We start from the raw sequence: 72,089 nt of genomic DNA on the forward strand, positions 1-72,089 counted from the left end.
TTTGTTACAAAATTATAGACATGGCCGGGCCCGATGGCTCACGCCTGCAATCCCAGCACTTTGGGAGGCTGAGGTGCGCAGATCATCTGAGGTCAGGAGTTCGAGACCAGCCTGACCAATATGGAGAAACCCCGTCTCTACTAAAAATACAAAATTAGCTGGGCATGGTGGTGCACGCCTGTAATCCCAGCTACTTGGGAGGCTGAGGCAGGAGAATAGCTTGAACCTGGGAGGGGGAGGTTGCAGTGAGCCGAGATCGTGCGATTGCACTCCAGCCTGGGCAACAAGAGTGGAACTCCGTCTCAAAAAAAAAAAAAAAAAAAATATATATATATATATATATGCACACACACACACACAACACAGACATATGTAATTTTATTTTGAGCTATTTTTTGGTTATTTCTAACTTTATTGTGCTGTGGTCAAAGCAAGACTAGATTATCCCTCACCATCCATTGAAACAATCTGAATAAAGGTAATGAATACACAAAGACCTTTACCTTAGCAAGAAATGAGATCTAAATTAGCCTGAAATTCTTAAATATAGTATTCAGTGGTTAGGGCTTACATCTGCACAACAGAAATGCCCACTGAGTTTTATACATCTTCTGACTCTGGGGCAATTTTGCCTCTGCCTTGGTTTTCTGATTTTACTCAGCTTCCCTGAGGATATTGAATCTCTCTTCAAACTCAGACTTTCCTAAAAAAGGCCCTGATGACATACTGACTCCTACAAGTCCCCATTCCCCACATTGGTAACCTCTGGTTGTATCTTGTCCAAACCTGAACAAACTACCTAGTACCATCAGGAGGATACCTGGAGACTCCAGCTTCTCTGTCTCATTCACCAGATACACCCTCTTTCATTCCTACTACATTTATATTTACCAGTAATTCTCATACTTTATTGTGCGTAATAGTTACAGGATTAGTGTGTTGGAGGAGAAGGTGGTTTGTTGTAAATGCATCTTCTTCCTCTCCGTCCATATGCTGATATGTAGCATGTCTCAGTTGAGAACATTTTGAATAAGCAGACTGAATTACTGAAAATGACTGTCCAAGGAACCCACACTGGGGAGCATGAATATATTCAGGCATGAATAGCTAGTTTCTGAAAGTCATCTCTGCAGTGATGGTGTCTTATTCCCCCACTGACCCTCAGTGTCAGAGAATCACCGGTCAAGCAGCTTCATCAATATTTCTTCAAAGACTGATACCTGTAGGGTCAGAGTGCTAATTTGGACTGCTGGCCATACTGGTTGAAGAGCTGACCAAAAGTGAGATAGCCATTCATTTCCAGAGTTTTTCCTTGCCTACTGTTTTGTTTGTTTTGTTTATTTGTTTTTGCTGAGAATTCAACTAAAATGCCTAAGACTAGATAGATCCTTATAGTGAATTGATTTCTTTTACTGCCAGGATGACAGTTGGTGTCCAGCAAATACTTAATGTTTGATTAATAGATATCAATGGCATATATTTTCTAAAGCTCTGTTATCTCCAATTTATAGGAGAAAATATGGAAACAGTGCGTGTGACTAAGAGTTTTGTTGAAATTGTAGCCTAGTTAACCCAATTTCAGGGTGTGATTATTTCCAGGCTTCCAGGGAACTTTTTGCATGCCTGGCACATATGATGAGTTGTGGTTTGTTTTCCCAGGAGGGAAGAACAGAAGATTTGAATGTAGATGGGTCAGTTGGATGGAGAGTGCTGCCCCAGTGAACTCTCCTTTGCCTGCAGTGTTCCTCAGCTGCAATCAGGAGGTCCTCAACAGTGTGTGGTGTTCTTCTGTTTCAGAAACAAAGACCATCAAATAACCTACCTATTATCCATCCCTTTATATTAGTGGCTCTTTGTTTCGTTGTGATTTGCTTATTTTTGATGATGGATCTGTACGAGACTGCTTGGGCTGCCATAACAAAGTACCACAGATTGAGTGGCTTAAACAAGGGATATTTCTTTTCTTTTCTTTTTTTTTGTTTTTTTTTATTTTTTGAGATGGAGTCTCCCTGTCACCCATGCTGGAGTGCAGTGGCGGACCGTGGCTCACTGCAACCTCCACCTCCTGGGTTCAAGTGATTCCCCTGCCTCAGCCTCCCTGAGTAGCAGGGACTACAGGTGCATGCCACCATGCCTGGCTAATTTTTTTTGTATTTTTAGCAAGACAAGGTTTAACCATGTTGGCCAGGCTGGTCCTGACCTCAGGTGATCTGCCTGCCTCGGCCTCCCAAAGTGCTGGGATTATAAGCATGAGCCACTGTGCCAGGCCACAAGGGACATTTGTTTTCTTGCAGATCCAGAGGCGGGAAGTCCAAGATCAGGGAGTAGGCAGGGTTGGTTTCTGATAAGGCCTCCCTCATCGGCTTCCAGGCAACCTCCTTCCTGCTTTGTCCTCACATGGTATTTCCTCCATCTGCTTATGGACAGACAGCCATTTGGTGTCTCTTCCTTTTCCTGTAAAGACACCAGTCCTTTCAGATTAGAGCCACACCCTTATGATCTCAGTTAACTTTACTTCTCCAAAGGCTCTATGTCCAGATATAGTCACACGGGGGGTTAAGGCTTTATCATATTAATTGGGGAGTGGGGAGAGCACAGTTTAGTCCCTAACAGGGCCTTTTGGACAATCTTTGTGACATGAACTGCTGTTTATTATTTGGGGGCCTAGAAAACTGGTTAAAATTATAGCTGCTGAAGCAAAACTGCTGGAATATCTCCCAGGTCCTCTGTTTGATATTTCTGAGACTTTAGGCAAGTGACTCAATCATTCTGTGTTCATTTTCTTATTTGTAACATAGGAATAATGACATTAATGTAATATTTGTGGCAACTATGAGAATGTGTCTTATAGATATCCAACTACAGGGAGCATAATTGATCAAGGGTCCCAGAAACTGTGCTCTGAAATACTTTACTCAGGTGCCTCCTCCCCTCATTTCTGTCACAGGTATTTCTCTGAATAAAATCATTACATATTTAATTCCGACATGGAGGGGGGCTACTTTCAGAGCATCCAGACTAACACAAGTGGTACTGGACCCAGGAGTGGTCTGATAAGATATGCAGTAAGATGATAATGCTGAACTTGGTCACTCACCACCCAGCAATAAAGAAGACACCATCTTGGTTCATTGGTGGGACAGATAGTACATGGCACAAGGTAATGCCTCCATTTCTAAGGATTTCCCTGGGAGTATCCTGGGAAAATGTTCCCATGGAGGAGAATGCTGTGGCTGATGTGCTCATTCAGGCATTTGAAAACATGTGGGAAAGCAATGTCTACAAAAACAGCATAGTGGTATTGATGCTAGGTTGTACTGATGCCCTTCAAAAGATTAAAGAAGACTGAGGACTGTTAGCAGTTTATGGCTAAGTGTGAGAACCAAAGACCTCTGTGATGGCTTATGAAAAGGGCGTTCTCTCTTGCAGTAAAAGAATAGATATAGTGGAATGACAAGCTTACAACTCAATCAGTGGAATTGCAAATCTCCCAAGACTTTTGGACACTCAATGAAGGCAGGCAGGTCTATTGTGCAAAGGTCAGGGTCCTGGTGGGAAAGCCTGGAATTCTGAAACATTGAACCAAGACATTTGATGCCCATGAGGATGTTGACTGTGTGACCTGCCCCTCCTCCCCCAGACTCCTGGACTTTTAGAGATGACCTACCCTTCCCTGATAAGAGCTAGTACTTCTGTTGTGCTAAAAGATGCAGCAACAGCATCTTCCAAACTAGGTAACAGGTGCCCTCTAAGATGTTCCTCTACCTTCTGTTCTGACTGCCAGGCTGATAATGCTAATATAACATAATACTAGCTAACCTAGCTAGGGAGATTTTGGAGATGATACAAGAAGAAAGAAATGTTAAGGAAAGAAAGAGATCTGAAGAATGCAAGCATAAGCTGGATGTACCAGCATGAGCCTTGATCAGATTGGGCTGGAATTTAAGGTTGGATAAGCAAGAATGCAGTGGTTGGGGGGCACTTTCTGGGTGATCAGGTAATCTCATTGCCAGAAGAATCCTGCATAAATTGATGGCCAACTCGCAGTGAAATGGAATGCCTGAGTTGCCCTGACAGAAGATGAAGCAACCCAGAAAAAGAAGGAAGTGGGCATGATAGAATAGATATATTATATCAGACCAGAATACTCACCAGAGAATTATGTTCCATGAGTGGGCTCAGAGGACATGCCATTCACCAAGACTGCCAGCAATGTCCTGGTGAGAGAGCTACAAACATCACAAAGAAATTAAGTGGTGGTTTTCTTCTGGAGATTCAAGGCAAACTATAGAGAGATTGTCACAGGTCTAAGTTTCTTTTTCTTTTTCTTTTTTTAATGTCACCATTCTTTTATTTTTTATTATTATACTTTAGGTTTTAGGGTACATGTGCACAATGTGCAGGTTTGTTACATATGTATCCATGTGCCATGTTGTTTTGCTGCACCCATTAACTCGTCATTTAGCATTAGGTATATCTCCTAATGCTGTCCCTCCCCCCTCCCCCCACCTCACAACAGTCCCTGGAATGTGATGTTCCCCTTCCTGTGTCCATGAGTTCTCATTGTTCAATTCCCACCTATGAGTGAGAACATGCGGTGTTTGGTTTTTTGTCCTTGTGATAGTTTACTGAGAATGATGTTTTTCAGTTTCATCCATGACCCTACAAGGTCTAAGTTTCTTAATAGCCATGGGAGTAATGGAGCCCCAAATTAATAGAAGCCAGGTGGTGGCATTTAAACAACAGAAGGCAGAAGGTTTCACTTGTCATAACAATCTTTAAGGATCAGCTTAAGGGGGCTTGAATTGGAGAGTAGTGGCTTGAATTGGAAATTCATGGAAATGATTAATAGAGTACAGTGTCCATAGGGGAAAATTAACAGGCAGCCAGCAGAAGTGCTGCTTAATATCTATAAGGGAATAGAAGGACAAGAATGGAGGCACAAAAGGCTGAAGGTGATCATTTCAATTAAAACTGACAATACATTGCTTAGTGGTCAGATCTGAACCAGCATTCAGAGGCAGAACCCATAGACTTGAGAATAATAAACCCCTACCAGAAGAACCATATAACATCATGGCAAAAATATACCCTGACAATTCTCCTAGTCCTTTCCCAAAGGACTTATAGACATTTAATCAGGTGGGTATATATTGAGGAAAGGGGGATCACCACTGCCCTAGTCTGTTTTATGGTGCTATAACAGAATACCATAGGGTGGATTATTTATTATAAACAGAAATTTAGTTGGCTCATGATTCTGGAGGCTGGGAAGTCCAAGAGTATGGTGCTGGCATCTTGCAAGGAACTTCCTGCTGCCTCATCCCATGATGGAAGATGGAAGAGCAACAGAGAGTGAGAACAATAGAGCAAGAGAGGGGTGAGCTCAATTTTATAGCTGACCTACTCTCTTCATAATGACATTAATCTATTCATGGTAGCAGACTCTTCATGACCGAATTACCTATTATGAAGCCCCATATTTCAGCACTATTGCATTGGGAAATAAGTGTTCAACACACGGCCCATGGGAGACACATTTGCAATATAGCAATCATCAAGAAGTTTCAAAGACTATTGCACATGAGGTCTATGTTGATGTTAATACCTAAAGAACAAAAGAGTAATCACAGGCTCTCTTTTAGAATGGAGGCTCAAGAAAACTATGTGATAATTGAAGTCCTGACTAAAATTCACCTCACAGTAGAGCTACTAGATCTATGAACACATCCAGTAACTTTTTCTATACTTGGCAATTAGAGCAATCACCATATTGAGCATCTGGTTTATTCAGTAAGTGATATTGCAATGGGAAAGGAAAAATGGAAACCTCTAAAACTGTCTCTCTTTGGCCAAGAGGTAACTAAAAAATCAATATTGTATCCTAGGAAAAAGGGCAGAGATGCCACCATTAAAGACCAAAAGGATGAAGCGTTGCTGGTTGTTATCAGGTTTCCATTCAATTCACTATTTGATTAGTATTGGAGAATGAACAAAGATTATGTACAAATAGTAGCACTGATGGCTTCTGCTGTCCCAGATGTGCTGCTATGGCTTGAGCAGATTAATAAGGCCTCAGGTACATGGTATATGGCCATTGATTTGGTGACTGTATTCTAATTAGAAAAGAAAATAAGAACAGTTCACATGAATGTGACCGTGTGCTTGGAATTGCTAAGTATGAGATACATTCTGTTAGACCTTCCAAGTCATAACACTGGAAATGCACAGCAGAAATCCACTGAAGATGGAGATGGTGCATCTGAGTTCAAGCTTAAGCAGGGACAGAGGACATGAATATTTAGCCCAGAATCCCTCATCACTGACTACAGTTGCATCAGTGCTTCTCCTCTGGCTTACGTTTATGGTCATACGGGAGGGAGGTCCTGTGTGGCCAGCTGAAAAAGGAGGTAAAAATTAAGCTTATGTTATGGATGGGCCAGCTTGAAGCACTGATATAAGCCAAAAATGGACAGCACTGTATTCCAGCTATATTCGGGAGTGGCCTTGAAAAGCCATGAAAAGGACAGAGATGTGAGCAGTGCACCTGGTCATCCCCTTTTATGAAAAGTAAATGTCCTAAGATGAGAATATCTACAGATTCTTGAGCAGTGGTCAATGACCTGGCCATGTGGTCAGTGGCCTGAAAGAAAAAAGACACTAATATCAGAAACAAAGAGATATGGGGTAGAGGCACTTAGATGAACATGTGACAGTGTACGCAAAGTGTAAAGAGTTTTCTATCACATGTTATCACAGACCAGCATTCCCCCACAGAAAAACATGGAACAATCAAAGGAAGAAACAATTTAGCCAATGACATTAGCAAGGCTTTATCATTGACCACCTCATTACTGACAATATAATCACATAACTAGAGTAACCATGCGAGAGGAAGACTATGTATGGACCTAACACGAGGGACTCTCATTTGCCAAAGCTGGTTTAGATATTGCATTAGTCTGTTCTTGCATTGCTATATAAAACTAGCTGAGACAGGGTAATTTATAAAGAAAAGAAGTATAATTGACTCACAATTCTGCAGGCTGTACAGGAAGCATAGCTGGGGAGGCCTCAGGAAACTTACAATCATGGCAGAAGGGGAAGGAGGAGCAGGCATATCTTACATGGCTGGAGAAGGAGGAAGAGAGAGAAGGGGGAGGTGCTACATACTTTTAAACAACCAGATTTCATGCGAATTCACTCACTATCACAAGAACAGCAAGGTGGAAGTCCACCCCCATGATCCAATCACCTCCCACCAGGCCCCTCCTCCAACACTGGGGATTACAGTTTGGCATGAGATTTGGACAGGGCCAAAAATTCAAACCATATCAGATATTGTTGCTTGTGAGTGTCCAATTCATCAGGAGCAAAACAAACCCTGATCCCCTGATAAGGCCATTCTTCAAGAAGACCACCCAACTACTTGATAGGAAGTTGAATGCATCAGGTACTTTCTTTCATAAAAGTTCTGGTAGTTTATCCTCACTGGGATAGACACCTATTTCAGGTATGGGTTTACTTTTCCTGCCTGTAAAGCATCAGCTATCACCATTACCCAGGGACTAATGGAATCAATGATTTATAGACTTGGAATCTCATACTGCATAGGCTTTGTCCAGAGAAGGGGGTGTAGGATTGAGCCTATGACTACGTGATTCATCTGTCATCACATATACCCCTCCATCCAGAGGTGGCCAGCTCTGTACAATGCTGGAAAGGCCTTTTAAAGGCACAGCTGAAGTGCCAGTGTGGAGGGAACATGTTGAAAAGATGTCAAACTTTATAGAATACAGTATATTTTTAATTAGAGAGCATTCTATAGTGCTACTTCTTCAACAGGAAGGATGTAGGGTCCAGGAACCAAGTCACTGAAGAAGGAATGGCTATGCTCACCATCATGCCCTATGACCTACTGGAACATTTTGTATTACTCAGATATGCAACTTTGAGCTCTACCAGGGACAGAGGCCATGGCCCTCAAAGAAAGAAAACTCTTGTAAGGGACACAGCAAGAGTCCTTCCCATTGAGCTATAACTTAGGATTGCCCTCGGTACGTTGAAGATCGTTTGCTCAAGGACCAGTAGGTGAAAAGATGAACTGCCTTACCATCGTGGATAATAGGCCTGATCAGGAGAAGGAGGTAGGGCTACTATTATACAATGATGTCAGGGAGAAATATGTGGATTCCAAGTGATTCATTTGGAGGCTTCTTAGTCTTACTTGCCACATTGCACCTACAAACTGAAATCTGTAGCAATTTGGACTGAGAAGGTTTCGATTATCAGGTATTCCAAACTCCCAGATATAAGGTTTGGATCACACTAACATGGAAGCCACCAGGACCTGCAAGGTTATAGCTGAGGGTGAGGGGAAATGAGAATGGCTAAAGTGGGAGGGAGGAGGATCAGTTGATGCTCTGACATGAAGTACAATGACTGACAGGAGCTGTAGTTCATTTCATTAACATTCTGTGTTCACTTCAAGAGGAAAGGACCATTGGAACCATAGAGAAATTGCTCCTCAAACTCGTGTAAAGTAGATCTGCACAAGACAAGGGTGACTTGCGGTTATCTCCCCATTGGACCTCCAAATACAGTGAGTGTGATTGCCCAAGGGCCCCAGGTACTGGACTTTGAAATCCTCAAGTTTGGCAAAGATACCAGGTATGTTCAGTCCTGGAAGACATGGAACTTTTCTGATGGCCAGCTTTAGCTGGAGAACTCCCCAAGGCTAGGCTGGGCTTTCCTTAGACTACAAGGTAGTGAGGATGCTTTCATTCCACTTTCTTTCACTCTCTTTTTCACTCAGTCAGTCTGGCATTTCTGTGTGTTGGTTCTCCAGCCTTCTCCTGCTCTTTAATCATTTTTTTCACTGGCGTTTTCTCTAACAAAATCCTTGCGTGTATAATCCTCTCTTGACAAATGTTTCTCAGAAGACTCAGAGCAACAGTATTTCACTGAATTGCTTGGAGGATTAACCATATTCCTGGCACATTGTAATATATACACATATGTATGTGTGTGTCTGTGGAAGTGTTTCTGGTTTGGCAGTGTATGACATTAAGGTTTAAAAGTCAGTGTTTTCATTTTTTGTTTTTGTTTTTTAATTAATCTCAAGCTAAGAGTTAGGCTTTTCTGTGCAAAGCTGTTGTCAATTTTATGGTCTTGCAAATAAGCCTTTTGGAAGAAAATAAAAGGAACTGTTGATACGTAAGGGTGAGATCAAGGCTTAAAATGTTTAAGAACAGAGAACAGCAGAATATCTAAAAAAGATTTCTCAATTTTTTCCAAAGTTGTAAGGATGAATATCCTTCAAATATTCTACAAGTTGAAGTCATTCCTAGTGGTTTTATCATCAACAGGAATTCTACTGATACATTACAAATGTCAATGATACTACTTTCAGTCTTGTTATTGAATATCTTGCTAGGATGCCCCTTCAGTCTGTAACTCTCTTTATGTTTTATTAGTTTCAGGTTTCCATTAGGATTTGTACATATGAAAATTACAATGGATGCTTTCCTTGCTTTCTATGTTATTTATAAGATGTTTGAGAACAAACAGAAGTTAATATGTAGCCTTATCCCATCCCTAGAGTACGAAGAACACTTGAGAAATTTCTGGTCTACATTTTAATAAGCCAGTGTGAACATATATTCCATCAACATTCCTAACAGTCTTGCCTTCTTGAAGGAACTTCATGTTCCAAGTGACTTGAAGGTTACTTAACAGATTCAGTTACTCTGAGATCTACATCATACCACAAGGTTTTATTCTTTGAGAACACCAAGATTATGGTGCTAATCTTCACAATAGGAATGAAGCCAGATTTCCAACATTTTTTCTCCTGATCTCAATTTGCTAGAACTCCCATATTAAAATCAACGGTGGGAGATGTGCCTTTTAGCTACTCACGTGGTGCTTATCTGTTTTAGTGACAGGCACAGGTCAAGGAAACTTAAGTAGTAGGTTTAGTTTACCTTTGGCATCTCCCATTTCTCAAAACTTTTGCTCCATCTAATGACTTTCACTTTCATGTAAGTTTGCATCCTGGGACTCATTATTATTATGCTTCTTCATTTAAAGACAATTCAAAGAAGTGATAACGTCCAAACTCCAAAGAAGTTAAGCAATAATGTTGACTGACAAACAATGGAGGTAATCATTACAGGCAAGGAAACTTTTATGCCAAAGCATACAATGGTGCTTCTTGGAATGGAGACCTCCTTCACAGTGAAGTTTTCAGACCAGTGAAGAATGTGGGAGTGTCTCGATTTATTTAATCAGTCTACTCTAGATGCTGTGGAAGCTGTCTGCTATTTGGATGCTGTTTATTCTGATTTATTTTTTCCTATCTCAATATTTTCAGTAAATTTGGATACAAGAAGAAAAGCTTCTAAAATGGTATGGTATGTGGTTTCAGGATTTGACTTACCTATGGGAGAGCTATGATTTTACTCAGTTAACTTGTAGACCTGCACATTTCCAAGAGGGTAGGCTTTGAAAATGGTATACTCACTTACTCGGGGGCAGTTGTGCCCTGTAGATAGGGCAGGGGAGGAGAGTAGGATCTCACCGTATCTGAGAACCACTTACTTTCTACTTTAGCGAATCCAGTTAGAGTTAGTGAGTCTGATGACTAATTCCAAGCAGAAGCAGATGTCAAGTTGACTTAAATGAACTCAGGCACACAGCACTGAAAAGACTTAATGACACAAAATAGCTAAATTTTAATGAATGAAGACGTTTGTGGGGGATTTAAAATTTGCAACCTTTTTCATTGCCTTGGCCAAATAAACTGCTGTTGCTTTATGCTGCTAGAACATTTGTTATCAGGTTGACATGGTATTAGCTTAAAGCCAGGGGATTTGGTTTCTATATTCCAAGTGTTTTTCTCGTAAAACAGGTAAATCCAAAGTCTCATTGTTCTTTCCAGTGATAGAGAAACTTATACAGATTGAACAAGAACTTTTGCTCTTAACAGCCTGATCAGATAAGCATAAATGGAAACATAAAATGGCAGTGATTTTATTAACATTTGTTTTACTTTATTTCACTAAATTTTCTGACTTATATTCTTACCTTAGCACAGATACAGATAACTCATTTAATATTAAGACTCAATGACCCACAAGAGGAGATATTGAATAAGGCCACTTAGGAAAAAAAAAATCCCCCAATTCAGAAAGACACACAGACACACACACACACACACACACACACACACACACGCACGCACGCACAGAATTACATAGATCGGGAGTCATTTGGGTATACAAAAATATAGAAAATAAAGCAAGTTAAGGAAAAAGGCAAAGACTTTACTCATGTATACCCCCTTTAAAAGTATATCCATACGCCTATGCACATATATATGTACAAGATATAAAAACAACAACGTCCTACGTAATATTTGGAGATCCTCGCATTCTTTAAGAACATTCTCTAAGAACAACAAAACAGCCTCCCCTCATTTTCAATAGGGTTGCTACTTTTGAGAATAGCAAAATCTATTGCTATTGCTATTTTTTAAATAAAAAAAGATCTTTAATAGAACTTGATAGGTGGTGGTCACGTAAAGTCACACTGTTTTACCTCCATTGTTTTAAATTGTTCCATTGCCTACTGCTTGTCCTCTAGACCAGCACGTGTTAAGGCTGAGGTCCCTGTCACTGTGCACCATCCGCTTGGGTCTCCTGTCGGAAGCCAGAACTGCTGCATTCCACACTGTGCCATGCATTGCTACATGATCTTAATTTCTCAATTAGTTATGTTTTCCTTCTCAGGAAATGACATTTCATTTAAAAACTTCGTATAATCAGGATTTCTATTTGAGGAAATAAAAAAAACTAACAGCAAAATTACATAGTACTAGTCCTCATGTTTTTAGACATTTTATGAAATGAGCTATTTCATGTATTAGACTCATGTATTAGAGAATAAGTACATATATTTTTATGACATTTAATGCAAGCTAAGGAAAAACGTAATCTATTTTTTCCATACCTACATTACAATGCAAAATTAATTGATAAGTCAAAGAAGTTTCAAAAAGTTAGAGTTTGTTGAGAATAAAAGAGAAAATGAAGACAGCCCATAACTCCACTGCTTTAAAATGCTATATTGATTTCTGTGTATTTTCTTCCTTTTTGTCTCAATAATACACCTTACATAAGTAAATTAAATTAAATCAATTTATACTAAATTTAATATTGAAATATTACTAATATTACATCAAATTGTCTTTCGGGTTTCAGTGGCACCAATATTTGGCCAGAATGAAATTTTAATAACTTTTTTTCTTTTTGAGACGGAGTTTCACTGTTGTTGCCCAGGTTGGAGTGCAATGGTGGGATCTCGGCTCACTGCAACCTCCGCCTTCTGAGTTCAAGCTATTCTCCTGCCTCAGCCTCCCAAGTAGCTGGAATACAGGCATGCACCACCATGCCTGGCTAATTTTTGTATTTTGAGTAGAGACGGGGTTTCGCCATGTGGGCCAGGCTGGACTCAAACTTTAACCTCAAATGATCCACCTGCCTTGGCCTTCCAAAGTGCTGAGATTACAGATGCGAGCCACCGCGCCTGGCCTTAATAACATTTTAACATAATCATTTTCAAAAGTTGAATAGAAATTAAAATTCGCAGATCTATGTTTTAATGTCTATGTTGTAATCAAATTAGAAATTATTTTTAAAATACTAAGATAAAGTATAAATGAGTCTCTTTGTAACATAAAGCCATTTACAGATGCCCAGAGGAAAACACTTATGAAAAAGATTAAAATAACCGTATTGCAGAAAATTAATTTAAACAAACTAAAAAGAGACCAGGAGCGGCGGTTTATGCCTGTAATCCCAGCACTTTGGGAGGCCGAGGCAGGTGGATCACTTGAGGTCACAGTTCGAGACCAGCCTGGACAACATGGCGAAACCCTGTCTCTACTAAAAATACAAAAATTAGCCTGGCATGGAGGCACATCTGTAACCCCAGCTACCTGGATGACTGAGGCAGGGGAATCGCTTGAACCTGGGAGGCAGAGTTTGCAATGAGCCAAGATCTATCACTCTGTTGCACTCCAGCTTGTGCGACAGAGCAAGACTTTGTCTCAAATAAATAAATATTAATAAACAAACTAAAAAGAGATATAATACAAGGAGAGCATACTTTCCAGTTTTCTTAGTTATAAATAGCTCTGAAAAAATAATAGAAAAGTAGGCAAGTACATAAACAGAATTTTCAAAGAAAGAAATTCCAAATTTGATGAATAAATTTACATTTATTGAACCATTATAAAATGTATAAAATATTAAGTAATATCCTAACATTTAAGAACCTTAAATTAATTATTGTGCTGTTTTTAAAAGCAAGGACTCTGGATCCAGACAATCAGACAATCTGTGTGAAATCTCAACTCAAAAACCTGGCTGGTCTTGTGATACCATTCGCTTAACCTTTCTGTGGCTCAGTTTCCTCATCTGCAAAATGGAGAGAATAACTCATTGGGTTGTTTTGAGGATTAAATAAGTTAGTGTTCATAAAAATTCATCAGAAATTTTGCACACAGTAAGCACTGCATATATGTTACCTCTTAATATATTTTATCTACCTTAATGATAAATATTGGAGAGAATGATCATATTATGTATTGGTAAAGATGAAGGAGAAAAGCACTTTCATACTCTACTATATTGGAAACTGGCATATTTATTAATGGCAATTTTAAATGAACAAGCATTTTCATTTTCAGATATTCATCTTTAAAAATGATGATATACTTGTACGTGTATTTATGGGAAGACAAAACAGAAAATGTCCAAGGAGGTGTTCACCAAAGCATTGTTTGTAATAGCAAAAAAGTAGGAATAATATTCAAGCGTGTTGCTAAAGGGCACTGATTTAAACGTTTTGATGCATTCGTATAATGAAGCTTTACACAGCCACTGGAAAATATGGGTCTATGTGTAGGTTAGTATATTGAGGTTTATTTATTTATTATTATTATTATTTTAGAGACAGTGTCTTGCTCTATTGCCCAGGCTGGAGTGCAGTGGAGCAATCTCGGCTCACTGCAGCCTCCACCTCCCGGGTTCAAGCACTTCTGCCTCAGTCTCTCCCAAGTAGCTGGGATTATACGAACGCACCACCTCCCCCGGCTAATTTTTTGTATTTTTAGTAGAGACACGGTTTCACCATGTTGCCCAGGCTGGTCTCAAACTCCTGAGCTCAGACAATCCATCCACTTTGGCCTCTGTAAGTGCTAGGATTACAGGTGTGAGCCACCACGCCCAGCCAGTATATTGACATTTATAATAAAGATTCACTCAGAGTTATGCTTAAATATTGAGATAAAAATACCTGAAAAATGAAAGGTAGACTATTCACAGAGCATATCTCCGTAGAGTATCACTGGAGTGATAGGGAAGGGAATTTTTTTTCTTTTCATTTTATATCCTTTTATAGTGTTGAAAATTTTTATAACTAACATGTGTTACTTTTATAATAATACTCTACATTTTCTTGATGTATTTAAAAACAAGGACGACCAATAAATAAATTAAGTCTGTCTATCTCAGACTCATTAGGAAAAATAAAATAAAATTTTAAATTAACCCTAAGGTTAAACTCAGGGCAGGCTACAAACCTTGGTGTCAATTTTTTTTTTTCTCTGTCTCTTACCTTTTTTGGTAATTCTGTCTCCTTATAATATGTTTATTAGCAGATTGCTGAGAGCAGTGGTCCTCCAAATAGTTTGCATCAAAATCAAATGCGTGCTTCTGCAGAATAAAAATAGATTGGTTTCATAAGAGTGAGCCTCTTACTTTTGTGTTTTTAACAAGACTCCCCACAAAATTATCCAAGGGCCACCAAAGTCTGGAGAAGTACTTCTGCAATGCAAAGGAAACGGGCTGGAGGTGAGAGCTGTTTTTCCAGCCTTTGTCTGACAACTGTTAGATTTATGACCTTAAACAGTCACATTGAACCTCCTGACAAGTAAGGTTATTCATCTGTTGAATTACAACATTGACATAGCCGAATTCCTAGATCGTTTTTAGTGCATAGTACATAGACATTTAATAAATTTTAAAAAATTAAGTTTTAGCAAAGAATATTTTTTAAAAATTAAATGACACCAGGAATTGATCAATTATCTCAACTGTGCACAAATAGTGCATCTCCAATTGATGTAGTAAGTTGATAAAGCAATTTGGAAATGCATCTAAATAGCCATAAATTGTTTATGTCATTTAACCTGTGCTGAGAATTTATCTAAACAAATACTTAAATTTTAAGATGACACTGTATCTTACACATGTATGATGCATATATGTGATATATGTTATATATATAATCATTCATTGTATTATTGATAATGGTAGTTTTGAGGGGGAAATTTCTGTTTCACATTTCAGAAAAGTCAATATTATGACAATTCCTTCTAAGAACTTTCTATGCAGCATTATAGGTATAGTCATTGATAGATTAGAATACTGTGGATAATGTGCATAATATGTCAAATGAGAGAAGCAATTCACCAGAATACATGCATCATATTTGCAATTCCATGAAATATACAGGAGATTTTAAATGTTCAGTTGAAGAAAACGGAAACGAATTATAAACATGAGCCTCAACTTTAAACAAAACTTACTATCTTACATTTAGTATATATTTTAATACATTCTAAGTATTTAGTCCTAATACTCAGATTTTTTTTTTTGAAAATGTTGGCAGTATATAATAATAGAGGGATTAGATTTGGTATCATAGCTGTTTATGAAAATATTCTCCCTTTTCGCTAGAAAAGATTCTTGTGAGCGGGTAGAGTAGGCAGAAAAATATAACCCCTAAGATTCCTGCCCCCTGATGTGCACACTCTGTATTATTCCCTCTCCTTCAACGTGGGTGAGACCTTTGAACATGATGGGACAGTCAATTCCTTCTTAAGTAATTCAAAACTGTCTTAGCAGACTGGATAGAGAGAGAGAGATTCCAAATGAAAGGTATTCTCTTACTGTCCTTGAAAAACTAAGCTTCCAGCCGGGCGCGGTGGCTCACCCTTGTAATCCCAGCACTTTGGGAGGCCGAGGCGGGCGGATCACGAGGTCAGGAGATCGAGACCACGGTGAAACCCCGTCTCTACTAAAAATACAAAAAAATTAGTCGGTCGTGGTGGCGGGTGCCTGTAGTCCCAGCTACTCGGAGAGGCTGAGGCAGGAGAATGGCGTGAACCCAGGAGGCGGAGCTTGCAGTGAGCCGAGATTGCGCCACTGCACTCCAGCCTGGGCGACAGAGCGAGACTCCGTCTCAAAAAAAAAAAAAAAAAAGAAAGAAAAACTAAGCTTCCATTTTGCAAGAGGAAGAGAAAATGTGGTTAGGACCTGAGGATGGCTTCTAGGAGCTGAGGTTGACGATCCCTGACCAACAGCCAGCAAGAAAATAGGAAACACAGCTCTCCAGCTTGAGGGAACTGAATCCTGTCAACCATCAGTGATTTGGAAGAGGCCTCTAAGTCCCAGGTAAGAACACAGCTCAGCCCCACCTTGATTTCAACCTGGTTGAGACCTTGAACAGAGAAACCAGCTAACTCATAATCTGCACTCCTATCCCATGAGAACTGTAAGATAATTCATGTGTACTGTTTTAAGTGGCTAAGTTGGTGGTGATTTGTTATGAAGCATGAGGGGTATAACCTCTTGTCATTCTTTGAAGGTCCCACAGGATCTAGTGCATTGTATTTATACTTGTGAATAAATACTTGTTCAGTAAATACATAAAGAATTGCCAACTCTTGTTCTTTATCTGGCTTTTGGATATTTTACAATAATATATGAAGTCCTTCTAGCTAAATTTTTTCTATGATTCATATTCATAAGCAAAAAAAAAGTTATTAAAATCACCACTTAAATCCAGGGTGAAAAAAACAATAAGAAATGAAAGTAATGTACTGAGATTCTTTTCCATTAATCACCTGGGAATATGTTTGCCTTATAGTATTACAGTCAGATCAAGTATTTTGGAAAGGAAATGGAGAAAGAATTATGAAATGTATCCTTGGTTAATAAAATATGGACAATATCCAGTACATTAAATGACACAGTTAGAGCAGACTGAAGCTTGTTTGCAATAATATCTAGTTAAAAAAATAAAATGATACTATGCTTCCTGTTTTCTTGATAACTAGACCCACAACATGAAGTCAATCACATAAATCTGTAAGACTTCTAAATCCTACTTCTATCACTTTCAGCATGTGAATACATTTTAACTTTTAATCAATTTATTGAAGAATTTCAATATGAAGAAGCATAAACAAGAAAAGGTTTTATTTGTTTTGATCACTGCTTCTCAGCTGTCCCGTATGGAACCCTATTTTGTGTTGAGTATCAGTTTTCTCAATAACATGTTGGCTAAATTCCACAATTTTCACTCACTTTTAGTTGTTTGAACATGTTTCGTTATGGCATTTAAGGTCAGTCATACGCAAATTCCATATATACTTTCCATTCTTGCTACATTTAGTCATCTCTTTTATCTGACCCCCTAGCTATACATCCAAGCAGCATCCCTTTGAAACTGTATTACATTTGCAAACTGTATCCCACTTACCCAGTGCTGTAGTAATCCCTGAAGAATGTAGACTATTGTTGCCTCTCCACCCTCACCCCCAACACACCTTTAATGCCCAACTATCATACAGAGTGCATAGTCTTCTTGAGAACCAGGAGCTCAACGTGACAGTAAGGGAATGGAAGATGTCAATTCTGGTTTCCCCTTTCCTTGGCAAACTCCACCATGGCATCTCTTACTAATTATTATTTATTTTTTCAAGGTAGCAAATGAATATATCAGAAAGATCTCTGGATATCAGAAATCCAGCCTAGTAAAGGAAATCTTATTTTCTCCTCCTTGTATGCACACCCAGTCTCCAAGAGTGATTCTGTCGGAACTTTCCTTCCTTGTGTCTACCAAAAAACAATTTTTCTATGAACAATGCATGTTTTGAAGGTTCAACGACCTAGTCACCATTCTGTTATTTTCTTTCATTGACTAGGCTCGGTAGAATTGTCGGTTGGGAGTGATGTGTGTTGAAACTGTTGACTCAGTAAAATTAGAAATGGATTTTATTAATGCTTGTTACTCTCACTGTTGACCTTAGAAGCAATTATTTTATTGAATCATAAAAGCATAGCCCTAAAGATTTGTCATGCAGTGGCAGATATTGAGTCATATTTAATGTTTCCTTCACTGAGGATAGTAGACAGTGTAATTATTAATAGATGTTTTGGGCTGGGTATGGTGGCTCATGCCTGTAATCCCAGCACTTTGGGAGGCCAAGGCAGGTGGATCACCTGAGGTCAGGAGTTCAAGAGCAGCCTGGCCAACATGCTGAAACCCCATCTCTACTAAAAATAAAAAAAAAAAAAAAAAAATTAGCAGGGCATGGTGGCACATGCCTGTAATCCCAGCTACTCAGGATGCTGAAGCAGGAGAATCACTTGAACATGGGAGGCGGAGGTTGCAGTAAGCCGAGACCGTGGCACTGTACTCCATCCTAGGCAACAAGAGTGAAAACTTTGTCTCAAAAGCAACAACAACAACAAAACCAGATGTTTTGGTTTTGGCATTAGAGAAGAAATAACGCTGACAGTTAGTTTCTCTGTTGATTTGCAAGTTTAAAGGAACCATAGAATAAAACAAAGGCATTGGTCACAAGGGGAATGATAACCAAATTATTCAAACTGAAATGGGCTACAACATTAGAATGGACTGTGAGTAAAGCCAACTTGAGATTCAGCCACTGAAGTAATAAATTAAGAACCTTTTTTTTCCTTGTCCATAGATGGTACTGACTTTCAACTTGGGCAGGAATTTTTACTGTAGGCGCAGCACTTTGTCTGTAGATACAGATAGGGACAGAAAACACTGCATAAGGTAGCTTGGGAGGTCACTATATAGAGAAGTACAACTAATCAACAAATGTTTGTTGAGCACCTATTTTGAACAATAAAAACTTCTATTGTATCATCATCTGGGACCTATACATTCAATAAGTTTTTCATTATTTATCTACCAATTTGTTATGCAACTCATAACTATTAATCAGCTACTGTCAAGCAGGCTCTGTGCTGACCTGTAACTACTTTATCTTTACCATGGTGACTTTATCATGAAATAGATTATAATTATTATTATTTGTGTTTTTACTAGTACTATACTAGTAAAAACTGTAGCTATAAGTGAACATTCTAACCTTCATCATTCTTTGGGGAACTAGTAATAATTCCTAGGTAATTAGTGTGGGTTTTTTACTGAATTTAAATACAAACACACAGACCTCATACCTAATAGGAAATATTCAAGACTTGATTTCAATTTCACCTGGTGGATTTTCTCTTTTTTGAGTGGAAAACATACTATCATCTGACTATGCTCACGTACATGACTATTTTCAATATAAGCCACTCACAAGGAGTGCTAAAAGTCACCAGTATGTCTAAAACCTCAATGTGAACTGTTATACTTCCTTAATAATTGTGTTCCTTTAACCTGAGATTACTATGCAAAATGCCCATGGGGACTTCCTGCAACTTCTCTACTACTTATTTGTAATTCTCTGCTCTGGCTAATATACCAAGATCTTGACACACACACACACTCACACACTCACATACATAAACACAGTTGAATTCATCTGAACTACACACACACACACACACACACACACGGACATACATCTTATAACTCCATCTCTTGGAGGTGGAGCTCATATTATCTCTGAAAGATATTCCCTGCTAGGAAAAGATGGTAGAGGGATATGAGAATAAACCAAACAGTTTTTATATATAATAGGCACAAAGAGAAGAGGAAAGGATTTTCAAAAATGGCATCTTTGATGTCCAACAGCTGCCCAGAAACATGAGACCAACACCCTCTCTTAACAATTTGTTAAATTACTATTGGCCAAAGTGGCAGTTTCAAACAAAAACGTCTTTTATATTTGTGGTCTTAAATTGAAATACATGTCAACTTTTACAGCTTCTATTCTCTCAGGAGAGCTTTAAGAAGTTGATTGCTGAGGGGAGTTAATTCAATAATGGATACACCTGCTCCAGCAGCCAATCCAGTCGCCTGTCATATTGCCAGCAAGGTAGTGGATTATTTCACGTCCAGGAAGTAAAAAGGACAGGCGAAATATGATGAAATTGGCCATTATAAAAATTTGGCTAAAACCTGGGAACATATGCCTTTACTTTTATATTAAGTGCCAGAGGACTTAGAAAATAACAAGCTCATTGCCTTGAATGTAAACTGCCTAAAGGGATGAAACTTTGAGAAATTGTTTAACCATTTATTTCATATTGAGTAATAATATTTATCTCCCTAATTTTTACCCCAATCTAATTGTTTTCTTACACAGCAAAAATTAATTTAAAAATTATGTTAGAGAAACTTGTGTTAGATGCAAATTGATGCATAGAATCACTGAGTAAACTACAACAGCAAAAATAATAAAAATAATAAGAACAGGAAATTCTCAGGTGATAGAAATAAAGAGAAAATAAAAACCAGAACAATTAGAAGTAGCTGATATGGTTATGTAAGGCTTAGGGAACATAACAGAAGTCATCTGACCAGCATCCATGGAATACGAGGTCTTGAGTACTCGCATGGCAAGAATTGTAACTGTGACTCCTGTATTCACAGAGATACTATGTGTCCTGCACCATCAGTAGAACAAAGCTATTTATTATTCCAGGAGGTTAACAAGTTACCTGGGTACTAGGTGCAAAAAAATTTTTTTAAGTGTCCTTTAAATAACAGAATCATGCATTTATGTGATTGTCTTTTACACAGACTTAGAGTAAATTTGTACAAACTATGGATTCTCTAAAAGCAAAATTATGTGTAAAATTGTTTCGGGACCAGTGAGAGCTTTGGTGTACCTGGCAGAAGCAAACACAAAGCTAGTCTGAAGGGTCTTTCAAAAGGCAGGACTTGGGATGTCTAGCTAAAAGTTTGTAAATGCACCAATCAGCACTCTATGTCTAGCTAAAGGTTTGTAAACGCACCAATCAGCACTCTGTGTCTAGGTACTCTGGTGGGGATTTGGAGAAATTTTGTGTCTAGCTAAAGGATTGTAAATGCACCAATCAGCGCTCTGTGTCTAGCTAATTTGGTGGGGACTTGGAGTACTTTCCGTGTCTAGCTAAAGTTTTGTAAATGCACCAATCAGCACTCTAAGTGGACCAATCAGCTCTCTGTAAAATGGACCAATCATCTCTGTGTAAAATGGACCAATCAGCTCTCTGTAAAATGGACAAATCAGCAGGGTGTGGGTGGGGCCAGATAAGGGAATAAAAGCAGGCCACCCCAGCCAACAGCAGCAACCTGTTCTGGACCTTTTTTGGTCCTCTTGTGTGCTGTAGAAGCTTTGTTCTTTCCTCTTCACAATAAATCTTGCTGTCACTCACTCATTGAGTCTGCACCACCTTTATGAGCTGTAACACTCATCACAAAGGTCTGCAGCTTCGCTCCTGAGGCCAGCAAGATCACGACCCCATCAGGAGGAACCAACAACTCCAGACGCCAGCCTTTAAGAGCTGTAACACTCACCTCGAAGGTCTGTGGCTACACTCCTGAAGTCAGCAAGACCACGAACCCATCAGAAGGAAGAAACTCTGAACACATCTGAACAGCTGAAGGAACAAACTCCGGACACACCATCTTTAAGAACTTAACACGCTCACCACAAGGGTCGGCGGCTTCATTCTTGAAGTCAGCGAGACCAGGAACCTACCAATTCCAGACATAGTAATATACAAATAATTTTTAAAGAGCTGATTAAATACATTACTACTTACATAAAATATTAGGATAAAAATAAATCTACTTGTAGACACAGTGTAGTGAAACTGTAGAATGCCAAGAAGAAAAAGACAACCGGAGAGAAAAGCCATATTCCCTACTAGAAAACAATGACTAAATTGAAACTATACTTCCCAGCACAGCAATGATACTAGGTAGAAGTTAGCAGAAAACTATCTCCAAAGTGCTAAAGGAAAATAGCTCAATTTATATACATATAAAACTAAACTACAGTTCCATGTTCACTGTGTGCAGTGGAAAAAAAGACATTGCACATGATATTTAAAGATCATTCCAATTCTAGGTGCTCGCCTACAAAAGTACTATGTTGTTATTATACTTCAGAAAGAAGAAAGAAAATTAACCTCAGAATTTTGAAATAGAATAAAGAAAAAAAAATTGTGGACAGGCATGGTGGCTCTTGCCTGTAATCCCAGCACTATGAGAGGCTGATTTGGGCAGATAACTTGAGCTCAGGAGTTTGAGACAAAAAGTCTGGACAACATGGCAAAAACTCATTTCTACAAAAAATAAAAAAATTAGCTGGGTGTGGTGGTGCATGCCTGTAGTCCTAGCTACTCGGGAGGCTGAGATGGGAGAATCACCTGAGCCTAAGGAGGTCAAAGCTGTAGAGAGCTAGAGAGCTGTGACTGCACCACTGTACTCCAGCTTGGGTGACAGAGCAAGACTCTGTCTCAAAAATAAATAATTACATAAATATGTAAATAAATAAATAAAAGTGAGTTTAGGTAAAAAATAAAATAGTTAAAGTAAAATTATTGACTTAAGAAAACAAAGGTAATATTAAATATTTTGGAAAATTAATAACAAGCAAGAGTAAGTAGTTAACATGAAACTTAGAATAACAAGAAATGGGGCAATTGGGTAATTAGAAATGTAACATTCTGAGTTCTTGATGTTATTTGGGAGAAAGCTGGGGACTGTGGATGGTGATATACTTTGTAAAGTCAATAATCTAAATTTCCACCAGAAATTTGAAAACAAAATAGTGAATTAAAGTAAAAGTAATTAGACAATAGAATATAGTAAAGAGTAGAGAATGATGACACACAAAATAAATAATAACCAATTTACAAAATCAAAAAATGATTTTTTGAAAATATTAAAAAAACTGATAACTTGTAGTAAGGCTGAACCAAAAAGGGCCAAAGCACAAATAATTGATAATAACGACAAGAAAGTCAACACATATGAACCACTGGTTTTCACTGTCTTCTCTTTCGAGATCTTGTCTGTCTTGTTAGCTCTCCACTCTCTCCTCCTGTGTGTGCTGCCAACCCCACTGCATATGCTCTGGTATGAAATAATTATTAGAAAGTGCTTTGTAAGTTTCAGATATTCAAGCTTGAGGGCTTCAGTAGATGAAAAGAATTGGAGTTGCTTTCTTTGTTATGGTTTCAGCATGGAAGCCTTTCAAGTTGTGTGTAATTTGCTGATTCATTGTTAAGAGGAGACAAATGAAACGGGAAAATTCGTGCGCTGCTTAATCACAGAATAAACGAGGTGAGAAGTTGAACAGATGGGATGGGCTAAGACAAAGAATATCTCACAACTACAAAGATGTACTATGTTATTTTGATTGTGTGTGTTCGTGTGTGTGTGTGTGTGTATTTACTTTAACAGGCAAATAACTTAAATGAGCCAGTGATGAGTAAATGTAGACCTGTTGTGACATCCTCAGAATAAGAACAAAACAAAACGAAAAAACTAACTCCTGACTTTATATACTCATCTAGTTTCTTCCCTTTTAAAGACAGTTCTTTAAAAATGACCTGGCTGTGCTTATGCCTTTTTATCTCCCAGTTTTTCTTATCTTCCTCCAATACAATTTTCATTCCCATCACTTCATTGAAATACCTAGCACTTTCATCTTGGTCACACAGTTCTAAATATAATACACAACTCAGAGCCTCCATCTTACTTGGTCTGTAAATAGCACACAAAACATTGTCTTTCTTGAGACATTTTCTTCCAGGAAAACCATTACCCTGGTTTCTCTTAAACTGGCTGTTTCTTTCTATCTTCCTTGACCTCTGTATATGACAGTGCCCAAGGAATCAGACATTAAACTTCTCTTCTTGTCTATACTGACCCTGTACTTTGGTCTCATGATTTTATCTACCATTCATTTGCTCATTCGCCCAAATTTAGTATCTTCCAGGTCCCTCTCTTGAGTTTAAACTCATATGTCCTGCTACATACCGTGTATGTCTTATTGGATGTCAAATAGCCATCTCAATTTTAACATATTTGAGATATGCCTGTCTCCAAATCTGCTATTCCATGAGAGATTTTCAGTAAATGTACCCTTATTTCCTCCTTCTTATGCCATCAAAGTCACCAAAAACTTTTCAGCTTTTCCATTAAAATATGCCCATAATCCGACTATTTCTCACTACCTTTTCTGCTACATCACCTCTCCAACATCAATGTTGCATTCCTTTCTTAGCTGAACTACTGAAAAAGTCTCTTGATTGGGTTCCCTGTTTCCATTGCCATGCACCAGAATTAATTCCCCACGTAAAAGGCAGCATCATTCTTTTAAAATGTAAATCGTATCATACCATTCCTTTCAAATCCCTCTCTGGCTTTTCATCACATTTAAGATATAATTTTAAGTCTTAACCACAACTTACACAATCCTGACTACTTCTATGATCCTCATTTTCTTTCATTATTCTCCTTGTTCACTTTGTTACAGACAAACCTGTCCTGATGATGTCTCTGAAATGTATCAAGCATATTATTGCCTCAAAAGCATTCTAATTGCTAGTCCCTCTTCTAGAACGCTTTTCACATAATGAATCCACTGACTGTAAGAGGATTTTTGCCCTCTCCCATTGCCATATGAGCTTAGCAATACCTCCTTTGAGGAGGAGAATCCATTTCTGTCCAACTGACATGAAGGTTGACCATGTTACTTGGTTTTGCTAATAGAACGTGAGCACAAGTGACAAATGCCACTTTTGTGGAATGATTGAGAGCTGCCTAATGGTTGTTTTTAAGGAACCTGCATATCTATTGTTGAGTTGACTTTTAATATGTGTCTATGTATTCCCTGAACCCACCGTGAAATCTATTCACAATTTATTGGAGGAAATTAAAGAATTACAGTGTGCTTATCTAGGTCTATAGAACTTGGAATAAGAACTGTACGAATTGGATGTCAGTAAGATTCTGAAATTCATTAAATTCAGAAGCAAGAGCTCAAAACCGGAGGTCGCCCTAAGAACATCAGGTGAACCCTCTTCCAACCTAGTTACTTCACAGAAATTTTACGGAAGGCATTGGATTTTTCATTAATCAATAAATGTGAATTTGGACCAATATTGTCTAGACCTTGGGGAAAGTGTTGGCCCTGTTTACATCTAGGGTACATTTAGAGAAAACTTATAGTAAACTCTTGATTTTACCTGTTAAGGATAAATTATCCATTAATAATAAAGTATTTTCAGTTTTTCATTTTTTTAATGAAAGGTGGTTCCAAACTTACAAGTACCTGCATGCAAATCTACTTTATAAAGCAGAATCAAAACTTAAATTAAGTCCATCAAAGATCATTTGAGTCTTTCTATCCCCAGTCACATAAAATTATACCAAGATGAGTGTTCTCCAGAGCAGGATGAAGCCTGTTTGAAGTGTGAGTGATTTAGCTTTGATCACAGTTATTCTGAGGTTGAAAAGATAACAGAACTAAACTGAACGATGGGCTTCTGAGTTCACTGGCTTGGGATTATCTATTTCTGTGTAATAAGCCATCATAGAACTTAGTGGCTTCAGTTATTCTCTCTTACAGCTTTGTGGACTACTGGGCCCAGCCGAATGGTTCTCACTTGAGGTCTGTCATACGGTAGAGGAGGCTGCAGTCAGTGGAAGGCATGACTGATTGCATGCCAAAAATGGCTCACTCACATGGGTGGAATTTGATGCCAGTTCCTGGTTAAGAGCTCAGCTATGGCTATTGACTGGATAGCTACACAGGGCTGTCCTTGTGACATGGGAGTCTCACAATGACAACCGAGTTCTCAGAAGGAGAGTGCCTACAGCAGGCATTCCAAAAGAGGTAGGCAGAAGGTGTAACACTTCATATGACCTAGCTTTGGGAATCGTGCAATGTTACTTAGTTCTGCTTTTTACCAATCAAGTGAGTCACAGGCTCAGTCCAGATTCAGGGGAAAGGAAACTAGACTACATCTCTTTATAGGGAGGATGACTAAGAATTTGTAGCCACTTATAATCTACTATATGCTCTGAGATCTCAGTTGCATCTGTGGTTAGACTAGAGATATCTGAATCCATATTAACACCTACTGTCAACAAACAGAACAAACAGTAAGCTTCTAAGGAGATTCATAAAATGACTAAGCTGTTGAGATATTGTACACATACAAACACAGACACACACATATGCTCACACACTGGTATCTTATTGCTAATGGAATATTACTAAGGATGAAGAAAGGCCACTTTTGTGAGTGGATTTTATTTTTCCTTTACTGAAAACTATCAGCACTTTAAGAAATATAAAATAATTTTAAATGCATTCCTATGAACTACTGCTCCTTTACTTGAGTCTCTTGTGATAACTTTATTAGATATGCTTGGCCTAATATGTTTAAAGTTAAAGGACTAATTGAGGTGAATGAGATTGTAAGTCTAACCATTATAACATTAAAACCTAGCAGAGTTGTAGGAATATATTTTTTAAAAAATAATTGAAACAGCATACTGCTATACTTAAAGTGAAGTTGCTAAAGAAGATATTCACAAGTCACCTGGCTTTATCACATGGCTTCCAGAGAAGCAAATGACTAAAATTCCAAAGAGAAGTGGTTTGTGGTCTTCTTTAAAAAATGTTCTTATGGGCCGGGCATGGTGGCTCACACCTGTAATCCCAGCACTTTGGGAGGCTGAGGTGGGCTGATCACAAGGTCAGGAGATCGAGACCATCCTGGCTAACACGGTGAATCCCCGTGTCTACTGAAAGTACAAAAAAAAAAAAAAATTACCCAGGTGTGGTGGCGGGCGCCTGTAGTCCCAGCTACTTGGGAGGCTGAGGCAGGAGAATGGCGTGAACCCGGGAAGGCAGAGCTTGCAGTGAGCTGAGATTGCGCCACTGCACTCCAGCCTGGGCAACAGAATGAGACTCTGTCTCTAAATAAATAAATAAAATAAAATAGAAAAGTTCTTATTACTAGTACAAGGAGAAATCCTTGGCTTGTCCTAATATTAATTCACTGTCACAATCACAGCATTCTTCCTTGTTTCCGCAGTGAACTCCTTGAGGACAAGGAATAGTGTCTTGAAAACCTCTGTAATCCTCAAATTACCAAGTACTGTGCCTAGTATATGATAAACAACAAGCAATAAAGGGATCAGGTAGTAAAAGTAACATCTGATCTTCCTGGAAAATGGACACTGAATGACCAACAAGATTTCTAAGCCATTCTATTACACAAAATTCTTGAAGATACCGCACAGCTTGCTCTTCTTCGGTCAAAGCAATTCTTACTCAACAAACACCTGGGAATTCCCTCTATGGTCATAGGACCCTGTGCTAGAGTCTAAGGAGGAAAAATATGTATAAAATGCCGTCTTATATATTTTATACACATGTGATTTAAGTGGATTAATCTGGTTCATAAAGTGTTGTGGGGATACTTAAGTTATTATCACTTACAGTATAAAGAAAAGATTTGGAATAAATTTACTTTTTTCATTCTTTTTCAACAAGGAGAACAAAATGATCAGGTACTTTTGTTTTAAAAAGGGTCTGAAAAAAATCTATGTTATAAAAGAAATATTCATCATAGTCATTCAGTTAAAGTAAAATTTTATTGGAACCAATTTTGACAGGTTTGTGAAAAATTCTGTCTGTTTCAGATAGTAGATAATAAGCAAATTTATGATTTAAAAAGCAGTGGTGGCCGGGCACAGTGGCTCACGCCTGTAATCCCAACACTTTGAAAGGCGGAAGCAGGTGGTTTGTTTGAGCTCAGGAGTTCGAGACCAGCCTGGGTAACATGGTGAAACCCTTGTCTCTAGTAAAAATATAAAAATTAGCTTGGCGTGGTGGCGCATGCCTGTAATCCCAGCTACTTGGGTGGCTGAGGCAGGAGAATCGCTTGAACCTGGGAGATGGAGGCTCCAGTGAACCAAAATCAAACCACTGCCTTCCAGCCTGGGGTGACAGAGTGAGACCCTGTCTCAAAAAGTAAAATAAAATAAAATAAAATAAAAATAAAGTAAAATGAAAAGCAGTGGTAACACGCAGTGATCTTATAACTTTCATTTTCTCTAGGGCACTCCCAGACCAAGAGATGGATTAGCTGTTTACCACACTCCTTTTTATTGCTAGTCTCCACGTCTGAACCTATGAGAGACTGTATAACTGAGCTGCAGATGAAATAAGGTGGGCCAAAGCAATATATGCCACAAGGAATACCCACAAGCATGACTTATGTTATTTTTCCTGCTTGACTCTAGGAAATAAAGCAGAACATAGACTCAGCCCTTCCACCAGCCCCAATGTCCACCTACCTGGAACTCCCATAGATTGTTAAACAGGTGGACATTAAACACTTTCAATTTGCTGACCTATTATATTTCCGAGTACACTTGTTGTTCAGCCTCACCTACCCCAATGAATATATGATATCAGACATATTAAAAGACATCTGGATTCTGTATTAAACTATTTTCGATCCAAGTTTTAAAAGAATATCTCTATGATTTCAAAAATATGTTTGAATGAACATCTTTAATATACAATTGGCTATGTGCTATTTGTATACCATAAGCCTGGGAATTTTTGTAATGTAAAAGTTTAAATACAAAATCCTGGCAGATTTAATTAGGTTTTTGTGAATGTTAAGTTGACAACTATAGGTAACAATATTTCATTATATAGATATTTAAATAAATGTTAATTTTGATTTTACAATTTTCTTTCCATTTGGACATACTGCATTTTTTTCATGTGTCTGTAATGCATAATAAAGTACTCCAACAGATATTCGCTCACTGTATTCAAAGGCACAATTCTAATTCCCAGAAGAATTAGAAAGTGTTTGTTCCTTCATCTCTGCAATACTTTCAGCGCTTACCATATAGTGTCTGGCACAGAGTAAACTCATAATAAGCAGTTTTTGAGTGATCTGTGGAGAAAGAATTTCAGTCCTGATGAAATTTGAGGACCAGGCAGGGAATATCAATTGAGTCATTTATAAATTGGGTAATCTTTTATCAATTGAGGGTACAAGATAAGGGGTGAATCATACTTGTCCATAGAGAAATAAGCAAAATATAAACATCAGTGCAAACCAGGGTCAGATACTGAAAAATGTTGACACTGAGATCCTTGAAGAACCAAAATTTCCACTACTCAGGAAGTATAATGGATCCTGAACCTACGAGGAAAGCTTAGTTATCACAAATGTAGAGTTTGGGGAGTTTTACAATAAGGCAAAATATAAGAATACCTTTGTATTCTTCCTTAAAAATAAAAAAGCTTCCCATAATCTGTTAATCTACGGTTTGTATTTTCCAAATTCGTTTTAAAGAAGAAGGCTGTAATAGACATAATAAAAAACAAGATTTGACTAATCCTGGATATTTTCTAAAGAGACACTCTTCTTTTTAGGATCTGCATGTCTTTCATTTTTCCCTCATTCAAGTACCCTTTAGACATTTTTAAATTGAGGTATAATTTATTTAAAGTGTAGTATGTAAATCTTAACAGTACAGTTTGTTGAATGTTAACAAATGTATATACCCATGTAACTAAAACCTTAATCAAAAAACAGAATGATTCTATCACCCCAGAAATAATATTTGTGCCTCATTCCAGTCAATGCTCAAACTCCCCCTGGAGTAAATGCTACTTTGATTTCTAGCATGATAGTTTAATTCTGCTTTTTATTGAATTCCATATAAGCAGAATGATATAGTATATGCTTTTGTTTTGCATTATTTTTTCCAACATAATGTTTTTAAGATTTATCCATGCTTTGTGAACATAAATTCTTTATTCTTTTGCATTTCTGAGTAGAATATTCTACTCAGCAATGTATAAAACTATATTGACTCTCCATTCTTTTGGTGATGGATATTTTCTGCTATTAACATTTTTGTATTTGTCTTTTTGAGTGATCACATGCTTTCATATCTTTCCTGTTTATACCTAGAAGAGGAACTGGTAAGATCCAGTATATATTTAACTTTATATAAAATTGCCTATCAGTTTTCTGAAGTGTTGACACTATTTTGCACTCCCTCTAGACATATGTGAGGATTCTCATTGACTCATATCTTTATTAAACATTTTTAATAAAAAAGTTTGTCTGGCTTTTTTTTTTTTTTTTTCTGAGATGGAGTTTTGCTCTTGTTTCCCAGGCTGGAGTGCAATGGTGCAATTTCAGTTCACCGCAACCTCTGCCTCCTGGGTTCAAGTGATTCTCCTGTTTCAGCCTACTGAGTAGCTGGGATTACAGGCATGCACCACCATGCCTGGCTAATTTTGTATTTTTAGCAGAGACGGGGTTTCTCCATGTTGGTCAGGCTGGTCTTGAACTCCCGACCTCAGGTGATCTGCCCGCCTCAGCCTCCCAAAATGCTGGGATTACAGGCATGAGCCATCGCGCCTTGCCTGGCTTTTTATTTGTTTTCATTCCAGTGGATATGCAGTGGGATGCCATTGTGGATTTAAGTTTTCCTGATGATATTCAGCACCTTTTCATTTACAGACGATCCCTTACTTAGGATGGTTTAGCTTATGATTCTTTGACTTTATAATGGAGCAAAAATGATACACGTTCAGTAGAAACCGCAAAAGTGATATACTTTCAGTGGAAACCGTACTTTGAATTCTGAAGTTTGAGATTTTTCTGGGCTAGTGACGTGGTAGGAAACTCTCTTGGGATGCTAAGCAGAGGCAGTCAGCCACAGTTCATGAGGCTAAGCAACCTCATGAACTGTGTTGACAGATGATTTTGTCTAACTTTAGGTTAACATAAGTGTTCTGAGCACATTTAAGGAAGGCCAGGCTAAGCAATGATGTTCAGTAGGTTAGATGTATTAAATGCATTTTTGACTTACAATATTTCCAACTTATGATGGGTTAATTGGAGGGAAGCCCCATCATAAGTCAAGGAGTATCCGTGCTTATTTGCCATCCATCTATCTTCTTTTGGAAATTGTCTGTTCATGTCTTCTGCCAATTTTTATTAGATAATTTGTCCTATATTATTCAATTGTGTGTGTGTGTGTGTTTTGTCTTTTAAAGACAAGGTCTTCCTCTGTCACCCACGCTGGAGCTTCGTGGCATGATCATATCTCACTGTAGCCTTGGACTGCTTGGCTCAAACAATCTTCCCACCTTGGCCTCCCAACTAGCTGGAACTACACACTCACACCACCATGCCTGGATATTTTTTTTTAAATTTTTTTCTGGTAGAAACAGAATCTCACTATGTTGCCCAGGCTGAATTGTAGGAGTTCTTTACGTAATTGAATATGTCTTTTGTTAGATAAATGAACTGTAAATATTTTCTTCCCAGTTGTGTCTTTTTCTTTCCCTTCTTAATTGGTGTCTTTTGATGAGCATGATTGCAATTTACTGTTTCTTTCTTTTATATTTAGTACTTTTTATTGCCATGTCTACAAAATATGTGTCTACCCTAAGATGAGAAGATATTTCCTTATTTATGCTTTTAGTAGCTTTATAGTTTAATTTTTATGTTCAGGTCTATGGTCCATTTGCAGTTAATTTTTGAACAGTGTAAAAGTTCCATAGTTTCATTGTTCTAACACCATTTATTTCTGAATTGCATTGATTCGTAGGACTCCCTATTTTGTTCCATTGATGTATTCACCTATCTTCTTGTCAAAATCATGCTGTCAAAATTAATGTAATTTTATTGCAAGCCTTGCAATTAGGAAATAAGTGTCTCTTATAATACAGTATATTGCCTTGAAACCAAATAGTGAAATTTGTTTTTCTAGATTATTTTGGCTATGCAAGATCCTTTTCAATTCCGTATATATTAGAGAAGAAATTTGCCAGTTTCTACAAAGAAGCAGTGATTTTGATCTAGATAGCATTGAATCAATACTTTAATTTGAGAATTAACATTTTAATAATATTGATTCCAGTTCATGAACATGGCATATCTCTTCATTTACTTGCATCAACTTTAACCTCTCTTACATTGATTTTTATATTTAATTGCCGAGTTCTTGCATATCTTTCAATAAATTTATTCTGAGTGTTTTATGTATTTGATACTACAGTACACTTCTGAAATTTCATTTTCCAACTATGTGTTGCTATTCTGTAGAAATACTGTTACATTTTGTAGATTGGCCTTGTGCTCCTGACCTTTCTAGTGGTTTTCTCTTTAAAGATACTTTGGGATTTCTTCATTCATTAAAAGTGCTTCCTTCAGCATATTTTTTGGGTGGTTTGGGAACCAATAAATTCTCTCAGCTTTGAAGTATCTAAAGATTTCTTTATTTTTGAAAGATAATTTTGCTGAATATTGAAGAAAGAATTGCAGGGACTTTTTTCCCTTTTCACACAGTGAAAGTCTTATTTTATTGTCTACTAGCATTCATTGTCTTTTCATATACATATATAAACATATAGATGTATATATTTTATACATCTATATGTGTATATTTTATATATAATATATATTTTAGATATATTTTTGTCTAAATACATAAATATAATATATAATATGTATTTATATATAAATATAATATATATTTATATATAAATATATATTATATTTATTTTTATATATTTATTTTATATATTATATTTATATAAATATAATATATATATATTTATGTATAAATATATACATAAATATATGTATATATATGTCACTATACTTCAATTTGGATAATTTCTATCCATCTGTTTAAGAGTCATTGACTCTGCTGTGTCCAAACTGTGCCCAAAATGTTCACAAAGGACAGGAGGGGAAAAATGTTTTATACTGCTTTAAGTTTCTAATTTTAAATACATTTTACATTTTATATGTTGTATTTTTACTTTTTAGATTTTTTGTTTCATTTATATAGTTTATTTTCTATTCTGTATTTCACCATGTCTTCTCCCAATTTATTTCTTTTGTTTCATTGCTTTACTTCATAATTATTTAATATACTTATTATGGTCTTTTTAAATTTCTTCCTGCTAATTCCCATATCTGGGTTATCTGTTGCTCTGTTTCTGTCAACTATTTTTTCTGTTTAATCATGGTAACATTCCCTGATGTCTTATATATCATTTTAGAAAATTAAATGTTGAGCATTCACATTAAAAAGGGTACAGATTGAACTATAATGTATTTTATTGTTCTTGTTTTGTGTTATTTTTCTTAAGACAGTTCAAACTCATTCCTCTCTCTCGGGGCAAGTACTCTTAAGGAATGCATTTTCAGATACCATGAAGAGTTTTTACTTGCGTTTCTTTGCCTGGAACCATGAATTGATCCACTTGTGTGTTCACCTGTGGTTTCAAATTGGATTTAAGCAGTCGCTCTTTTCTCTTCAGCCAATTTCTTTGCTCTTTTCAGGACTCAAGCTGGGAGGGGTTTGAATTGCAAATGTAGGTAGTTTTGGTTCATGACCTGCTTTTCACTCTCAGTTCCGTTACCTTTACTCAGCAATTGTCTCACAAGGGCAGTGGGAGGATTGTCAGACCAAAATATTGACTATTTGGTAATTTTCTATCTTCCAATGTGTCATTATAACATTGGCTGGTTTCACAATGGCCTATGGAAGGACCAGTCCATTACCCACTTATTCCCACACTAGGTCCTTGACCCCAGTGTGGCAGTGGCACTTTGATCACCCACGAATGGATTATCTCTCTTTGGAATTGTGGTCAAGACACCTTTATGTCCACTGCTCTTCATAGCTTTATAAAGATAACAAATTTTACTGTATCTATTTTTGTCTTGCTACCACCATGGAACAGAAGTTCTTCCATGTACTCCTGCATCCTAATTGGAAGTGGAAATTTTCATTTGCGTCCCTGTGAAGAGACCACCAAAGAGGCTTTGTGTGAGCAACATGGCTGTTTATTTCACCCAGGTGCAGGTGGCCTGAGTCCGAAAAGAGAGTCAGCAAAGGGTGGTGGATTATCATTAGTTCTTATAGGTTTTGGGATGGCGGTGAAGTTAAGAGCAATGTTTTGCGGGCAGGGGTGGATCTCACAAAGTACATTCTCAAGGGTGGGGCGAATTACAAAGAAACTTCTTAGGGGTGGGAGAGATTACAAAGTACATTGATCAGTTAGGGTGGGGCAGAAACAAATCACAATGGTGGAATGTCATCAGTTAAGGCTATTTTTACTTCTTTTGTGGATCCTCAGTTACTTCAGGCCATCTGGATGCACACACGAAAGTCACAGGGGATGCAATGGCTTGGCTTGGGCTCAGAGGCCTGACATTCCTACCTTCTTATATTAATAAGAAAAATAAAACAAAATAGTGAAGTGTTGGGGCGGGGAAAATTTTGGGGGGGATGGTATGGAGAGAGAATGGGCGATGTTTCTCAGGGCTGCTTCAAGCGGGATTAGGGGTGGCATGGGAACCTAGAGTGGGAGAGATTAAGCTGAAGGAAGATTTTGTGGTAAGGGGTTATATTGTGGGACTGTTAGAAGATACATTTGTCGTGTAGAATTATTGGTGATGGCCTGGATACGGTTTTGTATGAATTGAAAAACTAAATGGAATAAGAGAAGGAGAAAAACAGGTATAAAAGGTCTAAGAATTGGGAGGACCTAGGACATCTGATTAGAGAGTGCCTAAGGAAATTCAGCATAGTCCTGCCAGCAAAGATTATTTATTTACTTCAAGAGCTAAGAGTGGCAGTTTGGGGATAGCACCAGAGATATCAGCTGTGATGGCTTGGAGAAACAGTGTAAACAAGAGAAGGGCATGTATGAGTAGTTGAGAACGGAGAATAGGAGTAGGACCAGACAGAAAATAGTAGGGATGACAAGTTTTTTGGGGGCACAGTCTAAGTTGGTCCAGTGTCTGGAATGAGACTGGGGCCTAATAAAAAGGAGCTCAAATGGGCTGTACCTTGTAGCATTCCGAGGACAGGCCTGAATTCTGAGAAGCGAAAGTGGTAAAAATATTGTCCAGTGTTTTTTAAGTTGGTGGCTGAGCTTGGTGAGGTGTGTTTTTAAAGGACTTTTAGTCTGTTCTACCTTTCCTGAAGACTGAGGACTGTAAGGGATATAAAGGTTTCACTGAATACTAAGAGCCTGAAAAACTGCTTGGCTGATTTGACTAATAAAGGCTGGTCTATCAGACTGTATAGAGGTGGGAAGGCCAAACTGAGGAATTATGTCTGACAGAAGGGAAGAAATGACTGCGGTGGCCTTCTCAGACCCTGTAGGAAAGGCCTCTACCTATCCAGTGAAAGTGTCTACCTAGACTAAGAGGTATTTTAGTTTTTCTGACTCAGGGCATGTTGAGTAAAGCTAATTTGCCAGTCTTGGGTGGGGACAAATCCTCGAGCTTGATGTGTAGGGAAGGGAGGGGGCCTAGCAGATGGAACACTGAGAAGTTATTTCCTTGAGGATAGATTTCCATGATGGAAAGGAAATGAGAGGTTCTAAGAGGCGGGCTAGTGGCTTGTACTATAGCATAGCCTGCCTTTGCTGGTGTGTGGCAATTAGGCCTGGTGGAACTGCCATCAATAAATCAAGTGTGATCAGGGTGAAGAACAGGAAAGAAGGAAATGTGGGGAAATGGGGTGAATGTCAGGTGGATCAGAGAGATACAGTCATGAGGGTCAGGTGTGGTATCAGGAATAATGTGGGAGGCCAGATTGAAGTCCAGGTCAGAAACAATGGTAATTGTGGGAGACTCAACAAAGAGTGAGTGCAGCTGAAGGAGCTGGGAAGCAGATGCGTCACGTATGAGGAAGAAAATAAATTTTGGAAGTTATGAGAAATGTAGAGGGTGAGTTGACTATAGTTTGTGATTTTTAGGGCCTCTAAAAGTATTAAAGCAGCGGCAGCTGCTGCACGCAGACACGAGGGCTAGGCTAAAACAGTAAGGTCAAGTTGTTTGGACAGAAAGGCTACAGGGTGTGGTCCTGGCTTTTGGGTAAGAATTCTAACCGCACTAACCATGCCTAGGAAGGAAAGGAGTTTTTGTTTTGTAAGGGGTTGAGGTTTGGGAGATTAATGGGACACAATCAGCAGGGAGAGCACGTGTGTTTTTATGAGAATTATGCTGAGATAGGTAACAGATGAGGATGAAATTTGGGCTTGACTGAAGTAATGAGGGCTGTCTGTGAAGCCTTGCAGCAGTACAGCCCAGGTAATTTGCTGAGCCTAATGGATGTCAGGGTCAGTCTAAGTGAAAGCAAAGAGAGGCTAGGATGAAGGGTGCAAAGGAATATTAAAGAAAGCATGTTTGAGATCCATAACAGAATAATGGGTAGTACAGGGAGGTATTGAGGATAGGAGAGTATATGGGTTTGGCTCCACGGGGTGGATAGGCAAAACAATTTGGTTGATAAGGTGCAGATTCTGAACTAACTTGTAAGCTTTGTCTGGTTTTTGGACAGGTAAAATGGGGGAATTGTAAGGAGAGTTTATAGGTTTTAGAAGCCCATGCTGTAGCAGGTGAGTGATAACAGGCTTTAATCCTTTCAAAGCATGCTGTGGGATGGGTTATTGGCGCTGAGTGGGGTAAGGGTGATTAGGTTTTAATGGGCTGGTAATGGCATGTGATCGGTTGCCAGGGAAGGAGTAGAGTTGTCCCATACTTGTGGGTTAAGGTGGGGGGATATGAGAGGAAGACACGAAGGAGGCTTTGGGTTGGGGAGAAGGGCGGCAATGATATGTGGCTGTATCCCAGGAATAGTCAGGGAAGCAGATAATTTAGTTAAAATGTCTCGGCCTAATAAGGGAACTGGGCAGGTGGGGATAACTAAAAGGAGTGCTTAAAAGAGTATTGTCTAAGTTGGCAGCAGAGTTGGGGAGTTTTAAGAGGTTTAGAAGCCTGGCTGTCAATACCCACAACAGTTACAGAGGCAAGGGAAACAGGCCCTTGAAAAGAAGGTAATGTGGAGTGGGTAGCCTCCATACTGATTAAGAAGGGGACGGGCTTACCTTCCACCGTGAGAGTTACCCAAAGCTCGGCATCTGTGATGGTCTAGGGGGCTTCCAAGGCGATCAGGCAGTGTCAGTCTTCAGCTGCTAAGCCGAGAAGATCTGGGAAGGAGTCCATCAGAGAGCCTTGGGCCAGAGTTCCAGGGGCTCTGGGAGTGGCTGCCAGGTGAGTTGAACAGTCCGATTTCCAGTAGGGTCCCGCACAGAAGGGACACAGCTTAGGAGGAATCCCAGGCTGTGGGCATTCCTTGGCCCTGTGGCCAGATTTCAGGCATGTGTAGCAAGCTCCTGGGGGAGGAGGTTCTGGAGGAATGCCTGGCTGCTGCGGTTCGGGTGTTTGGAAGTTCTTGTGTGCTGGAGATGTGGCTGGGTTTTGTCTCACAGTGGAGGCAAGGAATTGAAACTTTTTTCTATTATTGTACACCTTGAAGGTGAGGTTAATTAAGTCCTGTTGTGGGGTTTGAGGGCCAGATTCTAATTTTTGGAGTTTTATTTAATGTCGGGAGCAGATTGGGTAATAAAATGTATATTGAGAATAAGACGGCCTTTTGACCTTTTAGGGTCTATAGCTGTAAAGCGTCTCAGGGTTGCTGCCAAACGAGCCATGAACTGGGCTGGATTTTTATATTTGATGAAAAAGAGCCTAAACGCTATCTGATTTGGGATAAAGAAAAAGGAGCACTAACCTTCACTATGCCTTTAGCTCCAGCCACCTTTTTAAGAGTAAATTGCTGGGCAGGTGGGGGAGGGCTAGTCACGGAATGAAACTGTAAACCGGACCGGGTGTGAGGAGTGGAGGTGATAAAAGGATTATACGGTGGAGGAGCGGAGGCTGAGGAAGAATTGGAACCTAGCTCGGCCTGGCGAGGAGGGGAGAGGTCAGATGGGTCTGTAGAAAAGGAAGATTAGAAAGACTCAGCAGGCTGGGCGCGGTGGCTCACACCTGTAATCCCAGTGCTTTGAGAGGCCGAGGCGAGCGGATCACGAGGTCAGGAGATCGAGACCATCCTGGCTAACATGGTGAAACCCCATCTCTACTAAAAATACAAAAAATTAGCTGGGCATGGTGGCGGGCACCTATAGTCCCAGCTACTTGGGAGGCTGAGGCAGGATAATGGCATGAACCCAGGAGGTGGAGCTTGCAGTGGGCCGAGATAGTGCCACTGCACTCCAGCCTGGGCAACAGAGCGAGACTCCACCTCAAAAAAAAAAAAAAAGACTCTGCGACGCTTGGGGTTGGGATTGAGGGGACAGGCGGGAGGGAAAGAAGGAAGATTTAGAACGACTTGCATTGGGCACAGAGACTAGGAAGGGACTGATGTGTAAAAGAATGCCTGGACGTCAGGTACCTCAGACCATTTGCCCATTTTACGACAAGAAGTACTTAGATCTGTAGGATGGAAAAATTGAAAGTGCCATTTTTCTGCTATTTGGAACTACTGTCGAGTTTGTATTGGGGTCAAGCGGCATTGCAGAAGAAAATAAGACGCTTAGATTTTAGGTCAGGTGAGAGTTGAAGAGGTTTTAAGTTCTTCGGCACCAAATTTCATTCGCGTCCCTGTGAAGAGACCACCAAACAGGCTTTGTGTGAGCAACATGGCTGTTTATTTCACCTGGGTGCAGGTGGGCTGAGTCTGAAAAGAGAGTCAGCAAAGGGTGGTGGATTATCATTAGTTCTTATAGGTTTTGGGATAGGCGGTGAAGTTAAGAGCAATGTTTTGCGGGCAGGGGTGGATCTCACAAAGTACATTCTCAAGGGTGGGGAGAATTACAAAGAATCTTCTTAAGGATGGGGAAGATTACAAAGTACATTGATCAGTTAGGGTGGGGCAGAAACAAATCACAATGGTGGAATGTCATCAGTTAAGGCTATTTTTACTTCTTTTGTGGATCTTCAGTTACTTCAGGCCATCTGGTTGTATACGTGCAAGTCACAGGGGACGCAATGGCTTGGCTTGGGCTCAGAGGCCTGATAGAAATCCAATTGACTTTGTCTAAAAACATAAAATTCTAACTTTTATTAATACCTTCAGTGTGTAGCTTATAATATTTTTTGCAATATTTCATGTTACATTTGCAGATGTTGCTCAATTTATTTGTCCATCTTGAAGGCTCCTTATTTGGTAATGATATCATTAACCACTTGACTTATAACATGGGAGTAGTATGAGATGTATTTTGAGCATATGAACTTTGGTGTTGAGAAACTTGAGTTTGAGTACAATACTATCAGGTGCTTATGATCTGACATTGACCTCATCTAAAATGATGATAATAGTAGTGTCTTCACTAAGTTACTATGAGAATTAACATGAAGCTTGTTTATGCTTGGTGTATAGTAAACACTCAAAAAGAAATAGCGTTATTGTTGTACCTTATTGTAAGTGTCTTTTATTTTCTCATACCTGTCACTCCATGGCCCCTCTTTCTTTGTCACTTTCAAATTATCTAATGAGAAATTTAAATAATTTTTAACTCTAGTTCTAGTGGGTGATCTGCTGTGAAAACACAGAATTTCTTTGCATATTAAAGTGCCACCAACTTAGCCAGATTTAAATCAGCCTGACAGACAGAGGATATGGATGAAAGACAACTAAGAAAATAGTTGCAATGTTTAAAAAAATGCTTGCACATAGCTACTTCTTTATTTAATTCTCTGTCATGGCTCTGGCTTAATGAATCTCATGATGATTTAATAAATTAATCAACTCTTTAGAGAATATAATCAACAATTAGTAATTTCAAGTGATTATTTAGAAAAAATATATTTGAACTTCCACATTTTACTAAGGCAGATACATTGCATGAGCCCTGTATTTACTTATAAATGGGAACAACATGCAATACGACAAGGCATATATCTGTAACTGACATACATTTTGGAAGCAATGCAGTGAGGTATAACATTCATAATATATTGTTCTGGGCCGCTAAGTGTGTTGCTTAAAGAAGTAGGTTATGAAATTTACTTTTGACATTTGTTGAACACCTGCATTGTATGTTCATAAGAAGTTAACTTTATAAGGAACTAACATAAAAGAAAACATTTTAATTTTTCCTTTTTTTGAATAATGTTAGTAAATATATAATAATGTCAGTATATACTGATTATTAAATTTTAGACATGTAGAGAAAAATAATAAATCACAATTATTAAATCATAAAGTGTTAAGGTTGCAATTAACCTGGCCAGAATACCAGAATAATGTGGTAAATGGATAATACAATTAATATATAAATATATGAAGATATTAATGTAAATAATTAGAGATAAATGCTTACAAGTTTTTTGAGTATATATATATATATATATATGTGGAGAGAGAGAGAAAAACAGAGTCTTCACACTTTTGTTTAGCAAAAATCACACAAATACAGAACAGTAGAAATATGACAATAGGAACATGTGTTAAGAGACAGGAGTCTTAGATAACAGCAAATCCAGTGACTTTTTAGCTTGAGAAGTTAACAATCACATGGGTAATCAAATTTGCAGCAATGAGCAAATAATGGTATCTAAAGAATAGAAAGTGTCAATCCTGTTTAATTGGAAGTATATACTACTTTCAGTCAAGGAACTCTTTAAAATCAATGTGCCCAAATGAGAGTTTAGGATATTTTAAGAACTAAAAGCTATTTTATATAATATATTATTTAAAAAATTCATTTTAGTTGCTTATCACTTCTTTTTCTTTCACATTTGCCCTTTTGGTCTGTGGTGAGTTAAATGAATTTTGGGGCTGATCATGGAAAATAAAAGGATGCTTAGGTAGCAATAGTGCACAATGAGCTTTATTTAGGTTGGTGCTTTGACAGGTGTGCATACAGGGAAAGTCCTGTAGGGTATCAGAAGTCAATACTCCAAAATGAAGGCCTCAGAAGCAGTCTCTCTGACCTTCTCCTGCCTTCCTGTCTGTAGCTTGCTATTTTTTTCCCAAGGCAAGACACAAAGCTAGCATATCTCTTCCCCAAAGCAGGTCATAGAAACTAAAACCTCTTTTCCCCCAAGCCAGATGTAAAACCTAAAAATATTACTCTAACTTTCCTCTCACCTCTCTTTCTTTCTAAAATCTGGCCGTAAAGAAATTATTTGACCCACCTGGTTTGACTGTAGGTCGTAAGACCCCCATTCCAGAGGGGGTCCTGCCCCATACATATAATGAAGGAATGCTGCTCAGAGAGGCCCAGAAGAACCGAAGCTGACAGGCCTTGCTTGGCTTCTCCACTCGCTCTACTAGCATTAGACCATTCCCTCTTTGTCCAGTCCTATTTCTACACGGCAGTCCATATTTTGTTGAGCCTAAGCATAAAAATGAACACTTTCCTCTACATAGTAGAGTCTTCATTCTCTAGGCTCCCATACCACATAAAACTGTGAACAAATAAATGTGTGTGCCTTTTCTCCAATAAATCTGCCTTTGTCAATGATTTTCCATGAGCCTTCAGAAGGTGAAGGAGAAGCTGTCTCTTTGCCTAGACAGTCTCTAACAGCATGAAACCATCTAGAGGACACAGTGAGGAAAGTGAGAAGGAACACCACAACTCAGAACGGTAATGTTTCTCAGCACAGAGAATGAGTCCCTGTATCAGAGAGCTGAGAAGGGCAGCAGTAGCTTGCATGTTTTTTTTTTCTTCTTTTTTTTTTAATAGCTACAGGGTTTATCTTATCTATAGCTAGGAGATGTTGGGTATAGTTTCATGAAATTTGCAAAGCATATAGACTCTAAATGGCTTTAAAAATCTGCTTAATTGGGTTATGTTTTAACAACTGGATGTGTAAAATTTAAGTTTGGTGCTGGTGGGATTGTGAACAAATGGGTCCCACCCTGTAGGGAAGAAGAAACACATCAGGCCATTTTTGGATCCTTTATAAGACACACGTGGTATCCAGTCTGGCTGGAACACACTTGAAACCCATCTTTGTATGAATAACTTTTTACTTATTTGTAAGTTTCAGTTGAAGCTTAACATTGTGTAGACGGCCTTCCTTGATGACTAACCTAGATTATAAACATTGTAACATGATCTTGTAGTTTGTGCCATGCCCCTATACTATACTAAATGGCATCAAATTTTGTTATTAATTGCATAACATTTCTCTTCCCTTTTATGAGGTCAGAGATGGCATCTTCTCCTGTCACCACTGTATTCTCAGTACCATGAATAGAGTTTGGAACATAGTAGGTGATCAATAAATATTTACCAAATAAAGTACCTAGAGCTTTTTATCCTATAAAAGAAAAATTCATGGAACCTTGATTTTTCCCCCCAAACATTTGAAGAGGTTAAATTTAAAATATTTTGCATATTTTTAAGAAAGCCCTGAAATGCTGAAGAGTTAGTTAAGGATCCATGTGTGACTACCACAGAGGCCATTATTTTGACTCCTTACAATCAAGTATTAAAAAAAAAATCTAACAGCTCTCAAAGTTGTTAGGGGTTGCCTTGGAAGATGATAAGTCTCTCAATCCTGTGGTGTTCAGCCTGGTGATTATTGATATTGTAGAGAAAATTCAAGTGTCATATAAAGATTTGGACTAATTGACCTATATGGAATTTCCTCTTTAAATTCATTGATTCTAAGTAGGCTATTCTCTACACCTACCCAATCATTCGAAGTGATCTTTTGTTTAAATAACTTTATTAAAGTATAATTGTTATATAATAGGCTGATGATATTAAAATGTACAGTGTAAATTTTGACATGTAAATGCACCAGTAACACCATCAGAACACTCAATATAACATAATAATCACCCCCAAAAGTTTTCTCATGTCTGTTGATAATCCTTCTATCTCACCACCCCAACTTCTCACAATCACTGATGGGCTTTCTGCAACTACAGTGTAGTTTGCATTTCCTAGATTGTTAAATACATTGAATCTTATGATTTTTTGTGTGTCTTTCATTCAACTCACCATTTTAAAATTCATGCTGTTGCATGTATCAATAAGAGTTTATCCTTTTTATTCCTTAATAGTACTCAATCTTGTCTATATACCACAATTTGTTATCTATTCACTTGTTGACAGACATTTGGGCTGTTTCCAGCTTGGATTATTACCAAAAAAGCTGCTTGAGCACTCATGTAAACACCTTTAAATGGACACATGCTTTCATTTTTCTTGGATAAATGTCCAGGAATGATTGTGTCATATGATAGCTACATATATAACTTTTTAAGAAACTTTCAAACTATTTTCCTAATTGGTTGCACCTTTTCATATTCCCATGAGCACTGTATGAGATTTCTAGCTTCTCTACATCCTGATGAATATTGATAGGAGCAGTCCTTTTCATTTTAGCTATTCAAATAGATGTGTCATAGTGTTGTAGGACTTTTCCTTCATTCAGCTAAAGAAGGGGTCCTTGTCGCACAACCACGAAAAATCAGGCTCGCAGATCATTTGAAGGGTGAGAAAAATGGAATTTATTGGGCAAAAAGGAAAAAAGAAGGAAAAGAGGGGCTCTCAGAAGAGCAAAAGTTCTGCTAGTATATATGCCTCCAGCCTTGTAGATTGAATCCCTGGTTCCATCCCGGAAGAAGAGAGGCGAGGTTCTGCCCCTGTGCAATCTGCGCGAACTTCCCGAGGCTCCACCTAGTGCGCATTCCTCCCAGTGCCCAGGCCGGTCAGAGGTTCTCCGGGGACCCCTTTATACTTGGCTGTCTCGGTATTATCTCGCTGTGATTTTTATTTGTATTTTTCTACTGACAAATAATGTTAAGCATCTTTTCATGTGCTTAGTTGCCATGATTATACTTCTTGGATAACGTATCTGCTCAAATATTTTGACCATTTAAAAATTTGAGTTGTTTTCTTCCTTCTGAATTTTAGGACTTCTTTATATGTCCTGGATACAAAAGTTCCTTACCAGAGATATGAATTACAGAAACGTTCTCACTATCTGTGACTTTGCTTTTTATTTCCTTAGCAGTATCATTCAAAGAGCAAATTTGTTTAATTTTGATTTCGTCCAGTTTATCAATTTGTACTTTTATAGTTTGTACTTTTGGTGTTATATCTAAGAATTCTTTGCATAACCCAAGATTATGTAGATTTTTACTTGCTTTCTTTTAGAAGTTTTGTAAGTTTAGGTTTTATATTTAGCTTTGTGATCTATTTTGAGATTTGTTTGTATATGTTGCTAGGTATGAATTGAAGTTGTTAAATTTTGTGTGTGTGTGTGTGTGTGTGTGTATGTATGGATCCAAGATTTCCAGCAACATTACCTGAAAACATTGTTCTTCCTCCACTGAATTGCCTTTGAACCTTGTCCAAAAAATTATTGATATACATGTGGGGTTCATTTCTGGACTTACTTTATTAATCTCTTTCAATACAAATGCCACATTGTCTTGTTAATATAGGATTATTGTAAGTCCACATGAATTTTAGAATGAGCTTCTTACATTTTCCAAAAAACGCCTACTAAGATTTTGATTGAGTTATGTAGAATCTGTGGAACATTCGTCATGTTAAAATTATTAAATCCTTGGCCATGAATACATCTGCCCTTTATTTAGGTCTTTAATTCATCTTAGCAATGTTGTGTGGTTTCCACTCTACAGACATTGCATCGCTTTTGGCAGATTTAACCCTGAGTACTTTCAATATTACTTTTCAAAATTTCCACTTCTATTTTTTTATTGTTAGTGCCTAGAAAGAAAATAGGTTTTGGTATTTTGAACTTGTACCTTACAACAGGCTAAACTGTGCCCATCGGTTTACCTTCTAAGTTTAAGAGCACCCACAAGGAGAAGTAATCTTTAGTCTACCTTATCATAGCCGCAGCTGGAGAGGAAAGAAAGACAAACTGCAAGAAGGAAGAACACTCAGCGCTGCTTTGATCTTCACCCCTAAAACCCCTGCCTTTGGCATAGCTTTCAGAATGTCAATTCTCCCTTGATCAACCCAGAACATTTTGCTCTGAATAAGGAATGAATGAGTTTTCACAGGAGGTGACCAGCTCACCTACAATCCAGCATCTGAATTTCTCATTTGTTTTTAACTTATTGTCTTGAGATTAACTTTTTTAAAGAGCATAGTACTAGAAATTATTGCTTTAGGCTGGGCGCGGTGGCTCACGCCTATAATCCCAGCACTATGGGAGGCCGAGGCGGGCAGATCACAAAGTCAGGAGATCGAGATCAGCCTGGCTAACATGGTGAAACCTCATCTCTACTAAAAATACAAAAAAATTAGTTGGGTGTGGTGGCATGCGCCTGTAGTCCCAGCTACTCAGGAGGCTGAGGCAGGAGAATCGCTTGAACCCGGGAGGCAGAGGTTGCAATGAGCTGAGATCGCACAACTGCATTCCAGCCTGGGCAACAGAGCAATACTCTGTCTCAATAAATAAATAAGTAAATAAATAAATAAATAGATAAAAATTATTGCTTTAGAATTTATCACCAGTGTTGTTTAATCCTTCACACACCCTAGATCTACATCCTGATGCTGCAAAAAATTTATCCACATGAAGGTCATTAAATATTTAAACTTCTGCTCCTTAGGCTAAAAATACTTAATTATCTGAGTCACTTGTTCAAATTCATGAACAAATGGACAGATGATAATTTCTGAAGTTAAGTTTCTATCATAAAATATAAAAATATTGTGCACTAACATCTATTAAAATATTTTGTTAAAAATCATGCTTTTACATTTAAAGTATTAAGTAGATATTTAGAATATGTTATAAAATATAAACCAACTTAGAATGTATGAAATAAACATTAAAAAGTTTAAGATAGATTAAACTGAAAAAATGAGTAAATAGTTGAGGGCGAAGAGCTGTCAGAGGCGTGCAAATCAGAGCAACTCCATCTTAAATAGGATCTGGGTAAAATGAGGCTGAGACCTACTGGGCTGCATTCCTAGATGGTTAAGGCATTCTAAGTTACAGGATGAGATAGGAGGTCAGCACAAAATACAGATCATAAAGACTTTGCTGATAAAACAGTTTTCAGTAAAGGAGCCTGCCAAAACCCACCAAAACCAATGGCGACAAGAGTGACCTTTGATTGTCCTCACTACTACACTCCCACCAGCACCATCACAGAGCACAAATGCCATGGCAATGTCAGGAAGTTACCCTATGTGGTCCAAAACAGGGAGGCGGAGGCATGAATAATCCACCTCTTGTTTAGCATATCATCAAAAATAACCATAAAAATGGGCAACCAGCAGCCCTCAGGGCTGCTGTCTCTATGGAGTAGCCATTCTCTTATTCCTTTACTTTCTTAATAAACTTGCTTTCACTTTGCACTGCGGACTCGCCCTGAATTCTTTCTTGAGCAAGATCCAAGATCCTTCTCTTGGGGTCTGGATCAGGACCCCTTTCCTGTAACAGAAATATAAATGTAATTATTCTATGCTTAATGAGAATTTCATGGCTAATCTTCATTACATTTCCTTTTTTCTCTATAGCTTGTATTTCTTTAAAAAAAAATTTCCACCAAGAGAACAGTTGCTTTTATTGTTTGCTTAAAAATGAAAAAATATCACCTACAAAATATCAGCTTTATTTGTTGCTTTTGCAGCAAGGAAGACAGGTGAAACTTGTAATTGAAAGTAATTGAAATTCAGATTTCTAAATTCACAGAGATGAAAACTGAAAGTGACTTCAAGGGCAGAATCTCTGCTAATGCCAATTAGAGCCTCTTCAGAAGACTAAAACTTTTGAGGAAATTTTTCACCACTGCGGAGTCCAGGCACAATATCTTTCTCATTCAGATTCTCTTAGTAATGAATCTTAATGTTTTGTTTAATTTCTACTACAGTAATAATTATGGCTAGGAAGTCTAGGCACTGAACAAAAATAATAACACATCTTCTAACTCTGTGGATTGAAAAAATAAAATAAAAACACAGAGCTACTTTTGTACAAATGTGGTTCTACCATTTATTAACCGTGTGTTCTTGGGCATGATTTTTGTCCTTGTTGAGGATCAATTATATCATCAGTAAAAACTGATTCTAAAGGAACTTGTTTGAAAATCACTTACGTGAAATTATTTTAAAAATGCCTACTAACTGCACAATTTAGTGTCAGACAAATAATAAGTGCTTGATAAATGTTATTTGTTTGTTTGTATATATGTTACACATATATGTTACCTAGACGACCTGGACCAAAGCAGAATATTCATTATCTTAGCTCCACAAAAAAGTGTTTGAAAATAGTTGTACAACCATAAACCAGGCATCTAAAGTCATTTGGATGAACCCAGGGGAGTGGGCTCATAGATAATTCTTGTACAATCTATTGAGTCAGCTTTCTGTCTCAGCTTTCTGATTTGCATTTGGTTTGTCTTTCAATGACTGGAGTTCTGGAATGAGCCTTAGGCCAGTATTCCTTACACTTAAATGTGCACACAGTTCAGATGAAGATGCATTGGGGCCTGAGTTTCTGCATTTCTTAAAATGTCTATGTGAAGCCAATGCTGCTGATTCATAGGCCACACTTTGAGTGGCAAGTCTGCCCAGACAATTGAAATATCCGGTATCTGTATCGTCTACTGTGTCAGCCACGGGGCACTTAAATGTGGTAAGTGCAACTAAGAGACTGCATCTTTAATTTTGTTTATTTTTAAGGTATTTAAATTTAAATAGCCACCTATAGCTAATGGCTACTGTCTTAAATAGTATCCCTGTGAATAACATGGCTGACATTCTGATATTCTGTATATTCTTTTCCAACTTTCCCTTTGTAGTCCTCAGCTCAGAGTGGGCTCTGTTCTGAAACAAACCCCCATTGTTACTCACTTTACTTGAAGGCTTGTCACAGTCCAGAGATTTCTGGTTCTTTCTTTCGTCTAAAGAATCATGTTGTGCACATGTACCCTAAAACTTAAAGTATAATAATAATAAAATTAAAAAAAAAATCAGAGCTCTTAGAATATAACCAGGGCAGGTACGAGGCCATCCAACTGGCTGCCAATTCTAGAATTCCTCTGAGCTCTCTGGATTTCACAATCTGACTTTGTGACTTCCTGTTAAGAGTTGCTCAAGGGTCATTATCCCTTGAAGCTGAGTTAGTCTGAAATTCTACTGTAGGGCATTTCTGCTTTTCTTTGCTTGGCAAATTCACTGCTTTATTTTACATCCAAATTACACTTGTGCTTCTGTCTTCCTTTACCTAACAATTCACAGTTTTTACATCAAGGTGCTTTGTTTGGAAGGAAGATGAAATTGATCACAGAGGAATTATACAATCTGAAGGATTATAATTTTATGTTAAACTCATTAATTTTACCCCCATCACCAAAGCAGCGTAAAAAAAAAATTCTTATAATTGTGAACCCCAAATATCTAAGACCAGTCTCAATCAATTTAGACAGTTTATCTTCCCAATGACACAGCCTTAGGAGGTTCTGATCACATGTCTCCAGTGTGATCAGGGTACAGCTTACTTTTATACATTTTAGGGAGACATGAGACATAAAGGAATATGTGTAATGTGTACATTGGTCAGGTCCAGAATGGAGGGACAACTCCAAGGGTGAGGGGGCTTCCAGGTAATAGATAAGAGAAAAAAGGTTGGATTCTTTTGAGTCCTGATCAGCCTTTCACTGAATACTCAATTTAGTCTAGCTCAGTGGATCTGCATTTCTACATAAACAATAGGTAGAGGAAGCAATTAGATATGCATTTGTCTCAGGTGAGCAGAGAAATAACTTTCTGTCCTGCACCTGTAAAGATAAGCTATCGGTTTACATTGCCGGTGAGATTCAACAGAACTGGCTTAGGGTAAAGATCTTCCGGCCCTCAAGGAATTTCCTTGAGGGCAAATTGTGAAGGAAGTCTGTAGCTTTTTTATCTTTGTAGCTATCTTATTGAGGGATGGAATGGGAGGCAGGTTTATCTGACATAGTTCTCTGCTTGACTTTCCTCTTGGTTTATTGATTTTGGGGTTCCAGATTTATTTTCCTTTTGCATATTTAATGGCATTTTATACTTTTGCTTACTTTTATTTCATTGGAGTTTTGCCCCTATTCAAAGGCATCATTCATCCTTTCAAAGAAGATGCCCATTAGTTTACCTTTCCTCATTGCTTCTTTGCACTTGAATTCCAAGGTGTACAACACTGTGAAGATGTGACAATACCACATTAAACTCTAAGAAAACTTGACGTATATGCATATCCGGATTCCACAATTAAGTTAATATTTTATATATATTGTTATATGAAATATATGAATATGTATGAGTAGTATATAGATTTCATATATATACTATTCCAGTACTGCTCCTATATATGAGTATTTAGTATGAAATTAACATATATCAAATTTCATATTAATTTCATATATAATATTTTAATTAATATATATCATAAATTTCATATTAATTTCATATATAAATATATATAGGAGCAGTACTGGAATACTACAGTTAACTTAGTAAATATTAAATGTGAAGCAATTATTAAAATAAATATTTGATTAGGACAAATAGCTGTTTGTCAAGATTCTAGGTCACAGTACCTAAGTCAGCTTTCCCAAATCAAATGGTCTGAGTGTGATCTAGGCTTTAGTTGTAAAAGATATTTCTTCTGCTGTTGTTGAAGTTAGGTAGTGATTTAATAAGTTTCTCTTTTTAAATCAAATAAATTATCAAGATATTCATTTTCCTAGTTTTTATTTTTCCTTCGAAATGGGAATTACCTTATACAAATATAGCATAAATACATATAGATTCTCTTTTTAATATGAATGGGAGAACATGTCAAGCTCAGGTGTGGTTATTAGTAGCATTGTACTTTGATCATATTTCATGTACTTGTTTCCAAAACATTTCTGGAAATTGTTCTCTTGTTAATTAATGAAATGCCCTGGAACAAACATTTAAGAAAAGTGTAGAAAACACTGGATTTAGTTTAGCATGAGAAAACTAAGAATTAAAGGAAGTGTTGAAAACCAATAGAGACCATAACATTTTAAGAGAACAAGGCTAGAAAGTGCTGGTGGGGAGGTACGGGAAAGGAAAAACAGCATAATAGCTTGTGAGGGGTCAGATAATTTGCCAGTATAATTTTAGGAATAAAAAAATGCAATTAGAAACCAAGAGTCATCTTGTGCATTCTAAAGTTGGAAGCCACAAATGTCCTCATGCAAATGTAATAGCATTGAAGTTTCTTAGCATTGACCTATCTTTTACGGATAAGAAAAGTATGATGCGGTGATACACTGATTTTCTTACTAAACTCCCTAGTGACTGGCAGAGCCAGGGAATGAGCTCTGGTCTCTGATTCGCTGATATTCATTACAGGTGTCACTGGGAGAAAACTAGTTAGCATCCTCCTGAGGTTCACTCCAACACTTGTGACCTGGGAGCCATTTCCTGTTGCTTCCTACATTGTGTTCTTCCTGTTGGTCTGAAATGTCATCTGCAATGTCATCCATCTACAGAGTATCTCATGGGTTTGTTTGTCCTCTTCCGTCTACTGGCTCATCACATTCTTTTTGTCTCTGCACACTTCAGACTGGTTTGATACAAATATCAATTTTTTCATGACCTACCTACCCATTTTTTTTAATTTAGAAATACTTCTAGCACTCATAAAAGTAATGACAAAAACCACAATTACTTTTGCACTAACCTAATATCATACGCAATCATATAGCTACCCATTAAAAAAAAAAACTTAGATTGCTACTTTAGCTTCAGAGCACTCATAGATTCAGTTAATGTACCCTATCCTCAGCAAAATTCCACTTCCTTCTTTTGCTTCTCAATTAACTTTGATTCTGAATGTGATGTTTATCATGCCATGCCTGTTTCTATACTTTCAACAAATTCACACATATCTAGAAACAATGCCTCATATTGCTATGACTAGTAAATGTCAACAGATGTGTGCAAGACAAACTCCCAACAGTTTCTTCAGTACTTCAATCCTGGATTAAAGAAGTTTCAGCCTTACTACATATGCCTAATTATTCTCCAAAGCAGCTGGACAAATTTATACTCTTGGACCCAACATAAAACTATCCCCTCGGCCTACATCATTTACAATACTTGGTATTGCAAGACTTTTATATCTTTACCCATTTCCTATGGTGCTGAAATGACGGCTGACTTTTACTTTACTTTCGATTTCTCGAATTATAATTTCTCTAGTTTCCAGTGAGGTTTTTCTCTTGCAGATTAGCCCCTTGGGTTTATATTTCTATAGATCATCTCTTCATACCATTTACCTACTGGGTTTCATTGGATTATTGGTTTGTTTTTTAATTGATTTAATATTTTACTTGATTAGTTTTATATTTTTAAAGGTTAATATTTAAATTAATATTTTATGGATTTTATATCCATATTCTTCTACTAATATTTTCTTACTTTTATATCTGTGTTCTTCTACACTTCCAATTATATGCTAAATATGTGCTAAATTTTCTATGAATGTATCTCATATGCTCCCAAATTCTCCAATAGGACTCTAATACTCTTCTAATGAAGTAATCTATTGATTCCATTTAAAAATTTTGGCTTTTATTCCCCTTGTGGGAAGACTATGTTCTTCTGGTCTTACCTGGACTGACTGTTTTCTAGCTCAAGGACACATCTCTTCTCTGTCTTTGCCTGCCATTCACATCCTGGGAAGTCTCCTTTCTTGATTCCTGTGTTGGATCCTCTCTTTGTTGGATTCTATGTTATCTTCCTGATATGTTGTTTTAATGGAATACAGTTTTCAGTGCCTTCATGATAATTAATGTGGTACCCATGAGGTTAATGTTTCAAGAACTAGCATACCTGAAAATCTGTTTATTCTGTCAGTTTATTTGATCTTTTTCCCATTATTCCTTTTGACTTATTTTTTGGAATATTTTCTCAACAATAGTTTTAAATGTTTTAATTATTATAATAGTTTTTATTTTAGGAAAATTTTTATTTTTCTCTCTTCTTTTTTATTGCTTTTCTTCTTTTATAATGAGTAAAGTATCTCTCATTGCTATGAGAATATTCTAATTTCTAAAAATTTTTGCATTATCATTTTCTTTTCTGAAATCTTCTGTGATCTATTTGATTTGGTCTCTTAGATTTTCCTCACATATTTATTTTCTTAGCCTAAAGCATTATAAAGGTGATTGAAATGTTATGTTCATGTATGGGACTTGTCGGCTGATGAATTTTATTGGAAGAGTTAGGATAGTGACCTGGACTTTTTTTTGAGGGTATATTAAGCGTGGTTCTCTAGAGATAGATAATCAATGGAGAGAGAGAGAGAAAGAAAGAGACAGAGAAGAGGGAAGAAAAGAGAAAAAGAGAAGAGAGAGGGAAAGGGAGTGAGAAAGAAAGAGATTTATTTTTAAGGAGTTGGCTTATGTGATTATGGAGGCTGGCAAGTCTAAAATCTGCAAGATGGACTGGTAGGCTGCAGACCGAGGAAAGAGCCTCTGCTGCAGTTCAAATCTGAAGATCATCTTGCTGGTAGAATTCTTTCTTATTTGGGGGAGGTCAGTCTTTTGTCCTTTGAGGGGCCTTCAACTGATTGGATGAGGCCCCTACCAATAATATGGAAAGCAATCTGCTTTACTCAAAGTCCACAGATTTAAATGTTAGTCCCTGTAAAACACCCTCACAGAAACATCCAGAATAATGTTTGACAAAAATCTGGGGATGGAGGCCCAGCCAGGTTGATATATAAAATTAATCATCACAAGGGATACCTAAATGTAAGTACCAGGAGGCATTCTTTCTTATTCTAGAAGGTTTTCCAAGGAGAAATCCTTTAATTGTTTGCCTGAGGATGGTTAGCAAGCCTTCTAGCACTCTGGTAGCTGAGCAGAAAATTAGGGATGGGCAGGGGGTTGTCACCTTTCATTATGTAGAATGTTTCTTTATCTCCCTGTTTTTGGCATAGTGCCTCATTCTTACTCACTCTCTTCACTGACTTATGTCTAGAGCTTCTCAGTTCAATTTCTCCAGAGAGTAAATGCTGGTCTCTGCTAGGGTATGGACGGTTACTTAAAACTCTAACTGGTCCTTTATACTGACAGCTGACAAATTATCCTACATTCAGTGTGACAGTTTATCAATGCCTTTTAGATAACTGGAATGTTTTCATTTTAAAAAATCATTTCCTATGGTCTGTGGCATGAATCAGCGTATTTGTCTTAGCATTCCCTTCTGCAAACCTTTAGACTTCAAATTTCTTTGTTCTATTGACTTAGTTGCCAGTCATTTTCCAGATTTCCAACCTTCAAAAATTTGTTGACAACTCATCCAATATTATTTCTTCTGTTCTTAATTTTGACGTTTATATTTTGAAAACTGTTTCCCTGAGATATAATTCACATACCATGATATCAACCTACTGAGTTTTTAACTAAAATTTTTTTATCGTTTTTGAGAGTTTCAATAGAGAGTAGAAATAAAAATGCTTGTATGATTATACTTCTCCTGTAATTTTTATTTTGGCCCTTTCAAACCTCCTGTGCAATGTGTTAACAGCTGTGATATAATCAACATGTCATAAAATTTATCCTTTTAAAGTGTGACATTCAGAGTTTTATAGTATATTCAAAAGTTTGTGCAAATATCACTGCTATCTGATTTCAGAATATTTTCATCACCCTCCAAAGAAAACCCCATATCCATTATCCCCATTTCATATTGAATGGGCCATTCCTCATTTCCTTTCACCCAGTTCCTGGGAACCAATACCCTACTTTCTGTCTCTACGGATTTTCTTATTCAGGACATTTGGCATAAATGTTAACATACAGTGTCTATCTGGCCTTTAGTTCTGGCTTCTTTCACTTAACAATATGCTTTTAATGTTCACCTTCGTCATATATTCACACCTGATTCTTTTTATGGCTGAATCATAGTCCTTTATATAGCTATAGCAGATACTGTCTATCCATTCATCAGCTGATGAACTTTTGGGTTACTTCCACATTTCACTATTATAGATAGTACTTCTATGAACATCTGTGTACAAGTTTTGGTGTGAAAATATGTTCGTTTCTGTTGGATAAACATTTAAGTATGGAATTACTCGGTTATATAGTAATGATTTCTAGCTTTTTGAGGAGCTGCTAAACAGATTTCAGAAGTGGCTGTACCATTTTGCATTCCTACTACAATTGTCTGAAGACGCTAATTTCTCCAAATTCTTGCAATACTTGATATTTTCCATTGTTGTTATAGGCATCTTAATAAGTATGGAATGACATTTCTTTTTTTTTTTTTTTTTTCAAAATGGCCAACTAGGAGTATTTCAAGCACACCTCATCCACTTAGAAGAAGCAAAATAATGTGTAGACAATCACACTTTTAATACATTATCCAAGAAGGAACATGAGAGTTCAACAGCAAAGTGACAGAAAACTCTCAAAATTAGGAAGGAGCCAAAAAATAAGCGGCCTGTGTGATTGGGACCAGCTGGAAAGTAGAAATGACTCTTAATGCAGGAGAGAGTGAATAAGTGTTTGTCTGTGGTTCACTTTTCCCCTGGGACAATCCAGGACTCAAGAGAGCATCATGACCCTCCCAAACCCTGTATCTAACTTAGGGAGTGACCAGGAGACTGAGAAAAAACAATTGCTCCAGGAGAACATACCTTGTGTTTCACACCCTTCTTGAATGTAAGTGGTCATAGTAAGACACTGTTCTCAGTCCTCACTCCTAACAAATTGTGCATGGTCTTGGGAACAAGCAGTGCCAGTCCTAGGCACAGGGAAACTGAGGCTACTGCTTGTGAAAACATGGCAGAGGGATTCTGAAACCAGTATTGAGAAGCAAGCATGGTGTGAGCTGTGGCCACTGGCAGTGGAACCAGGCATTGTCCCCAGGACTTGAGCAGGATGAGATTTGCAAGGAAGACTTAGTTTTGAGCTGGGTAGTAGCTCCTATAGCTCGGGACAGAGTTGCAAACTTGGTGCAAACTTGCAGGTCTCATGGAAACTCCAGGTTGTCTGTGACAGCTGGGATAGTAGAGTGAGCCCCACTGGGACTGCAGTGTGATAAAGGCACTCTCCCCTGCCTACCAGCAGAGCTTGTGGCTGCTGAAACCTTCTCCACTCTCACCATGGAAGGATCTCAGTACAGTGGTGCTAACCCCTCAGCCAAGCAGTCTTCCAGGGCCTGAACAATTGAGCCATCCCCACCTGTCATGGCTGATGCAGACACTTGCCTTTGGGGGGCCTAAGCACAAGCCTTCCTGGTCCAGTTCCACCCAGCTTCATCCCCCACTGAGACAGAGTATGGGATCCAGGGCACTAGGGGTTCCACAACACAATCCACCATGTGGGACAACTGAGTACTCCTCCTGGGGGACTAAAATTGAGCATAAACAACATATTGCCAACACCTCAATAGGCTCCTACATCCAAACACCACTACTGGCCTGGAGGCTGGCCCACAGAGCTCATTGCCAGCATTTCATCACCACTGCAATACCCTTCACCCATGCTATGACAGCTGCCCGGGAGCTCAAGAGCTCACTTATTTTCCCAGTGGATTGCTACTAAGCTTGGCACCCAAGAAAGTCACCCAAAGGTCCAGGAATCAGCCTGCCTAGAACCCCTAACACCATTGCTTGCATATACCACCACAAGGCACAAGGACAGTCATGCTAGGCCATCACTTCTATGACTGAAACATGAAGATGGGCCCAGACATCAGCCCCACTTTACCATAGCCTCCACCAAAACCAACCCTAACAAACTGAGACCACTGACATCACTAATACTGTTTATAGCCAAAGAAATTATAGAGAAATTTTGCTACCATATGCACCCAGAAGCAAAGCCAAAAAAACCTGCCCAGCCAAAATTATAGTCACATCTTCAGGAAAAATCCGTACCCTGAACAAAAGTAAATTCAAAAATAAAAAGTGACAATTACACCAGATTACACAAATCAATCAATGTAAAGACATAGAAAACATGAAAAGCAAGGTAATATGACACCCCAAAAAGAACACAACACTTCTCCAACAACAGAGCTTAACCATAAAGAAATCTTCAAAATCCCAGACAAAGAATTCGAAGTGTTGATTATAATGAAGCTCAATGAGATGTGAAAAAAATCTGAAAACCAACACAGAGAACTCAAAAAATCAAGATATGATGGATACATTTACCAAGGAGATAGATCTAAAAATAAAACAAAGCACCAGAAATTCTGGAACTAAAAAAATTCATTGAAGGAAACACAAAATACATTTGAAAGCTTTGACAATAGACTAGACCAAGCAGAAGAAAGAATTTCAGAACTGGAAGAGAAGTCTTTTAAAATGATCCAGTCAGACACACTTGAAAAAAAGAATAAAAATGAATGAACACAGCCTTGAGACATTTGGGACCACATAAAATGACTGAATTTATTAATTTTCAGTATTATAGCCAGTGAAGAGAGACCAAAAACTTTATAAAACCTATGTAGTTAAATAATAGATGAAAACTTCCCAAGTCTAGTAACAGATTTAGACATTCAGATACAGGAAGCTTATCATACCAGTCAGGGTTCTCTAGAGGGACAGAAGTAATAGGATATATATATATAATATATATATATTTAATAAACTTATTAAATTTGTGATCATGTGAGTTAATACTCTGTAATAAAATCCCCTGTATGTATATATATATGTGTGTGTGTATATATATGTGTGTATGTGTATATATACATATATATACATATATACATATATATATATATATGGGAGTTTATTAAGGAGTATTAACTCACATGATCACAAGGTCCCACAATAGGCGGTCTGCTAGCTGAGGAGCAAAGAAGCCAATCTGAGTCCCAAAGCTGAAAAACTTGGAGTCCAGTGTTTGAAGGCAAGAAGCATCCAGCCTGGGAGAAAGATGTAGGCTGGGAGGCTAAGCCAGTCTAGCCTTTCACATTTTTCTGCCTACTTTATATTCTGGCCACACTGGCAGCTGATTAGATTGTGCCCACCAAATGAAGGGTGGGTCTGCCTTTCCCAGCCCACTGACTCAAATGTTAATCTCCTTTGGCAACACCCTCACAGACACATCCAGGATCAATACTTTGCATCCTTCAATCCAATCAAGTTGACACTCGGTATTAACCATCACACTCATGATCCCCAGGAATAGGCAATGCAAAAAGGACTTCATCATGTCACATTAAAATCAGACTGTCTAAAGTCAAAGTGGAAGGACAAATTCTATAATCAGCCAGAGAAAAGCATCCAGTTACTTTCAAAATATATCTATCAGGCTAACATTGAAGTTCTCAGTGGAAACCTTACAGGCCATAAGAGAATGGGGCAACATATCCAAAATGCTGAAATAAAAAAAAAAACCAGCCAAGAATTCTATGTCTAGCAAAACTAACTCTCATAAAAGAAACATAATTAAGGTCTTTCTAGGACAAACAAAGGCTAAGGGAAATCACCACTAGACCAGTCCTACAAGATATGCTCAAGCAAGTCCTAAATTGGAAGTGAAAGGACAAAATTTAGCAACATGTAAACCCAAAAATGTATAAAACTCATGGTAAAGCAACCGCACAAAAGAAGAAGGGAAAGGAATCAAAGATACCACTACAGAATTCTACTAAACAACAATTACGAAAAGAAAGAAAGAAAGAGAGAGAGAGAGAGAGAGAAAGAAAGAAAGAAAGAAAAAGAAAAAGAAGAAGGAAAGAAAGAAAGAAAGAACAAACTTATAAGACAACTAGAAAACAATTAATGATATGACAGGAAGAAAGCCTCATATATCAAAATAAATCCTGAATGTAAGTTGAATAAATGCACCATTTAAAAGATACAGGGCTGAATGGATTAAAAAAAACTATATGTGTTTACAACTATATGTTGCTCATCTTATCTTTAAAAGCACATACAGACCAAAAGTTAAGGGGTAGAAAAATTATTCCATGCAAATAGAAACCAAAAGTGAGCAGGAGTAGCTATACTTATATTAAATAAAGCTTAATTTAAGTCAAGGATAATAAAATAAAAACAAAGAAGGTAATTATATAATGATAAAAGGATCAGTTCAGCCAGAGGATATAACAATTCTAAATATCTGTGTACCCAACACTGGGGAGCACCTAGATTCAGAAAATCAATATTATAGACCTAAAGAGAGAGATAGACAATAATACAATAATAGTGGGGGACTTCATCAACCCACTTACAGTATTAGACAAGTCATCCAAACAGAAAATCAACAAAGCAACATTTGTTTTAAATTGGACTTGCTAACCAAAAAGTGACTGAGGCAGGTGTCTTGATCAGTAGAGATGTAGTGAGCCAAAGTTTGAGGAAGTTCCCAGGAAAAACACAAGTTCACAGGAGCATCTATGACTGGTGCTTCTCAAAGAGGGTTTGAAGAACTCAGTATTTAAAGGGGAAAACATCAAGTAGAAGGGAAAAAGTGAGAGAGAATAAGCAGTGAAGCAAATGGTTACCTTCTTGCGAGGCTCTGATTAATGCTCAGTAAATCTACATTTTACATAAGGTAAACATTTGAAAAGACAGAGTGGAGGACAAAGTATAATATGCCTCCACCTCAGGGTAGGCAGAGAAATAATTTCTTGTTCTTGTTCCCATTCCCTACCTGGGGAAATAAACTTGAAATCAACATTGACAGTGTGAGATTGAACAGAACTCAATTTTAGGGCTGGTTTTATGGGGAGATATGTATCATGTCCTGAAAGATTTAGGGGCTAATAAATAATTTTTTGTGAGGAATTTGTGAGGGGGACCATCTGGGGAGATACATGGCCTTTTGCTATTGTGAGAATCTGGTTTATGTATAATGCCATGAAACAGGATTGTGAAATTACAGCTATCTGTTTGAGGAAAAAAGAAAAGAAGTATTGTGTGACTCAGTTCCCAGGCTTAACTTTCCCTTTGACATAGTGAGCTTGGTGTCACAATATTTTATTTTCTTCTACAGACTTAAGATAAAATTGACCTAGCAGACATTTACAGACCATTCAGTCCAACAAGTACACAATATACATTATTTTCATCAGCACATGGAACATTCTCCAAGATAGACTAAATGTTACACCACAAAACAAATCTTAACAAATTTTTAAATTTGAAATAATATCAAGTATTTTCTCAGACCACAGTGGATTAAAACTTCAAATCAATAAAAAGAGGAATTTGGATAGTATATAAACACATCAAAATTAAACAATATGCTCCTGCACTACTGGGTCAATGAGTAAATTAAGACAGAAATAAAAAAAGTTTTTGAAACAAATGAAGATTAAAACAAAACATATCAAAACTTTTGGGATATAGCAAAAGCATTGATAAGCGTGAAGTTTTTAGCATTAAATGTCTCTTTCAAAGAAGAAAGATTAAAAATTCACAATCTAATGATGCACCTCAAGGTATTAAAAAAGCAAGAAAAAACCAAACCCAAAACTAGCAGAAGAAAAGAAATAACAAAGATGGGAGCAGAACTAAATTAGAGACTAAAAATATACAAAAGAGATCAACAAAACGAAAAACTTATCCTTGGAAAAGGTAAATAAAATTGATAAATCTCTACCTAGACTAAGAAAAGAAGAGAGGAGACTCAAATGAAAATCAGAAATGCAACAGGAGACATTGCAACTGATACCACAGACACACAATGAATCATCAGGAACTATGAATTATGTATAATTATATGCAAGATTATATCAGTAATAAAGTCTCCAAAAAAGAAAAGTTCAAAACCAGATAAATTCACTGCTGAATTCTACTAAACATACAAGGAAGAACTAATGTTATTTCTCCTGAAACTGCTCTAAAATTTGTGAAGGTGGTAATTGTTCCTAAGTTATTCTACTAGAGCAATATCATCCTGATACCTAAACCAGACAAGTACACAACAAATAAAGAAAGCTATAGATCAATACTTTTTATGAACATAAGACAGGAAAATCCTTAACAAAATATTAGTGAGCCAAATCCAACAACACATCAAAAAGATAATACTATTTAGTGGGTTTTATACCAAGAATGCAAGGATGGTTTAACATGCAAATCAATAAATGTGATACATCAGATAAACAGAATCGAGGACAAAAAAAATATATAGTCATCTCAATAGACACAGAAACAGCATATGATGAAATTCAGCATTTCTTCACAATAAAAACCCTCAACAAACTAGGCATACAAGGAATATGACCACAGAAATAAAGGTCACAAACCACAAACCCACAGGTCACATCATACTAAATGGAAAAATATTGGAAACATTCCCTCTTAGAATTGGAACAAGACAAGGATGCCCGCTTTCACTGCTGTTATTCAACATAATAGACATACTGGAAGTCTTAGCCAGAGTGAACTGGCAAGAGAAAGAAATAAAAGGCATCCAACTTGGAAAAACAGAAGTCAAATTATTACTGTTTTCTGATTATATGATTTTATGTCTAACAAACTTGACTCCACCCAAACAACTCTTAAGATTTGATAAACAAATTTGATAAGTTGTTGCTTAGATGATTCACAGGCATTAATTCAGCTCCTCCAGGGACCCCGGTCTGAATTTTCAACAGCAAATCCAGAATGACTCCTTGGTTCATATATGTATATAGAAGTTCATGTGTATATACATATATATATATATGTTCATGTATATGTAATATATAAAATATATATAATATATACAAATATATATAAATATGCGTATGTTCATATATATATATAGGTAATTTCTGTTTCCTTATTAATATTCTTTTTTTGGTAAAACACCATTTTTATACTATTCTTCATTTATTTGTACTTGGTTTCTTTTAGCTCTTTAAAGTTCACTTAAAATAGCTGTCAGTATTCTTTCTTCTGTGTGATCATTGAAGTCTGTACTCTGTTAGAATAGTGTTAGCTTACTGAATGATTAGACAGATATTTTATTAAATGCCAGAAGCTGCAAAATCTCCCAGTCTTTGCTGAGGGACTTTATGTCCATATCCAGGCAGGTTTTTAATAGCAAAGCAAAAATTCTGCTTTTGTCTTCACTCTATGCTCATGCAGAGCTTCAAAGTAAGCCAGAAGTGATAGCTTTCAGCTTTCTCAAGTCTTTCTCAGGTAAGTGCATAGTGTGTTCTATGTGTGTGTGGTGTTCTAGATTTCTAGGATATGTCATGACTTTTTAAAGTCCCTGCAGACAACTCATTCCCCAGTTTACCCTTTTTATCTGTTTGGTTAGTGTGCTGTTTATACCAACTATTATTCCTCCTTATATTAGCCAACATGAGGTAAAAACGCCTGCCTGTAATTGCTTTTGACAAACACCTCTCAGAGAATTTTTGCTCTGATTGAGTTTCACATCAGGCCAAATATAGATAATCTTGTTAAATGAGGTCTTCCAGGGAACTACCAGTAGGTCAAATAATGATGATTCTTTGGGAATTCGAGTTTGAAAGGACTCCATTACTGTATCCTCCTTCCGGTAGCTTTCAGGATGTGTTGTGATGGTGAGCTGTTATTTTTCAATGCTGCTACAGAGCTGGAGAGCAGGAGCTGGGACTAGAGCAAGTTAAAATGCCACAAAAGTTCAGACTAAGATTCAGCTGCTTTTCTTGAATATAAATGCTGCCTGAGTTTCTGCAAACTTGTGGTTGATTGCATGCCAGAGTTCTGAAAATGTTGATTTTGACAATTTTATCCTTTTTTTCTTCATTCCTGTTGTGGAGGAGCTCATTTTCAGAGGTCCTTACTTTGCTACTTTTCCTGACATCATTCTGTCTTTGAGGTTTGTTGATAAAAACTGAGACTTTGGAGAATTATCTAAGACCTACCCCACATGATGAAGCTCATATCTAGGTAACTTTGTCATTTGTTGTGCCTGATACAGTATATACTCCAGTCTACATTTTTGGCCATTATACCAGCTATAATCCATGGAAAGAATTATATTTCCTCCCCCGACTGGATGATTATAGAACAATTAATTTCATATCAGGGCATGATTTAAGATATACCATATTGCCTGTGCTTTTGAGAAATATAAACCTTATACTCTCTTGAGCTAAGAGAATCATCTTCCTTTTCAATTAATCTAGAATACAGGGAAATAGTAATGCAAGGATGCTTTGATTTAAAAAGAATTTCTGGGGGACTTTTTCTGCACAAGGATCAGTTATGCTGGAGGAAAATAACTTTTAGCTTTATCTCTGAAATTAAGAAATTATCCCTTAAAATTATATTAACCTAATGAAGACTACTGCCCAACAAGCTATGAGAGGAAGATAATTAATTTGGTGTAGACTTGACTGCTTTGCTCTAAATGGGTCCACACTGAATGAACTCCTGCAGGGCCAACATTAAGCCTTAATCTTCACTTCATCCCAGATTCTCTAGCCTGCTTTTGACCTGAGCTATAGCCTGAGTATGCACCTCTAATTTTGTGAAGGAATGCTGGTCATACTTGTTTGGCTTATGATGACTGGATGATTATTTCACCCACACAAGGTGCAAGGCCATAGTGCACCTTACAGGGCCTGAGGGTGGTGAAGGAAGGACCACCTGCCTTGCTGGTCTGTGTAATTCCCCAGAGCTTTCACAAGGGAGAATCAATCCAAATCAGGCTCAGGTAACTTATCTTAAAAGTGCTTATTGGATATACTTTTCTATTAGGCTTTGTAGTGGTGCTTCTGATGTTACCTCTGCCTCTAATTATCAGTAACGACTTGCCTTAATGACACAAAAGGCTTATATCAACTTATGCCTACCATGTGTAGACTTTTCACTAACTGTCTGTGCTAGGAATGGCTAGTGTTCTCCCAACCAGGATAGAGTCCTATGACTAGCCAAGCATAAAATTTGCAGTTATGTTTTCCTAGCTTAACTAGTGCAATTACCAGTGGCTTACAACTGAGTCAAGTCTCTGGCCTCTTCTCATGTCTTTCCATTTTCTTTATATGCTATTTGTTTACTTTCTAGATATCTTGGAAGCAAACTAGGAAACCTGTGACACCAGCAGATTAGAAAATTCATAAACCTTGCTTTCTGGCCAGGTGCGGTGGCTCACACCTGTAATCTTAACACTTTGGGAGGCTGAAACAGGCAGATCACTTCAGGTCAGGAGTTTGAGACCAGGCTGGCCAACATGGTGAAACCTTGTTTCTACTAAAAATACAAAAATTAGCCAGGTGTGTGGCGCATGCCTGTAATCCCAGCTACTCAGGAGGCTGAGGCATGAGAATCGCTTGAACCCAGGAAGCAGAGGTTGCAGTGAGCTGAGATTGTGCCACTGCACTCCAGCCTGGCGACGACGTGAGTGAATGAGACTCTGTTTAAAAACAAAACAAAAGAAAAGAAAACAAACAAACAAACAAAAAGACTTGCTTTCTGGATTCCCCTCACCTCTCCTCAATCTTCCTCCTCTGACAGAGAAAGAGTCCTTGATTATATTAAATCTGTTTAACATTGTTAGTTTTCTTGATACTGCTTTACGCTGCTTTAAATCATCCTTAGCAAGGTCAGTGGTGTTCCCTGGTACTGGCCCAGGTTATTCAATGAATTATTTCTACAGTGGGTTGTCGTATCTGCTTCTCCCACTTTCAGAGATAAATTGTGTTTGCAAACACATTTGCTATGTCAAAAGTTATAATCTCAGCCATGATCCGTAGCTCCCTGGTGGGACAAGGACTTGGGTTTGAATCAATGGGATGGATTTTCTAGTAAGCCTATTTTACACTCTGCCATTGTGGGGGGTCATGAGTAATCAAATCCCTATGAATCTATTACTAGGTTGTGATACCCTCCTTTTAATTGTTTCCCTGTCATCAATAGTGAGGCAAAGACAATAAACCTATTAACAAGGACTGAACCATAACCGTGCAGAGATTCAACAGACTACATCTGCCTCCAGGCAGAAATCTGGCTGCAATCCTAGATTAGAGGTGGCATAACTCCCTGAGACCAGCAACCTGCTCAAAGTCATTATGCAAGGCCCAGCTCCTTCTTTCTTGGCTTTTGTGGCTCAGATGATTCACAGGCATTAATTCATCACCTCAGGGGAACTGGCCTGACCCAAGAAGGCATCTGTGTCATCTTAATAGAGGGCATCTATGGCCTCACATACACCAAAACTTAGAGTGATAGTGCCTTCTTAGTTTGTGAGGGCTGCCATGACAAAGTAGCACAGACTGAGGGGGCTTAAACAACAGACATTTGTTTTATCACAATTCCGGGAGCTAAAAGTCCAAGATCAAAGTGTTGTCAGAATTAATTTCATTCTATTTGCTAATAGGTTGCTGTCTTCTCGCTGTGTCTTCATATCCTCTTTCCTCTTTGCATATCTATGTCCAAATTTCCTCATGTTATAAGGATATAAGAACACCAGTCTTAATGGATTAGGGCCCAACCTAAAGACCTCATTTAACTTAATTACCCTTTAAAAGACCCTATCTCCAAATACAGTCATATTCTGAGGTAGTGTGGGTTAGGACAATCATTTGTGAATAGGTTTGAAGCACGGATATTGAATCTATTATCTGTCAGTGTCACATATACCTGAAAGCCTGTTTAAAATTGACTTCTCCAAAACAGCACACCGTGATCTAAATTGAATAAGTTACCAGTCATCTAACTCATTGAAAACTTGTTGTGTGCATGTCTGCCCTGTCTGTGTACCTTGTGACCTTCTGGATGGCTGTACAGTATTGTGAACAAAAGGGACCTCCACAGCTGTCCTCAATTGGGATGTTTTCCTTAAAACCGCAGGTGACCTTATCTAAATTAAAAGCTTTATTTTATTTTATTTTATTTTAACTAATTAATTTATTTATTTATTTAATTTTGAGATGGAGTCTTGCTCTGTTTCCCAGGCTGGAGTTCAGGGCACCATTTCGGCTCGCTGCAACCTCCGCCTCCCAGGTTCAAGCGATTCTTGTGCCTCAGCCTCTCAAGTAGCTGGGATTACAGCACATGCCACCATGCCTGGCTAACTTTTTTGTATTTTTAGTAGCGATGGGGTTTCACCACGTTGGTCAGGCTGGTCTCAAACTCCTGACCTCAAGTGATCTGCTCACCTCCACCTCTCAAAGTGCTGGAATTACAGGCATGAGCCACTGTGCCCAACCAAAAGCTTTATTTTAGAATGAACACCTATTACTTGTGTTACAGTAAAAGTCATTCATTGCTTTTCTAATGTCAGGGCAATAATGATATGAGAATATCCACAGGAATTTAAGAAGAAGGCCCAGCAAGGTTAACAGCTACATGACAGACATGTCATTTCTTGGTATGTTTACCAAGGAAGACCTTAATAAATAAAGCAACTACGTGAATGCTATTTTTTTGTAAGATTCTTCTTCAGAATGGGAACTAACGCATGTGTGGCTGCTCGACTTCCCGCCGCCTAATGTGGGAGAAGGTAATTGGTGTCTCCTAGTGGAGTGAAGAATATGTGGAGGTAAACAATAAGGAATTTTTGGCTGAAAATCTTAACTAAATGATCAAACTTTATGCTTACTAAATATCAAAAAGAGCTTTGCCCTTCCACCTCATTCTTCCAAATTCTGCTCATTCTGCATCTTCTTGGCGTCCCTTACTAAGTAAGGTGAGAAAGGGCTGGATGCCTCTACCATCTTCTCCCCCTTCCCTACAACCCCTTTCTTACAAGACCTATCTATCAATGAGCTGTATTAGCAGGACAGAGCTCCCAGGGGAAGACTGTTACTAATAACTGCTTGTTTATAGATCATCTTCCTCTTTTAAACAGGGCTTCTTTCATCAGAGAAGAAAGTTATTAACTCGTCTGGTGTCGTCTGTCCTTCCCCAACTCCCCTGTAAATATATAACGTGGCAGGGGACAGCTCCTTCCTTTCAGTCATGACCCATGATCTTTCCAGTATGCCCAGCTTTCCCTAAAGAATTAGTCAAGCTTTATTATCCAAATAAGCCAAAAATTCTGATTATAGTGGAGTCATTTTACTTATTTTTATATACAGTAAAAAACTCTGATAGTGTGGTAGCTTGCTTCTGAGTATGTTGATAGAAAGGTACATATATACATAAAACCACTTATTTTAAATTATCCACTCATGTTCTGTTGGCTCATGTGAGTGAATAACAGATTTTAGAACTTTATGATCTGTTTAATTCTTTGTGAAAACATCAAGTTCATTACATATTTTAGGATAATAATTAATGACAGTTATATCTTGCAAAAAGTATCAATAAAGTATTTCCATCTAGGGAAAAAAAATACAATGCACTGAGAAGGCAGAAAAACAGAAGAGCAGGCACTTAAGAGTCCCTGAAAGCAGATCTTAACATACCCAGTAATGCATAATGTACTGTTTGATTTCCAAGTTCTAAACTTTTGTTGCTGAACATCTGGAGCACATTCATAAAAGCAAATTTTTTTCAGCTTTCTTCCCTCCTGAAAATAATGTAAATGAACTAATAGCTTCCACAGATCAAATGTTCATGCATATGGTTGGACAAAATGGTTATATGAATAAATGTTGACATGAAAAAGTCTGTTGTCAATTCTGTGTAAGTGAACATCTGTCAATCGTGTAATATGTTAATAATACACATTTAGAATAACTGGTTCACTCAGAACATTAGCAAAAATATGGTAGAACCCTTAAACCCTAAGCAACTCGTGCTAATTTGTCTAACAATGGCAATTAACCAACCACTGCAGTATTTTCTAATCTTGTACACCTATTAATATTTGCTACAGGCTTAACAAAAGCCTTCTACTGAGTGTTTTGAGTTTGGGTAATTTTTTTCCGGGTATATATAAGATATGGCACCTCTTTTGCAAAAACTTTAGTCTTGTTTAGAAACAGGGACATAGAAGAATTGGGCATATTTACACTGGAAATCCAAAGAAAAATAAAGATGGATTTTTTTTTTAAGAGAAGCCCCATTGATAAGTCAAATGGGGCTAGAAAATCTAAAAGTGAGTTTTGAAGAATTGAAAAAAATAGGCTACAAAAGATGAAAGGAAGGCTATCTCTGCAGAGGTCGCAGTGATTGTAGGGCAAATTTTGGGTAGACAGCAGCTGGGAAATAAATACGATTGTAAAATATCAATGAAAGTAAATAAAATGAGACAGTAGGTGATCAGGTTTAGAAGTCGTAATGTGATGGAAAGAGGAAGGAAGAGCAAATGATGACTTTTTAAGATTCTACTTAACAATATGGTGAATTGTTGCCACAACATTTGCTTACCTAATCTAATTAGTCTTCTTTAATATAAAGAACAAGGTGTTATTATAGTAAATTCTTAGGATGTTTTACAAACGATAACCTCCTGGAAAGTATTTGTTCATTCACTATTAAATACCTATTATGTGTCAAATACCATGTTATGCACTGAGATTATGCGTTTATAACAAAGACATGAATCTTGACATAAACTTTAAATTTCCAAGAGTATGAAGACCAGCATGTAAATATTCATAATAAAAAGTAAATTACTTTAAGGCTCACAAAAATAATAAATTATCTGGGAATGCAATTATGGAGAAATTAACTCTGGAAGTGGCAAGACAGTTATCTATGTCACTAAGATGCTGAACAGAAAAAATTCTGCCATATGATTAATATTACTTGTAGTATGATAAAAAGAGACTTAGAATCCTGGACCCAGCATTCAATTTTTTTGTGTAACTTCAAGTAAGTTATTTAATATTTTTAGGTGGCACTTTCCCCATCTATAAAATAATATCAATACTAAGTCCTTTGCTGTGTGAGTAAACTGAGATAATTAATATATATCACCTGCTCATTGACTAGCACTTGGAAGCCAACACTGATGGCTGATTTTTCAGATGCTCTCACCTTAGTATGACTCAAAGGAATAAACTTGCTTTCTCTACTTCTTTGAAAAAATTATTTTCATATAAATGCTCAAGTGAAAAGTTTGTATTAGGATAAAAATTGTTTCCACAGAGCTATTTGAATTCTAAATCTAAATAATATTAAACAGAATTCAGAATTTACAATGTCATAAGCTTTATGGTCCCCATCCTGCTATAACCAGGACTTGACCTATTTATGGCTTAGCTTGGGTCCTGCATCAATCTTTGTCGAGTGATTTAATTTGCGAAAGTAAAGTACAAGATAAGATAGGGAAAATCTTAGTAGTATATACAGAGGGCCAGGGACCAAATATTGATGATTGTAGGTTTTTCGGCACTCAGTCTCCTTTCATCAGATTAGTGAGCCAAACTGTCTGCATTGGTATATGTGTACTAAACTGAAGCTCCCAAATTAAAACTCAGTGTGTTTTTGCATGTTTAGGGTTGCTTAATAATGGGAAGCAATGTAAAAGCTAAAAAGAGGAAAATCTTTTGGCATTATGTTAATTTGACCTCTTCTAAAGAGTTTACAAATAACTATCTTCTATAGACAATCATGATAAATGCATTTTAAAGTTCTCTTCATAAGGTAAAACAAAAAGGTCATAACCAGCAGTTATAATAAATTACCTCTACCATAGGGCAATATTATAATGTACCATACAGCAATATTAAAATATTGTACATACATAATATTACATGTGCAAGAAAATAAAACATAAAAAAGGATGTTATTCTCAATTGTTAATGGGGAGAATCTAAGAAAAAATGAAAATCTTGCCTTACATATTTTAATGTATAAGTAGTTGAAGTTGAGCTTTTTCTCTTCCTTTAGGACACTTTGGGTCTCAATATTCAGTTTTAATTTTTATGAATACACATTAGGAATCATTGAAAAGAAATGTAGAAGGTGAGTCTTAAATATTTATTTATCCACAAGCAGGACACCACCAATTACTTCTTTCCTCCTTCTCTCCCCCGCAAAAAGTCAAGATTTGTTATTTTTTTCCAACAGTCTTTTCTCCATAGCTGTATAAAATTCTACTTTTGGTGGCTGGGTGGCCTTTCCTGCAGACCAAGAGTGTGAGTCTGAAAGTTAGCCAGAATACCCTTTTCTAAAGAGAAGGCTACAGTGAATTCCACTACCTTCACAACTTCTGCCAAACCTGGTTTCATCACCTCCCCGGTGGTCTTGATACCCAGTGGCCAAAATCCCCCTTCAGGAAAATCTCTGGGGGAAAGGCAAATTCCAAATTCATTTCTGAATCACAACAAGACTCAAGAGACTGTGCTTCACTCCGTATCATCTATTTGGAGAGAAACATATTTTGCACTCTAGCTGTGCTTCATCATCAACCGATGGAAAAATGTTTTCCTCTAAGACCTGGCAGCCTTTGTTTCCTTATCTAATCAGCATTCGCGGTACCAGTTCCACGAAAAGTGGAATTGATTTTGGTGACCACATCAAGTAACTCCGCCATTTTTTTGCTGTTGGTAAAGCTTACGGTGACTATGCACCCGTGTCTTTCACTGTGAATAAGGCAGTCCTTGTTCTTTTGTAAGCTTTTTCGCATTGGTTATGCTATTGTGACCACAGTCACATGAATCGGCCTGAGCCTTTATCTTCAGAGACTTTGATAAAGTTAATCTTTTGTACAAACTGGACATGAGCCAGTATTTATGTCTTTACAGCAGAACAGCCTGTTATGACAAAGCACACAGCAATATTTGCAGCCAATTGATCACAAAGCATATGGATATTTTCCCCTTCTCGGGAGAATTTCACAAGGATGGCAACGTGTTCATCTGAAACATTTTATGTCTGGGCTATAATGCTCCTTTCAAGAGCTTAGAGCTTTAGTTATGACAATTGATATTATTAACATATCACGAAACTCAGTCAAATTGAGATGGTATTTTTAAGCACTATATTTCAGGTACTGGGTTATGTGCTACAAATATAAAGAGGAGTAGGATGTAGAAAAATGTGTGATTTCAAGATATCCTAATAAGCTTGATTATTTTACCAGTAATAAGTTTAGAGGTTTTAAGGATTTGCCTCTAAATGCTTTTGCATTTTTGTTTATTGTATGCAGTCAAATTATGTTTACTTTCTTATTCCTGGCTGGAGTCTAATGTCAGTTATTTTCTATATAGAAAAATATATTGTCCCTTTTTCTGTATTTTTCTAGCACTGTTATCTTTCATGATAAGATGCTCCACATTTCAGACAGTCAGCACTTCAAATAGGTTTACTAAATATAGCAACTGATGACAACATTTGTTCTTGATGGTTAATTTTACTTTATTCCATATACCTAGTTCATAGGTAGAACCTACTTGTCATCCATAAATTTTAGTCTCTAGAAACTATATTTTTACTTGATGGCTATGGGATGAAACACTCATGGCATATGTCCTAATGTTTTTATGTGCTAAATCACTGGAAAAACCAGCAGAATAATGGAGTAAAAATGGTGAATGTTTAAAGCATTTTTAGGTTCTGCTAAAGTTGAATGAGCAGAATGACAAAGTGTAAAGTATTGAAAAGTTGGTTCTGCACATATTTTTATACGGTTCATAGTTTTGGAAAAGTCCTTTAGGTGATTCAACTAATAGCAAATCTTTAGTATTTGGAATGGACTCATAATATGTAGCACTTTGTAGTGAAAGAGTTCTGTATTTTCAGTTATCTGTGGTTCTATTTCATCTTCAGTTTCCATCTGATATATACATTTCCTGGGTGGACATTCTTCTTATATTCAGAATTTCACCCTTGAGGAATAAATTATAAAAATGTCAGCATTATATTTCAAATTTTGGCAAACAACATCTTAGGTGTGTGGATTAAGATTCTTTCATTACAAAGTTTTATACATTTTTCAGTCTTAAAAAATCAGTTGGATTTTTAAATTACATGGCTATACTTTGCGCCAATAGCATTAGCCTCGTTTTTCTTACTTGCATTGTTGGTTGCAAGGGGGCAGGGTAAGACATCTGAACAAAACTATAGAAGATTGTCTATACATCCACATTAACTAAACCACTCAAAGCGTTGGTTTCAAGGACGGTGAGTAACATCATCACAGTTTATAAAAATGTCTGTCTTGCAGTGATAGATGCTTCATGGTGGAAACAGCAGTATGATAAGATCTGGATTTGAGTCTTTTCTTCCTTGCCATTTACAGTGTGTTTAATCTGATTTAATCTCATCTTTAAAGTTGTCAATAATGTCCCCAAAGGTATATTGAAAGGAATAGGTGATGTGATATATTTTGAAAGTATTTTTAAGTATTAGGAAGTATTAACATATCTATTCTTCTTAGTAGGTGTATTTGGTTGTGGTTTTGAGAATAAGATTTATTATTCTGTGTCAACTCAAAACAAACCTGGATGAATGGTATCAATGGATGTGGTTTCTTGATTGTGTCTAGCTTTTATTTTCGTGATATGCCTTAATCTTGGGACAAGTAGAAAACAGAGTTCCTAGAGTGTATTGAAGGCATGAAAATACAAAGACAAATTCTAACAAAAGCACTGTGAGTATGGGATCATTTTTCTATGTAAAAACATCGTTTCTGATTTACACATGTTGACCTCAGCATTGTATTTAATTTAGAAATTATGGTATTTGCCAAGAATAACTTGGATAAGGCAGCTTGACATATGTTGCTAAAAATTCCTACTGACACATTAATACTCTTTGACATTAGTTTCTCACGTCTATATGGAACTTAAATCTTGTGCCTGAATTCATCTCAGTCTCCTCTGTGGTAATTTAGTTGGTCTTGGCTCATGGAAATATTGGTAAAAACTAGACAATTATATTTTAAATGCAGGTTTCTGTGGTCAAATTGCAAAACTGAAAACTACTTTTATTTATTTTTGTGTTTTTTTGAGATGGAGTCTCTCTCTGTCGCCTAGGCTGGAGTACAGTGGCGCGATCTCGGTTCACTGCAACCTCCACCTCCCAGGTGCAAGAGATTCTCATACCTCAGCATCCTGAATAGCTGGGATTACAGGCACTTGCCAACACACTCGGCTAATTTTTGTATTTTTATTAGAGACGAGGTTTCATCTTGTTAGCCAGGTTGGTCTTGAACTCCTGGTTCGAGACCAGCCTGGCCAACAAGGTTAAACCCCATCTCTACAAAAATACAAAAATTAGTCAGACATGATGGTGGGTGCCTGTAATCCTGGCTACTTGGGAGGCTGAGGCAGGATAATTGCTTGAACTGGGAGGCGGCGGTTGTAGTGAGCCGAGATTGCACCA

This window comes from Nomascus leucogenys, chromosome 5 (genome assembly GCF_006542625.1).
Source record: "Nomascus leucogenys isolate Asia chromosome 5, Asia_NLE_v1, whole genome shotgun sequence".
NCBI classification, from domain to species: Eukaryota; Metazoa; Chordata; class Mammalia; order Primates; family Hylobatidae; genus Nomascus; species Nomascus leucogenys.